Here is a 72,089-nt window from a genome sequence, read left to right on the forward strand (position 1 = left end):
TATATTGTTGCTTTATGTCTCAAATTTTTAAGTATGATCGTAGAATTATCATGTTTTCTGAGGCTTTTTCTACAGTAAATTAATCATGATGTCTGGGGTATTCTATGGGAGAGGTCAAATTACCCATGATTTTGAAGTAGGGCCTAAGTAGAGAGTTTTACCTTCCTGTCAGTAGGAGACACCTAGAGAGTTTATTAAATTTATCCTCAGAATTGGAAACTACAAAGTCTCTACCCACAGCCAATCCTCGGTTTAAATTTGAGCTTCCCTGCGACTTCCGAAGTCTGCTTATACAAATTCCACAACTATTCTGGGCATATGTTCTTCATCCTAGCCCAGGAAGAATGTAGTGAATTCATACAGTTTCTATGTACATCTCAGATGGTACGTTGCATGCAGAAACAGCTACAGAATGAGATAGTTAATAACAAAGCCCAGTGCATGTCATAACTACAAGCGTAATAAATGCCAGCTCTTCTGACTTTTAATAATAACATAGAACCGCACTTTTTTTTTTCACTGCAAGGAGGGTCCTTTGTCTTTTACAAAGAGAAATGTCAGAATAAAAGAGCTGGAACGAGTTCTATTTTCCCATTCCAGTGCCATAGGAATGGGGTAATGGTATCAGCTGAGTTAATACTGCCTGTAAATAGCTCTGAGTGAATTTGGTTGGCAAAAATCTCCCAAGAAGATTGACAGGAACTTAAACAGCAGTAGTCAGGGAGGCTGCGGCAGGAGTATTGACAGCCAGTGATTTCGTGAGTAATGAAGAGCGTTATATGATTAGGTCTGCCAAGGCGTGCGGTGTGCCTGCCCTGTATGCTCGCCGCACATCTCCACCCTTCTGCATCGGGGACCAACCTCACTGCTTTCCAGGCAAGATCAATAGGATTAGAGGATTTGCGCAGAAAGCATGCCCGTGGCTTCTTGTTACGGGTGTAGGGTGCCTTATTGCTCTCCTCTCTCGTGTTTTGTACCACCGCATGTCCTAATCGCATAAAAGACCATCCCCTGCTTCTATTTTATGACTATTTTCTTCCTGATGCTTAAGAAAAACCGACTCTGGTTGATATTTTACATCTGTGCAAGAGATGCACAGAAATAATTCCCAAGAGAATAACCACCATAGCCAACTTTAAGGATTCTGCAAGGTACACAAAGAATGTGACCTGGCACAGGAAGCCAACAAGAGATCCCAAATATTATGGGATGTGCATGCATATTTCTTGCTGTTGGTATCAGTACACAGAGGTAATAGATATTACCATAGTAGCTGTTGCCGCTATAGGATTAACTTGTCTGGGACAGAAACTGTATTCTAATAATCATTGTAAAACCCATACCCAATTACTTATATGCATTTAGATAAGGATAGATATAGATGAAAGATCTACAGGACCTATATAGTAGGTATTCGGTAAACCTTGGCTGAATGCTTTTGCCATTGTGCTAAGTAATGTAAATTTAATTATCTTGATACATGCCTTTGAGAAGCAAGAATGACCCAGGAGGTTTATATGGTGATTAAGTATGCTTCCAAGAGGTTTAAGATCCTGAGCCAGAATAGAGACAATAAGTAGAAAAGCTGGTTTGAAAATAAGCACCTCTCTGAATGCAAAGTATATATAAGGGGGCCAATGTCTTCTTCTCCTTCTAGAAATGACCTGCTCTGCAAGTTAAGCTCTGCAAGACAGAGATAATGAACAGATATATCAGTCTCCAAATTCCACTATCTCCACAAAGCCTTTATTTATCATTTACATAGACCTACAGTGTATGCCTCTAAAATCTAGTCTGTCTACATCTAAATTAGGTAAGTAGCTGCTTTTTTGTCTATTCATGAAGTTAAATGAATTGTTCAAAGGCAGTCAGGAAAGGAAGGAAAGGAAGAATTGAGGAAAACTTTGAATCCTAATAACTTCAAGGGATGCCTTCGCCCCTTAGGAAAATTCCTTCTCTATTGAAGCACAGCACTACTGACAACCAGGAATATGCCAAGCACAAAAATGCACGTTCCCTTCTTGTTGTGCACATTCTCAGCTATTAATATTCCTTACATGTAAGTGTTCTAGGCAGCCCTGATTAGCTTCTCAGCATCACCCCCTCAGACGTTCCAAATGCTTCAGCCCAGCTGCTCCACTTGCTTCAGACGCTTGCTGAACTTCCAACCGTCTTCCCAAGTGCCTGGCAGGTAATGGCAGGTGGAGAGAGAGAGAGAGAGTGAATTTATTGCATACACTACACACCTGTACTGAGTTGTCTTAAAACTTCAGTTCTTAAGAGGGTAGAAAAATGAAAAAAAGAGGGGAGAAAAATGCACTTAAGCTTTTTTTAACCCTGTTTCTAATATTTTCTTTTAATACTTAGGCTTGAATTTAGATTGTTATACATGTTAGGCAAGGACTCTGCCCCATGTTCTTTTCCTCCAACCTTGTCTTGTGCTAGTGATGATGGAGATGGAGTCTAGAGACCTTTTGGGCCTTGGCTATCTTCAAACTGTAATCCTCCAGCTTCAAATGTGTTAAATAAATAGAATTATACACTTCAGTGCTCTAGCCTGACTAGCACATACCTCTTGTTCACAGACTAATCTTCTTAGCATTATGATTCTGTCATATCTTTCCAAGTCTAATATAATATTTTTTACATTGAATTGAACAAGAATTGAGGCAGAATGATCAGTTAATTAACACTGGCAAACAAATTTAATGTGAGTGAGATCTAATTAATTTTACATGAAAATCCCGTTAATAATAGTATGTGTTCATAATACATAGATAATCAAGTCTATATTCTCTGAAACAGTTTGGACATCGTGAAACAGTATCTGTCATAATGCTGACTTTTTTTTTGGTGGGTCATGGAACTTGAACTCTGGGCTTGGGTGCTGTCCCTGAGCTCTTCAGCTCAAGGCTACTGCCCTACCACTGAAGCCATAGTCCCACATCCAATTTTCTAGAGATTAATTGGAAGTAAGAATCTCATGATCTTTTGTGCCTGGCTGGCTTTGAACCTTGATCCTCAGATCTCAGCCTACTGAGTAGCTAGGCGTGAGCCACTGCACCTGGCTTCTGTAAAGATGAAACAATATGTAAAAGATTTTCTGTGTCATTATTTTATAGTTACTCTATAAAGTCCATATTTTTCTTATATATGTATCAATTTAGAAGTAGTATTTACTATTTTCAAGGAAAATTCATATAAATGAGTAAATATTTGTTTATCTATATGCATATTGAAATACATGGTTGTTCTTAAGTTAAGTAGCAAATAAGCAGTATATCCTATTCAAATAGTAAAACACATAAAATATAAGATTTTAAAATTTACAAAACACAACAAATGAAAATTTGAAGTAAGCATTCAGCCATGTAGAAGGCAATCTGATAAGATGAAGTGATCACTAATTCGTTACATGGAATAAATTGAAGAAAGTGGGTTACAAACTGTTGTAGAACTATATCACATAGTAAATGAGGTAAATTCAGAAAAAGATATGTAGGAAAGAGAACAATAAATGCAAGATGGACAACAGAAGACCTTCCTTGTCTTTAACATTTATCATAACACAATTTGCATGTAACATTTGGAAAAAGCCTATTTTTGTTCTATAGAAGTCCATGTAATCACCTTCTCCCTCTGCTATCCTCTTGTAACCCCCTATTATACAAGAGAATTAGGCAGCTTTAGGGCTGGAAGGCACAGACAATGAGAAGGCCTTGGCTAACCTATGCCACATAGAAGGACTATGGCTAGATTGCCTATGAAGTAATTTGCTGAACCCTAGATTCTGTGAGACTCTAGGTGTAACTTATGATGACCCCCAAAGTCCATGTCCATCTAATAATATCTGCAAATAACCTCATTTACAAAAGAGACAGCTTCATACACATTTATATAACATGAGCTCATACTGGAGAAAGCCAATATAACCAGTGGTCCTGAGAAGATTAGGAGAGAGACACGGTGGTTAGTACATTTGTTGGCAGGAAGGTAATTATTAAGGTGAATATAACTATTAGTTAAGGATAATCAGCAAGAGTCAAGAGATAGGCCTGGAAGAAATTCTTGTCTGAGACTCCTCCTACCATGGTGAAAAGCCTTAGTGATGTCCTGATACATCAGTTTTGGTGGAGTATGATGTCATCTGTGATGTATTTTTGCCAGTCCCACTGTTTTAATTCAGGGACTGAGCACTATCCTTGGGCTTTTACGAGGTTAGAGCTCTACCACTAGAGCCATCACACTACTTCTGGTTTTGTCTATGTATATTGTACTAAGGAACGGAACCCCGGGTCTCATGCATTCTAGACAAACACTCTTACCAGTAAGCCACACTCCTGGCAAAAGATCTGTTATTTCTAATATCTGATGGTTTTATTAGGTAATCTCAAGAGCAACCAGAGGAAATAAGATGTATATGGGCCGGGAGTTTGGCCTAATGGTAAAGTGCTTGCCTAGCATGCGTGAAGACCCGGGTTCAATTCCTCGGTACCACAGACATAGAAAAAAGCCGGAAGTGGTGCTGAGGCTCAAGTGGTAGAGCTCTAGCCTTGAGAAAATCCAGGGACAGTGCTCAGGCCCTGAGCTCAAGCCCAGGACTGGCAAAAAAAAAAGATGTACATATATGTATATGTATATATATGTATATATATATATGTTAGTCTCATTACAATACCTTCCAATTTTATAATGATAGCTGTTTTAATTTTTCTTAAATTCTAGTTGGGCTTTATATGCTTCTACACCAGAAGTTTTTCCTTCTGAAAACTGATAAATTATGATATTTTCTATAATTCTTCACATACTGTCATCACTGTCTTCTCAATTTACCTATCCTGGAATCCCAATTTAGGTTTTATATTGGATCTGTTTATTCTTCCCTTTCCTTTGTCAATACATTTCCTCATTTTATTTCACCCTGCAATTCTGATGCTCAAGTATGTATTTTATCTCATTACTTTTTGTCTTTCTGTGAGTTTATTCGGTAGTTCCTTTTTGTGTATCTTCTTTCTTCTGTGTCATGGCTTATTTCTTGTTTTCATAGAATCATTTTTATATCAAGATCTCTGTGTTTTTGAAATATAAGTTGTACCTTCTACTGTGTAGTCTTTTGTTAAACTTGGTTCTTTTATATGATGTCATTGAGATCCTGATCCTCTGGTATGTAATGTTTGTTTATTCTCAGGATATTTTACCCTATTCTGTAATGAGAAAGTACGTGAGGTGTTATCTATAAGAGCAGCAAAACTTTTCATGCAGGCATGTTCTTCGAGTGAGATTATATTTGCTGTGTTAGGCATTTGAAATTTATCATCAATCCAGGACTAGGCTTTATGTTAATTTCCAAACTTCTGCAGCCTGGGCCATATGGATAGTTACATATTTGGGCTGGGTGAAAGCTCAGCCCACTCAGTTTCACAGATGAGTTTTGTGTGCATATGCATGTATGTGCATATGTGTGTGTCTTTGTGTGCATGAAATGAGTTCTTCTAATAGGAAAAAAAATAAACTCTTTTGACATTTCCCTGTATATTAAGTAGAAATATTCACTTTACAAAGTGAATCCATGAATTGTCCTCAACATTATATATATATATATATATATATATATACATTTCAAGTGCATGTTCTTTAACCTCTTTCTCCAAGACATTGTCATCATCCTCTTACTTCATGACTGCTTCCTGCTCCTCCTCCTCCTCCTTCTCCTCTTTCATGTCTTTTACTAATAGCCTGTACCAAGGTCAGACACTAAGCTGATTCATGTGATTCTTGCTTTCATTCCCAAGCTCTATTTTTACTTCTTACTTCCAAAAGATTTAATTTGCTGTTGAACTCAGGTAGGAATTCTCATTTTTGGTTGTTGCTACATATTTCTGGAGGGATTTAATGTAACTTCATCTGCCATCCTGCCAGATGCCCATCTACTCAACCCACATATTTTTTGTAATTACCGCTCTTAAAACTCCTCTGAAAGGGATAAATTGTCCTCATTTAAAACTTCTGTCTTTTTAATTTGGAAAAAAAATCTGGTAGCAAATTCTAAATTGTGGAATGTAGGAAGCAGTGCATTTGATTTTGGATTCTACTATATACAGCTATACTGTTTAAATTTTCATTTGTACTTGTAGAGGAATCACACTGGAATGAAATGAAATCCGAAATTCAGGTTATTTAGGCTATCAGCCTGGTGATCACTATAGGATTTGCTAATATTTTGTTACACAAATAATGAGATCAGTGCCTAGTCAGGAGAAATGGCATGCCCCATATCCAAAGCCTATTAGTCTTTAAATGATAAATCCAACAGATTTGCCTAGTACTTCAGTACTACAGTCTTTCCCTATCTCATCTTGTTTGCAATTGACAAAGTATGGATTGCTATGAAACATGACTTAGACAGTAGAGATTTATGCCATCTGCTTCCACAGCTTCATAAGCAGGTCGAAAGGTATCGTCACAGCATCCCTAAGTGCCTGCTCCAGCTCTCAGATGTCAACACTTGAGGTTTCTACAGAAAACAAATAGGAAATGTAGGCAAGCTATGGCTTTCTTAGAAGGCCCCCATTTTGTGTCATCCCTAGGGGTCTCATATGTCATATAAATGGGTGTGGCTAAAATGTCAGTAAACAAAACTAGCTGCCTAAAGACTGGAAATAGTAATGTGTTCACTGTACACACTCCAAAGGCATGCAACTCAAGTTTTCTCTGAGAAAAACAAATGCAATTTGTATTTTCTGTAAAAATAGAAAGACCCATTACTCCTGGAGGACAGAAAATGTCTTACTGACAATTTGCGAGCAAAGAGCAAACTTTGACTAATCAGAATGCTAAAGCTTTGGAGAAACAATAGGATCAAAATTAACATTTCATTAAAATGACACGTATACTTGGTAATGATGCTGATAGAAAATCTGAGCATGTTGGTAGTAGCACAAGAATAGGCTTGTGGACCAATTGACTAGAACTGAAGACCCAGAAATCAATCCACAGACCTATGGCTACCTAATATTGGATAAGGGGGGCAAAAAAAAATGGGATGGAAAAAAGACAGCCTCTTCCACAAATGGTGATGGCAGAACTGGTTAAGCATCTGTAGAAAACTAAAGTGAGATCCTTCTATGTCGGACTGCAACAGATTTAATTCCAAATGGATCAGAGACCTTACGGTAAAAGCAAATACTCTGAAAACTTTACAAGAAGGATAGGACGTACAATAGGTCTCCTTGGCACAGGTCAAAACTTCTTAATAAAGTCCCAGAAACACAACAAATTAAACAAAATGTGGACAAATGGGTAAGCATTAAACTGCAGTGCTTCTGTATGGCAAAGGACATAGCTAGCAAGTTAAATAGAAAGCTCATAGAGTGGGAGAAGATCTTCCCTATCCATATAACAGACAAGGCTCTCATATCTAAAATATACCTACAGCTTAAAAAATTGAATCTCTCAAAAACAATCCTCAAAGAAACAACCATCCCATTAAAAGTTGGGCCAAAGACTTCTCTTAATAGAAAATAAGTATGTCCTATAACAAGGACATACTAAATCCACTAGCATAACGATTTTCATTACAGCACTATTTACCATAGCAAAGATATGGAACCAAACCAGAAGCGCCTCAGCTGATGAGTGGGTCAACAAGATATGGTATTTATACACAATGGAATTCTATGCTGCTTTCAGAAAGAACAACATTGCCCCATTCGTAAGGAAATAGAAAGATTTAGAAAAAATCATATTAAGTGAAGTAAGCCAGACTCAAAGGAACATAGATGCAATGGTTTCTCTCATTTGTCATAATCAGTAGATGCCTTGGGCTCTCCTAGCCAAGATTTACAATAAAGCAAAATCTAAATACATAAGGCCATATAGTATGATGCTGAATGAAAGGACCTTCAGGATATAGAAACAAAAAACATATAATGTACTATGTTATCTCTCATCTCTTTTGCTGTCCTTGGCTATCTTATATTGTTACAGTATTTCACCTTGTTATCTGATATATTGTATATATGCTGATTGGTTATTTGAAATAGGATAGGTAAGGGGGGGAAACAAGATGAGGGGCAGAGGTAGGGAGAGGGAAATGGAGACCAAGACATGAGAAAGGGTATCAATGTATGTGAAGTAATGCACCTTCTATCAGGTGAATATAATGTAGCCCTTCTATTAATTACAATAAATATATGAAAAAAAGAATGGCCTATATTGACATGAAGAAATGATCGACATCTATGGCCATACAAGAATAAAAATCAGAATGGCCATTATTAAGAAATCTAATAATAACAGATGCTGGTGGGGACGTGGCCAGGAGGGATCACTGCTACACTGACGGTGGCCTGTAAACTCATTCAACCACTATGGAAAGCAATTTGATGATTCCTCAAAAGACTAAACATAGAGCTCCCAGAAATCTCATTCTTTGGCATTTACATCAATGTCCAGAAACAAGGGCATACTAAAGCTACTAGCACAACGAGGTTCATTACAGCATTGTTTGCCATGACTAAGATGTGAAAACAACCCAGATGCCCCTCCATAGATGAATGGATCAAGAAGATGTTGTACTCAAATATAATGGAATTCTATGCTGCCATCAGAAAGAATGGCATCATCTCATTTGTAAAGAAATGAAAAGGACGGTAGTTTGGGCCTAGTGATAGAGTGCTTGCCTAGCTTGCACGAAGACTGTGTTTGATTTCTTGTGACCATATTGATAGAAAAAGCCAGAATTGGTGTTGTTACTCAAGTGGTCACTCTCTAGCCTTGAGAAAGCCAAAGGACAGTGCTCAGGCCCTGTGCTCAAGGCTGAGACTAGCAAAAAGAAAAAAAATGGAAAGACATGAAAAAATTATATTAAGTGTAATAAGCCAGACACAAATTAACATAGGCTCCATGGTTTCCCTCACTTGTAATAACAAGTACACATCCAGAACTCTCCTAGCAGAGGACCACAATAGCTCAAAAGCTAAGTACATATGGTCATATAAGATGAGACTAAACAAAATGAACTCTAGGATATGGAAACAAGAGGTTTATCTTTGCAATTGTTTTTCTTAATGTACTATGTGCAGTTATTTCTTTTATCCTTTTTCCCCTTATGGCTAATTTCATGTGGTTACTGTATATGATTTTGTTACCTAGTATATTGTATATTTATGTATTTGAAATAAGGAAGGGAAGGGGGGAAACATGAGGATTTGGAGGGGGAAAGGGAGCAAAATGGGGACAAAAACATGAGAAGGGATATGAATGTTCAAGAAGTAATGTACCTCATACCTGACAAACTGTTACCCCTCTCTACATTATCCCGACAATAAAAAAAGAAAGAAAAAAGAAAAGCCAAGCATGAAGACAAGATTTCTTTATTCTTTCTGTTTCTCTATTCAATCTCACATGAAACTTGTCTTCCTGGGTAGCAAACTAAAATATGTTTTTAAATTTCTATTACTATCATGAGTTTGATGAACAGCACTAAAGCCTTGGGGCAGCTAGCTACACCTTCAATTTTGCAAATTGTGTAATAATCAGAAATTGTACATGGGCAATTTAATTAGCAACAAGACTAGCCTGAGTTAATAATGAAATCTGTACTTGGATGTTTGCAGAACTAAAAAGCATTTTGTGAACAGGTCAATGGGTTCAGATATGTACCACCAAGACTATGCTTTTGGGAGAATGCATGCTTCCATCTGAAATTATCTACCATCCACTAAGATGATGGAATACACCCATAACCCATCGGTCTTGAATTAACCCATAACCCACCATGATAAGAAACATTCTAGTCTGGAATTACCCATAACCCACTGTGACAAGGCACCAGTCTTTTCAGAATTACTCATCATCCACTGTAAGAAGGCATCCACCAAAATGGAATTTGCCCTTGCTATGAGAATGCATACACCAAACAGGGAACAGCCATCTACTGCCTATAAAAGCCACTCCAAAATTGGTTTTCCCACTATGTGGAATATGAATCAGTGTTTTCTCTTTTCCAATAGCCTGCTCTTCAAATAAAGACTTCTTCCTTTCCTCAGCATCTAAACTTTTCACTTGATTGGGCTGTCATGAGGCTAGGAGGTGCCCTTGAGTCTGCTAGCAATAATAATTGCATTTGTTTTGCTAACATTTTATTGACATAGATTTAGAATCATTGCATTGGCTCAGAGAGAGGCTGAGAGCATGGATTCACTGCTATATGTTTCAATAAGGGATCATAATTGTGATAATCTTGGAAACTAGATCTTTCCATTGTTCTGTATACAAGTTGCATAATACACAAATGTATTCACACACCCTAATTCCAATAGAATTACAGGAGTTTTCATGTTCCTACTCACATCCTATTCTGCCTCCTGCTACAAAATAACTCATTAATTTATTCATTCTTTTGCTCACTCACAAAGTAATTATACAATGCTTACTTCTATTCAGATTGCCATGTAATTTATACATGTTTAAAATATTTTGGTTAATTTCATCTTTGCCACCACCATGCTGGAAGTTATATTAAGTATTCTTTCACATTGGAGAGAAGTATACACAGAATTCTGAGCTTGTTTCACAGGGTGAGAAGCTGAGTGGGAGAATGCCATGGAAATTGTTTAGTTGTTTTGAGATGTGCACCATCATTTCTGAGAAGCTGTGTGGATTAAATGGCAGATAGCTGTTTAACTGTTCTTGTCATCATGTAACATGTCCAATATGGCTCTTTAGAGTTGGAATCATCACACAGCCCTCAGAGTCATTCCTTGTTCATATATTCAGTTAGCTCTGTTCCATAAACCTGCCATGCTTTAGCTAATGTAGATTATGCAAAGCCTACTTAACTAATGATTTTTTTTATCAAAGACATTTTAGAAACTTCTAGATGTGCATCAAATGAGACCTCCAGCATGTTTAGCAGACTGGAAGGTGTTGGGATTTTGCAGTAGACCGATATGTCAAAGATGAGAAGGCAGCAAGTTAGCATCTATGATTTATTCCTTTTCTTTTTGTCTTTAGTTACTGGGGTTGAACTTAATGCCTTCTGTTTGAAAAGCACAAGAGATTTATCACTCAATCCATGTCTCTGGTCTCTTTCTGTATTGATTATTTTGGAAATAAGGTGTCACTTTATATCCAGGCCAATCTGGGATACCATCTTCCTACTTTGTTTTTCCCTGTTGAGGAGGAAGTTTGACTTGCCAGGCCCCAACCATTTTGTTTCTCCTGTACTTGAGATCGCAGGCACATTAAACACTGCCCAATTATTCACACATGAGATCAAGTTGTATGTAAGTCCTGGTTGTCCTTAAATTGTAATCTTATGATCTCAATTTCCCAATCTCTGAAAATTATAGTTTAGTGATACTTTGGACAATTTCCTTCCTCATTCTGCATATTCTCAACCTTGCATTCTAATTTGTTACAGAACAGGCGATCAATATTTTGTAACTGGTTGAATGAATGCATTATATTCAGGACAAATGTGTGCATTTTTAACCCTTTTGTTATTTGGAAAGCTCTATTATTAGCAAATTCCATGATCTTTATCAAATTATACTTATCTTCATTCATAAAATGATGTTTTGGAAGATGGAATGGGTTGTATGACTTGTAGAACTTCAAATTTTTAATTTTCCAAGCTGGTCCAAATTGCTACTCATTATCAGCTTTACTTCAGTTCATCCAATATGTAAATCTCTATTCCATCACAGCTCTCTTTGCCTGTGTGTCTTTTAGAACTCATCCATATTGATTTCCTTTGGATGCTAGAACCAATTACTATAAATCCGGTGGCTTTAACAGAAAAGAGATTTATCATTATATAGCTTTGGAAGGCCAGAAGTACTAAGAGTCATCACTTCGGCTGGACTGAATATCTTTTGCAGTCTCTTGGAGAAGAGTCCTCTGTGCCTTGCCAGCTTCCACAGGCTGCCTGCACTCCCTGGCTTCTAGCCCCTTTCATGTTCAGATACATCAATAAGCTCATCAGTGTGCTTCTTTCAGCTCTATCCTCTTCCTTTGCAAAGCCTCTTGTCCCATCACCTCTCTTCCTCTCCTTTTATTGTCAAAAGGCCTGATTTCTCTCTTTATTTTATTCTCCTTTGTGATTTTATCAGATATATCCTGAGATCTGGATAAAAATACAATCTCCCTCTTTAACATGAGTATTAAAAATACTATTAAATATGTTTTATATGATCACATAGTGGGGTTCATATGTGATCCTATGTGTAGATCATCTATGTAAACTGTGTGTCAATCATCTTTAGATTCAACACTTGGCCATGTATATGTCTACTCATTCTGCAGCTCCAGCCATGTCGTTATACCCTTGAGGATATTTTTTCTTGACTTCTCATGTCAAACAAGTATTACTGTCAGATGTTCTCAGAGACCACTTTGTCTTACACTATGAACCATCTTCACTATAAATACCCAATACAAGGTTAAGAGTGAGACCATCTTAGTTCTCTGAAGAGAGAACTAGAGAAAAATAAATGACCCCAGGCTGTATTTTTTCAGGACAATTTGCATGATGCTTTTGTGTAGGTACAGAGAAGTGAATATGGGATTTTGTAGTTGTGTAGGCAAGTAATAGACTATTTAAGCCAGTCCTCAGTGTGTTTCAAAAATGTTAGTTGTTTTTTTTTTTTCCAGAGCAGTGATCATGTTCTTCTTCAGACTAGTCTCAAAACTGGTCTTCACTTACTCCGTCCTCCCGAGAAGCTGGGTTTGCAGATACTAACATAAAACTCCATGCCTACTTTGTCTTTGACATAGTATGCTCACATTGTTTTCAGACTTTGATCATTTTCTCTCTATCTCCTATATTGCTGAGATTTAAGTATCTGCCACCATGTTTGGTCCTCATAAAATATAGAAGAATCCTGCAACCAAAGATGAGAGTTAGGGTTCCATAGTATGAAGAAACTACCAGTCAACCTTCATCAATTGTACAGCAAACACTCATCCTTAATCAACAAATACACTAAAATAATGGCTGTTCTTCACATAATTATAAAAGACATATTGACCAAGAAATCATAAACTATTATTTTTTCTGAACTTTGAAATTGCTCTCAATAGAGATGTGAAATGATATCAGTTAAACTGATTAAGCTCACCCTTTAGCTACAGTGCGTAAGTCCAGAGCTTGCTATTTACCTTAACTTTTTAAAAACATGCAGCTCCTTTTTACTTCTAGTTGTCTTTCTTTTTTTTATATATATATATGTGACGGTGATGATGGGTGCAACAAGTCAGGAAACAGATTCCTGTAAGCATTATGCATTATTTAGTGTGAATTTACATACCATTCTGTTTTAAGTGCTTTGCAAGTTTCCTATAAATATAGATAAGTATTTGACTGTCTAGGCAAAGGAAAAGTAAGCTTGGAATGGCAATTTGCAGGAAGATCCAAATTGTCCTTCTGACACTTCTGAATTCTATTTTTTCTCAATTGACTTGAGCTTCTTAAGTGGATTAAAATGATGCATCATACAGCTGTCAGAAATATTCAGTGTTTTATATGACTAGGGCAGTTATGTTGAAATATTTCATACATGTTTACCGTCAGCCCTCTCCATGTTTTTATGTTTTAATATTTGTGATTACAATAAATAATATCATAAAATAATCTATACAGAATTAAATTCCGAAAGGAGCACACAAAAGGAAGGAAGAAGTAAAAATATTAGAAGTGTATGGAATAAATGAAGAAAATCAAAATTATGTCAGAGCTTTTGATACCATCAAGAATTAAATTGCCATTTTCATTCCTTAAGGAAAGTAAAGTCATTCTCTCTCTCTCTTTCTCTTTCTCTCTCTCTGTCTCTGTCTCTGTCTCTGTCTCTGTCTCTCTCTCTCTCTCTCTCTGTCTGTCTTTCTCTCTGTCTCTGTCTCTGTCTCTCCCCTGTCTCTTGCTCTCTCTGCCTCTCTGTCTCTCCCTCCCTCCCTCCCTCCCTCCCTCCCTCCCTCCCTCCCTCCCTCCCTCTCCCTCTCTCTCTCTCTCTCTCTCTCTCTCTCTCTCTCTCTCTCTCTCTCTCTCTCTCTCTCTCTCTCTCTCTCTCTCTCTCTCTCTCTCTCTCTCTCTCTCTCTCTCTCTCTCTCTCTCTCTCTCTCTCTCTCTCTCTCTCTGTCGTACTTCTGAGATCCAAACTAGAATTTGATGCTTTCACTTATTGGCTAAATAACTACCAACTAAGCCATACCTCCATACCTTCAACTCAAAGGTCATTCTTTAAACAAAACAGAATTATATTGACACATTCCACATTCCTAGCATTAGAATCGCAATTTAGGAAGAGAAGAAGTATTGATAATGTCATAGAACGGAGCAGGCCTTTAAGGGATTGCTATGAACTCCATGTATAACTGTAAGTTACTTAGAAGCTGCTTTCACCAAAATGCACTTAACTCACTGCTTACTTGGATCTCTGTGCTAACTAAAAACAGGATTAAAAACCTGATGTCCTCACCTATATATTGCACCTGTCTCTGTTCTGAGTCTGTCCTGCAGGCAGCCTGGATACCAGGAATGAAAAGACTTATGGATAATGTCTTTACAAGGGATATTGAAGCCACCTCTAGGGAACAGAGCCTCTTGGGACAGACTGCCCTTCTCCAGCACCCCTCACAGAACCAGACCTGAGATGAAGCATGTCACACTGTGCCTGGGATAGCTCACTGATGTACACCACTCTCTCTCAGCGTCTAGGTATGTTTTTTATTCATTCCGGTGTATTTGTGTCTTGTCAATGCAGGATTTTTATTTGATTTTTGACAGTTGAGGGGCTTAAACTCAGACCCTGAGCTCTTTTTGAGCCCATCTACCACTGTGATTTCCAGCTCCAATTCTCTTTTCTGGTGGTTAACTGGTGTTAAGAGTCTCATGGACTTTCTTGTCCAGGCTGGCTTCAAACCAGGATCCACCAATCGTAGCCTCATGAATAGCAAGGATTATAGGCATGACCCAGCAGTGCCTGGTTCAATAAGGTATTTTATTGTGATACTTCTATCCATGCACTTGGGTCATCTTTACTCATCTGTTACTCTTTCTCATCCTTTAAAGTTTTACTTGTACCGTTTTCAGATATAAGAATCTAGAGGACCAATTTCCTTCTTTTGGGGGGACTTTGTTGGATCTTTACTCACACCAGCGACATAGCAAGAGGATGGAGACGAAAATGAAATACTGGCAATGTTATTTCGGTGGAAAAATATTTGACATCATTTAAATTTTATTATCACTTTAAGGTAATTGGAGAAAACGTTAAGAATTTTCCTTTATAAATTTTTATTGTATGTTGTTGTCAGGGTAATATACAGAGGGATTACAGTTACATTTATCAGGTAGAGAATTTTCTAAGTTAGCAGAAGATATAAATCAAGAGTAGACCATTGGTCTAGCATGTGAAAGACCCTAGGTTTGACCTCTAACACCATAGGAAAAGTAAAATATTTAACAAATTGGAATCCATTATCCTAGAGCCAATGTTTCTAAAGATGATAAGAGATTTGTCCAGAAGGTTAATGCTCAATTGTACATCAGATGGTTCTGTTTCGTTACTGTGACAGGACTGGGGAATGAATGAATTCAGAGCATATCCCTCTTACTTAGCTTTGTTGCTCAGAGCAGGCACTCTCCCACTTGAACCAACACTTCGACCCAGCATTTTGCAGGGTAAGTGGAGGATGGAGTAACTGGTAACTAATATTCACATTAGGTTTTAATAGTAATATGCACAAATACAGAAAGTAAAATATTTGTGATGCTAATAATAAGGACCACAATTTGGAACCGTATTCAGGCTGCAAGCTAGGACATTCAGTTCATCCTGTCTCAAACGTTTCTTTGTCCAGTGTCCTAAATAGATTACTGTTCTGGCTGGTGCCAGTACTTTTTTAATAATAGTACAGAGAACATTTTTCTCAAAATATGTCCATTAAAGACAGTCATTGCTGTGGTGATTCTAAAAGCAAATATTTTTATAAAAGTAACTTTAAATACCCAATTAAAAATTCACTTTTTTGCCTGTCCTGGGGCTTGAACTCAGGGCCTGAGCACTGTCCTTGGGATTTCTCAAGGCTAGAGCTCTACTACTTGGCTTTTTCTATGTATGCAGCAGCGAGGAATTGAACATGGTTCTAGAGTGCTAGGCAAGCACTCTACCACTATGCTACACTCCCAGCTCCTAAAAATTCATTTTTTGCTCTCACAATTTCTCAAAAGGGAGACAATGAATATGGCCTCATTTCCAGAATATACCTATAGATGATGAGAATCAGCCACTCCAGAGTCACTTTCCATGTGTTTTATTAATATTTAAAACCATACTTACAAAAGCTCATTAGCAATTTGAGAACACTGAAGATATATTAAATGCTCAAATTTCAAAGTTCATGTTGTGGTTAGTATCAGCTGAAGAACTTTTCTAATCAACAGCATAGCCAATAATGAATAGCTCCAACATGGAGTCATGGGCCAAGCTGAAAATGCTCATACTGAAGAAACAGAGAGTTGATATACACAGGGAACGTTATGACTCAGGTGGGTATTTTATTCATTTTCACCTTTGCTTTTCTTCTGTGTCCTCTTCCTCCTGCTTTTCCTTCTGCATCTCTTTCTTACTCCGTTCCTTCTCCTCCTTCTTCTACTTCCTCCTCTAAATTGAGAGGTTAATGCTCATTAAACAAGTATGATATGACTTGTGTCATGAGTTCTCTCGCTGTTTCAATTTATTAGAAGATGCCTTTTCCTTTGCTGGACAATGTAGGCCTAACTCCACTTATTAAGTTCCCCTAATGAGTTTGGGTGAAAGTTTCATGTTAGATTTTTTTCAAAGAGTGATTTTAAGAAATTACTATTTTAATGAGAGAGTATTTCACTTATGCATAGAGAATTAAGTGTTGCTACATTTTACATCTAATTGTTTTCCTTTTGCTTTTATTTGTCTCTTTTTCAGAGATAATGATGATAATCATTTCCTACACCTTTTTCCAAATTAAATAATTTAGCCTTACACTGACTGACAAAATCTTTCCTTAGACAATAATATCCCATCAGAATAGAATCATATTACTTTCTCTCTGTTGTTTAAATGCATATGATAGCACTATTTCTGATAAATGGCATGGGTTTTATGTGTATGATATGACACCGTATTCAGTATTAAACACAATTTAAATTAATTTAATAAATCACACAGATGTATGATGTTTCATGTGGTCAATAAGAGAAATAAAAAATGTGGAAGTGATAAAGATTGAGATAAAATTACTGAAGAGAAAAAAATGGCGTCTCATATTCCTCTTCCGTATTATTGGACAATAATAATTCTGACCCTTGAGTTCAGTATGAGGGTTACATAAATCTAGCCTATAATCAACCATAATAAAGGTCATTATGATAATGCACCTGTAGAAAGAAAACACAACACGAAAGAACACACAGAGCAGTAACAATGATTCCACTGGTTGTATCCAATGCACATAATAGAAGATGATATTTTGAAACAAAATAAAACGGCATTAGCACCAGATGTTGCACAATTAAACTGAACAGTCCCTAGTGTTTGCAAGAAAAAACTTCACTCACAATTACCCAAACGCATCGATTCCCTTAGAAACCCAGAGAGCTTTAAACTGAAGCGCACATTTCTTTGGGGCCTCTTAAATTATTTTTATGGTTGAATCATATGTACCAAGCAACAGTAGTAACATAAGAAGTTCACGTTATTCTACCATCTATCTATGCCCCCATTTGATTCTGTTCTGCTTGACGCATTCTAGCAGTAAAGATAGTGGGAAAGTATCATTATTGATATAGTCCTATCTTAGGCAACTTTCATGTCTTTCCAGCAGCACATTGTTTGGCTAAGTTCTAAGCAATCTATGATCAAAGGCATTTGAGCTTAACATTCAAGGCCATTTCATTCCTCCACCTGTCCCCCGAATGAATTTATGAGTAATCATGTGTTTAACATACAGATTGAAAGACAAGTTGCTGGACTGATGAAATGGTTAGACTCTGGAGGGGAACTTGAGTGGCTCCTCTTAGAGTTACAAATTACCATGTCTTGGGAAGAAAGCTGAGCAGGATACCAACCTCATCTTCCTCCAACACAATGTTGTCAGATGATCAGGAGATGGTCGTTTTGGGGTCTGGATTCCTTCTTCAAGGAGGAGCATTTAAGTTAAGCTTTGCCATTCAGAATTAAATAAAATCATACAGGTGATGACCTCAAAGAGAGATCTTTAAGTTTTTTTTTTTTTTTAAATTCTCTTAAAATGCTAACAATTACTCTTCTTTGAATCACTTCTATGTAAAAGTATCTAAGTTAAATTATATATTGAAGAAATCAACTTTCACAGTTTTTCAATGACAGGAGCCCCAGGTTTCCATTAAAGTCAAATCTGTTATGATAAAGGGCTTCATTAATTCTGGTCAGTTCTCCCAAATTATGTAACCCATCTCCTTCCTTCTGCTTTTCCTCTCCCTCCCTCCCTTCCTTCTCCCATCTCTCCCCATGTCTTTCTTTCTCCCTGTCTCTCTCATTCTCTCATACTCCCTTTGTCTGTCTGCCTTGTCTCTAACTCATGGTCATATTTGGTTTTTGCTAGTCCTGGGCCTTGACCTGTGGACCTGAGCACTGTCTTTGGGCTTTTAATGACTAAAGCCCTAACTACTCTATCTACAGCTCCACTTCTGGCTTTTTCTATGTATGTGGTACCAAGGAATCAAAGCATTCTACCACTAGGCCAAAGCCTTGGCTCATATATTTTATAGAGTTGTGTACTAACACTTATTCTATGCCACCAGTCTAGTTTGGGGATGATTATATTGAATTTGGAATAGGTAAAATTATAGGTATGAGGTACTGGTATCTGACTAAAACTTCAGATTTTGGTAGAGTATTTCATTTAGCCATTCTGTATTTTTTTATTTATTTATCACATATCTCTTTAGGATCCTTCTCTGAATCACTGCTGTAAAATATTTTAAAATAATTCAAAGAGCAGTTCCTTAACAAGTCTTTTTTTTCTTAATTCACTCACCATTCTTATAAAAAAGTTTTATGTTCTGCTTGCTCTGTTTCAATCACACAAGCGCTATTGTTTTTGTGTTTTCCTCATTGTAGAACTTTTCTAGTTTAATTTTCATCTGGAGTGTGTGCTAGATTCCCTTTTCTAACTTCATGTGTCAACTCCATTTCAACTCATTACGTTACTACAGCAGTCTCTGTGAGTGGGAATCAGATTTACTCTCTACGTGTATGTATTTTTATACTACCCTACCCTAAGCCTTGTCTATGAGAGATATGAAAATCCAATTGCCCAATTATAGAATAATTGGTATATTTCTTTCCTGATAGACTATAAATCCACAGAAACATCATTAAATATTGTTTCTATTACAATATCCCTAGTACCAGGCCTAGCATCTAATACATAATTTGTTGTATATTTATTGCATAGTAGTGAACACACATACGGTTGTACAAATGAATGAATGCCTCACTGGATCTGTGTATTTAGAGAGGAAAGAAAAAAAAAACAACTTCTGGAAACTACAATGCTTTACATAGTAAATCATTAGACTTTAAATAAAGAACAAGAAAAGTGACATACTTAGAGAGTATTTAGGTGCCAAACAGGGAGCTATGGTTTACTTATTTAACACCTGTGAACTACTCAGCCTAATTAGCATCACCTGGAAGTGATTGCTTAAGGAGAGCCTGTGAATTAAGTTCTTGATTGAATGAATACTCACGATCTTCTTTTTCGTTTTTTTTTCAAACATTTTCCTCCCTGTAAATAATATGTGAGTTCTTTTTTTTCATTTTCATTCTCTCATTTATGAAGGCTGACAATCGGCTCCTGTGAATCCGTCGTAAGCATGCTATCAGTCAAACTCATTTGTCAAAGCCTCGAGGTTGGCCATGGAACAGCAAGAAAGGTTTCAAGGTGAAGGAAGGCAATCGTGGGGTTTTCAGGCCTGTGCTCTTGTCCTTGCTGTGCCTTTCACCCTCGAAGCCATCTCTGTGCAATACCACCCCTCCTTTCACCAGTCTGCGACTTGCTCTCCTGCTTATCTCCCATCCCCACTTGTTCTGGACATGAGGTGAGGAGGTGGAGGAGGGGGAAGGAGAATGTAATGGTAGGTTTGGGAGTGAAGGGGAATTGGGAAGCAAGAAAATAGATGAGAGCAGCAGGAGGCAGTGGGAAGGCCTGCTGAGAATGGAGACAGGCAGCATTTATATACCAACCTTATGTCTCCCAGGCCAGTTTTGGCTCGGGATACTTCCTCACCATGCTGGTGTTCCCTCCGCCTGGAAAGTCCTTGTCACAAGGGATGTTCGGATTGTTCTCTAAGACGCAGCCTGAAAAAATAAAAATCGCTTTACACTCCCACATGAATTAGTCTGCCCTTTGCCTCTCCGTTGCATTCGGATTTTGCATCGATTTTAATACGTATGTTTGCTTGTTCCATTCCTAGTAAAAATGTGAGAACCAAAGATGTGAAGAGCAAAGGGAATGAGATTATTCATAGATGTATCCCAGGATACATGAAAGGAATAAGTCAGTAGTGTTTATGTCACATAAAGCAACAACAAAAAAAGATCTTTTACAGGGAAGAGTAGAAAGTGCATTGATAGAAAGTGTCAATACTTTGTATATCCCAAATGTATGCATTTGTTTATGTATGCATGTGTATATATATGAAACATTAATTCATATGTGAATCTACACACACACACGTCACTGACATATTTAGGATTCCTTATCTTCCCACAAGTATATATGGGCCTGAAATTACATACAGAATTAGGTGATGACTCAGGTTGTAGGTATCGTTTTGTTTAATATTTATATCATCTCTAATCCCTCCCCAAATACTAACATTAAGTGGTTACATAAGTGTAACACTGATAGGACAATGTAGACAATCGGATTGTTAGTGTAATATATGTTGTGTTGATTGATAATTGTTTCCAAAATTGACATACGTTTAAATAGTAACAGAAGTCTCCTAAGAACAAAAGAGCCCCTTCACATTTTCTTGGTGAGAATGGAAATTGCAATAGCTATTATGAAAATATTACAGAAATTCTTCACAACAGCTAAAAGTGAAAATGATCTTATCACACAGTTTTCCTATTCCTGGGTATATGCTCATCTGAAGGAAAAGATACCTGCATAAGAGACAAACTGTGGAATGAGTTTAGGTTAACTGTCAGCATATGAATTGACAAAGAAATGGTAGTATGTTCAAGCACAACAAAGTTATCATTCATCTATAAAGAATTTAAAACCAAAAAAAAAAAGAATTTAAAACCACTATTTAAAGAAAAATACAGCTGGAGGAAATCATGTTAATAAAAGAAATCAAGAATCAGGGTGAGGTAGCTCCCTCTGTAATCCTAGCTACTCAGGAAGCTAAAATCTGACTATCCCAGTTCTAAGCCAGCCTGGGCACTGAAAAGACCGTGAGACAGTTATCTCCAATTAATCACCAGAAAAGCAGAAGTGGTGTAGTGGCTCAAGGGGTAGGGTAGTAGCCTTGAGCTGAAGAATTCACCCAGGCCCAGAGTTCAAGCCCCACATCTGGAGGTGGGCAAAAAAATCAGACACTAAAAGACAGGTATTGTATATTTTATCTCTTGTGAAAAAATAAAGAAAAAAGAAAGAATGTAGATGAAATATTAGACAGGGAGGAAGAGGAAGAAGATTAAAAAGAAGAATGATAGAAATGTGACCAAGGCACAAATGTGTGCAGGTGTGCAAACATCACAGTGAATCCAAGTAATCTATACAATTAATATGTTAAAATTACAATAAAAACTGGTTCTTGAATGCAATTTGCATGAAGCTTTTCATTCAGGAGTTAATGAGTTTTTTTCTTCCTTTATCCAGAAGAGACTGGATTTTTTTCTCTGAAAAAAAAATCAGTAATTTCCACCCGATTTTAGAAATGATTGTTGCATAGACATTGGTCACTGTGTCAATGGTCTATCCTGTCTCTGATATTATATATCATATATATGCAATTTATATGATATAGTTGTATTTATAATATGCATCTAGTATACAACTGTGATACAATATATATGGCAATATCAAATCAAAATTATTAAATATCAAGAATTATGTTTATCAAAGCCCAAAAATAACGTTAACACGTTTTATTTTTTGGAAAAATCAAAATACTTTTATTCATTGTGGATCCAAAAATCCACTACTAATGGTCAGTCTAGGGAAACTAGTCCATGGAATTCCATCTCTAAAGTACAAACAAAATGCTGGGATGGCAGTTTGATTAAAATCTGATAGCACCCAAAGGAAAACAAATCTACTTGTTTCCAATTCCTGGAGCTCATTTCAATAAATAATGCTTTATATGGTCAGATATACACAGCTATCATGCTCATATGATCCTCTCCTAAGAATGTTCCCCTTTGACCTCACTCAGTACAAAGTCCAGATCCTCAGATCTCAGCTGCGTGAGTAGCTAGGCTTACAGGTGTGAACCACTGTGGCTGGCAAACATTCTTACATTTTCACTTCTATTTGTCTTGTTTGTTCATTTTTCTGTTTTGTGAGGATAAGAGGGACCCAGAAATGGTGAGCCAAATGATCAACAAATGGAGCAGTGATACTGACTGCACTGAACTTGACAATTTGGGGGTTAGGAAAGAGAATGAGAGAGACAGAGACATGGTGGAAATTGATTTGGTCTAGAACTCAGCAACGATTGATTTGTACCACCCTGTGTTGTTATCATCAGACCATATTAAGCATAACAACTAGGAAAGACTCAGATGCTATGCAAAAATGATATGTCAAAATACAACTAACCAAATGCATGAATCTTAACCTGCACAGTCCCAACAGTTTCAGCTCAAATACCTCAGGTATAAACATTAGCCCACAAGCAGCTGTTGAGGAGACAGTATTTCATTGTTTCTAGATTAGCCAAGATTTGGAAAAGGTGTTCTTTGATGATGACACTGAGCCTGTCTCTCCTTACCCCTCAAAGACCGTTCTGTGAGACACTGTTAGGATTTAAATGTCATTCACACTGTAGTAGCAGGAACAAAGCAGGATTTCCAATAGGAGAAGATCTAATTATGAGAATAATATTTGCTTATTGTCAGCTTCTAATTACTTTCCCCTGTATTCATGTTTCTAAAGGTGACTATGTTATAATTACAATTCAACAAGAAGTGGTTATGTAATATGTCCCATTGTAGAAAATAAAGCTAAGATGTTTGCTGTGTTTTATCTCTTTTTATGCACACCAACATACACACTTGCACACACACACACATATACACAACATGGAGCTCTCAAATGGTTACACTTTTTTTACTGCACAGAGTGAGACACATATCAATAAGCTTCGTGAAGGGCAAAAAATGTACTATCTTTTTACTATTCAGTGAATCTGACTTTTGTCTAATATAAGTATGTTAAAATGGGAGAGATTCGAATATCACAATAAGTTTTCCTGCATTTCAAAAATGATATTTCTTTCCCTTGCTCACCTTTTCTTGGAAACATGCTACTTAAAAAAAAATAATAGAAGTGGAATGAGCTAAAAAATTGCAAAGATATAGATTTCTAACTTATGTGAAAAGATTCAAATGATAATGACACTGTTTTAATAGCAACAGTAAGCTGGGAATCAAAGATTACCAAATGATTTTCTGTACTTAGAGCTCAGAAAATAATTCTAATCACATCATTTCAGTGGCCCTCTTCATTCAGAAAATTTGTTAAATTCAGTCAGGATCATGGAAGCTTCTTCTCACTGGATTCCTTCAAATTCTCAATCCTTATTTCTCACATTTCCCTCATATCCTCACTCAAGACAATGGTAGAAGAGGCTATTGTTTTATACTTTTGCTTACCAGCCCGAACGTCTCAGTCAGTGGTTTAAACAAATAGAATTTTATTTTTTAGTCATGGGGGTTTAAAATTAGACTGTCTGTTCCTGATTAGCTGGCAATTTTTCTCTTTCTGATAAGTCAGATTCCCAGGGTGATGTTAATCACCAAACTCTCACATTTTGCTTTGTAACCAAGATAAGGACTTTGGACAATGAGACTGCATGGATGAAAATTCTGGACTAGAATTTTAATCATTTCAGTTTGATTTCCAATGAACAGAACTAACTCACAGACAATGTTCCTAGGAACGCGTCTTGTTATTGGGTAAACTTCTCCCAGGGACAATTCTGAAATTTGAAAGATGAAACAAATTCTGCCAAGCCACCAGCCATCCTATCTATATCATAGTAATAGAGGTCTGCCACTGCATTCCTCTTCAGAATTTTGCATGGAAAATTCTCGCTCAACCTCCAGACTGCATCCCAATATTATTTCTCTTCACTATCACTTGTGATGAAAAGAAATTGCCTCTTCCTTGTATCTATAAAATCCAGAAGCCTTTCTAAAAGAAGAGAAAATGCTACCTGTTTAATTGTCTCACAGTTACTAGCATTTCCAGATCTTTTCTGTCTAAACTACCTAGCATCACCTGCACATGTGAAATTCCAAGGTTTGGTTTTTGTAACTCAGATTAGAAACTATAAAATCTAAATAATCAAATTATACATTAATTTATCTTCTGATTGTAGTAGTCAGAAAGGAAGTGCAGGAATGAAAGAAAAGAAAAAAAAGAATTTGAACTGCATGGTTTACAAATGGTTTACATACATGTAGAACAGTACCTCGATGAGATAGATAGGATGAATCTAATTTTCTAAATGGATGTTAATCGTGAAAACCTTAGCAATTCAATCTTGGTCATGAGAGAGCAACTGAAAGTTTTAAGTTCACATTTTGGCATTGTCTCTATTGTTTCTTACATAGCAGACTTTGAAGATGAGGGAGTTTATATGGACCTGTGTTTGGACTTGACTCTGGTGGAGAACTCCTGGTATAATCTGCCATTCTCTCATAAGAATCAAAGGTGTTTTAGATAATGAAACTCCTGGACACGTGTGAATAAAAGTCATCCTGTTTTATAAGCCAAATGAAATGCCTGGAGTCTATATGCGTTTATTGTTCATAGATTTGATGACTCTGTTATATGACATTTTAGATGTCATTTTTCAGCTGGGAAGAGTTCTAAGCCACATCCGCAAAAGATGAGACTGCTTCTTCCTCTTGAGTTCAGAAAACAACTGTATTAGCTTCTCCAGATGATCCTAATCTTACATTTGCAATCACAATAAAAAGTAACTGACACAGATTAAAAAAACAACTTGGATATACACTTTTGCTGAGATTGTTACCATGATTGACAGGCATCATTATGTATAACTGACATCATTATTTGTATTAATAAGATTTTCCCCCCAATAAACCACACCTAACAGACTCTGAGGCCAATAGTGAAATAGTCTTCATGACATCTGATCTATGGGAGCTTTGAAATGCAGCTCTTGAGTAGCAGCCATGAAAGGGTGTTGCACTAACATCACATGAAGCTTCATTTTCTTTTTGGTATGTATGTGTCATTCCTGCAGATTGGAACTCAGAAGACTGACAGACTGGTTTGAAATTATGATCCTCTGATCTAAACCTCCTGAGGAACTCGGGTTACAGTGATGCTCTCAAATGGACCTTGTTAACTCAGATTGCTGGGTACAATCATCATTTGCAGGTGGGCCTGAGAATGTGCATTCCTAACAAGTTATCGGATAGTGGTAATGCCTCTGCTTTAAACCATTCTCTGCAAAGCACTTCTTCACATAATGGGTTTGGAGCACAGGGTTTAAAATCACACTCCCAGACATTGAACCATGTGCCTTTCACAGAGGGATTCACGTAGTTTTCTTAAGAAGTTCAAAGCATAGCTACTTCTTCTGATCAATGGAAAGAAAATAGGATTCATAATGACAAGAACAATGCCAGACTCAGAGCAGGAATTTAATAAACTATGCACTGGAAGCTCAACTCTGTAATCCTAACTAGTCAAGAGGATGAAATCTGAGGATCTCAGTTACAAGCTATACTGGGCAGGAAAGATGGTTATTTTTATATACTATATATATATATATATATGCATATATTCAGACTTGAACTCAGGGGGTCTGGGCACTGTCTTTTGGCTTAATCAGTCAAGGGTGACATTCTACCACGGCTCCACTTTTAGCTTTTAGCTTTTTCCTAATTGATGGAAGAGAAGACTCATGGAAAATGCTTGAACGTGTTACATGATGAAATGCCCTTTTCTGTAATGGAATTTTCATGCTTTTCTCTCTGTCTTTCTGCATGAGCTACACACGAACACTCAAAGAAACAATCACTTGGTCCTTTCTGCTTAAGAAATGCACATCTATTTTGTAGGGGAGAAGAGTTACAGATATAATCCCACAAAGGCTAGGTATTGACGAAGGATCTAAAATACGTTTCTCAAGTCATGCCCCTTGAACTTTTTTGAATCTATAAATATTAACTCCTGCACTTGCTGTTATCTCTCCTTTTGTTCCTGTGTAGACTATCTTCTGTGAGAAGGGTAGCTCTCCTTCCACACGACTTTCTAAGGCACCCCGTAAGAATTTTGAGAAACATTCTGAGAAACGCCATCATTTTACATTCCAAGCCCAAAGCAGAAAGAATGAAGAGTGAACTCTCAAAGCAGAGATAGAGGGGCAACATTTTGAGAAATCATTCTTCTATTAGAGTGGAGTCAGACAGCACAAGATGAGCTGTGAAAGAAAGGAAAGAGCCATAGAAAGGCAAGGCTTTAGTATAATTCAATCAATTCTTGTTGTAATAAGTTAAAATTATTTTTAAAGAAAATAGGCAAAAAATCTGCTTCAAATAAAAGAGAATAACTTTTTTTTCCCTCTCTGATAATAAAATATCAAGGATTGTGTTCAATTCAGCCTTTAAAAAAAGTGAATGGGCGAAGTCCCCTGTGTCAGCTATTCTTGGCAAAACCAATAGTGTAAGAAAGCAACACTCAGCAGCAGAACAATAATTTTAATATTTCTACACTGATTGTAACAAATAAGTTATTGAAAAGACTTCATTATTAACTGACATTATTAAGAAAATACTTTATTGGCCAGTTCACTTGAGAAGATACAATTTTATGATTTCCCTGCTTTTACATTTTCTTCATTGTGATGCCATGCCTTCCCTCAATTAATCAAACTGCAACATTATCAAGATCTTTCACAGATAGAACGGGAAATTTCTACACATCTCAATAACTATTTTGGACACTTGCAGTTAAGCACATTAAGAGGCTTATTAGCAGAGAGTTGTGGAATGCGCCTCAATTAGTGAATTAGACTGTATTCATTACACTTCACCAAATGCTCATTAACAGATTGTTTGATTTTTTTTTTTTTGTCTATGATGGGGGGAAGAAAAAGGATGCTGAGGAGTTAGCGAGCTAGACTGACTTAAAAGCAATTTAAAATGAATCCACGTCACATGACGATCCTGTTTTTAACAGCTGCCTGTTGTAGAATGTATTTGTAGTCTTTATTAATAGTATATGTTGTTTGATACAATGTATTAGAGGGATGGGTTAACTTTTCCCTGGGGTCTATTTGGAATGTTTTCTTGTTGATTTTCTTTTGCAAATGTCTTTTATTTAAACGTGGAAAAAGATAGATTAAAAACGCACAGCTATGTTCTGTAAGAAAAAAAAAGAGAATTAATTTGACACTTATTTTCTGGAAAAAGCATCCAGTTTGGCTTCATCATTTTTTCTTACAATATACACAACTCTAACATGCTTTCCATCCAAACTTCCCCAGCCAGTGACAGAATTCTGAGCATTCTCTGACCTTCCACAACTACCTCCTCATTTTGTCTGACATGTCTTCCCTCTAAAGGAATCATGCATACATAATTCATTGCCTATGGTGTCTGTTTCTTTGACAATCTGGGATAATAAAAATAAACACAGAAATTTAAAACAGAGAGTAAACTTCGTCGTTGGAATCGAATGCATACCTAAGCTGTAAGGATAGAAATGAAAAATGGACCTAAATTTGAGAGAATGTAGCAGCCCTGGCAAAGGACTGGAAAATGCTCAAGACGACCTGTGCATACATACAAATAGGCAGTCACCTCTCCCAATCCCACCAGAAACCCGAAACACACCCATACCTCAATACATAGTTAAGAATAACATTAAATATTTTACATGTAAGGGAAAGCAAGGGAATGTCTGTCTAGTCACCAAACCCTCTTCCTGTACTAGCTTCAGCAATTGGAGCTCCTTTTTCTAGGAGAAATTATTAGCAATAAGAAATAATCTTAGATACTTGAGATACTTTAAAATACTCCAATCTAAATCCTACCATAAGTTCCAACATGCATCCAAACCATTCCATAAAAGCAAATTTTATCTTCATATATGCTATTCTGTTGTCTTTTAAGAAAGTTCAACAGTAATTGCTTTATGGATGGAGCACATGTATTCAGATATTCTTAACTGAAAGGTATCAATGTAAACAAGTAAATACAATGGCAGAAAAAGATGTGAACATTATAAAATAGGCCAAAATCTAAAAGAAAACAAAAATTTGTGATGTTAATATTCAGGAAGTGGTAAGAATATTAGAAGGTAAACACGAGTTAAGGTTTCAGAAATGATTGCATTTGTATCTTAAATGTTCCCCAAACTCCAATTATCCTGTGTTACAGGCTTGGTGTCCAGGCTGGGGCACTGTGGGAAGAAGTAGGAACCCTAAGGAGTTGACACCTAGTGGAAGGATATGAGGTTACTGGGGACAAGGGACAAGGCTCAGAAGGAAATATTGGGAACACCCCTCCCCTTTCCTCCCTTCTTTCTTCCTCTCTCCTCTAATCTCCCCCTCCCATCTCTTCCTACCCCTCTACTACCTCTCTACTCACATAGGGTAGATTGTGTTAATCCTGAAATCTATTTCATATAACATTTCTTATTGTTTCTTTCAAACTTAAAATGTATAAAACTCCTTATCTTACCTATACAATAAATAAAATAAAATTTAACAAAACAAGAGTCCTCCCTATCTTGTATATCAGTCAATGAAACATATTTAAATTCTCCTCATTAGAAACAACTTTGTATTAATATAGCATCCATTAATATAATGTATGAGCCACTGCTGAATCTATATAAAAGTATTTATAAAGAAGATAGAGTTAAATATATAGATATCTCTATAGATATATATGCATGTATATCTATCACCTATCTCTCATCTGTCTGTCTTTGTATCTGTCTGCCGTTATATCTGTCTTTCTATCTATTCATCTTCCTATCAATCTATCATCTATCATATGTCTGTCTTTCTGTCCATCTGCCTATCTATCTATCTATCTATCTTTATCTATCTATCATCTAGCGATGCCTCTGGTGAGTGCTCCCTCACAATTTGTGCTTTTTCCCACAATCCTCATTCCATACCTCAGTTGGCCATTGCTTTACTAGAACCTCGACCTAAAGGGCGGCCCCTTTATCAGAATGTAAGAAGCTCAAAGAAGAGCCTAGTACAGGTATGTGAAATAAAGATCAGCTGGTCTGATGCGTGTGCTTGTCTTACAAACTTGAATTAAGAAATGCAAAGTGGGGCTCGTAATGTAGCTCAAGCAGTAGAATGCTTGCCTAGCTTGCATGAAGCCCTCAGTTTGATTCCTCAATGCCACATCAATAGAAAAAGCTGAAAATGGCTCCATGGCTCAAGTAGTAGAGTGCTAGCCTTGAGCAAAACAAGTTCAAGGATAGTGTCAGGCCCTGAGTTCAAGCCCCAGGACTGACACACACAGGGGAGAAACAAAACATAGAAATTTGTAGCCATCAAATGTGCTGGAGGTAAATCATCTAACATTCTCAGGATGGGCAATAGAACCCAGAGATCCTTGGAGGAAAATGGAAATTGTCCACCAAGAGGAGAAGCTGAGGCACAAGAAGCAGCTCTCTAGAAGTAGGAATGGTGCCGCCAATCACAATGCAGACCTCAGACATGCCCCTGCGCTGGCTTCAAAAGGCAGAGCTGCTTCTCTGCATCATAGGAAACATGCATTTGCATATAGATTCCATGCAGGCCATATTTGAAGTTCCATTGCGAAGACATGTCCTAAGACTTGCGAATGTATGCAATCATCAGAAATGAAGTCACTCCTGTTCTGTCCTAGAGAAGTGTCTACTCTTCTTACAATGTAAGTTTGAAACCAAATTAAACTCCTATTATACTACTAAAGTGAATTTGGTGGATCTCATGAAGGGTGTAAGGAAAGGGTTCTTTTTCTGCCTGGTGCCACTGACTCAGGCTTGCAATCTCAAATACTTGGGAAGCCACAGCCAGAGGATCCCTGTTTCAGGCTGAGCCTGTGCATAAAAGTTTGAAAGGCTCCTTCTCAACCATTGGTGCCTGCCTATTATCTCACATGAGCGAGAGGCTGAAATTGGACAGAGTACCACTGTACAGAAAAGTCTGCAGAACTTTATCTTCCAAGGGGGACGCTGGAGATGTGATGGTCTGCTGTAATCCCGGAGAGGAAGCCAAAACATAAAACAGGAAGATCACTATCCAGATATGTGCTGTGACCTCAGAAATCCCAAGTGAAGAGGGAGGGAAGTGGGGCCCAGGTTGTGAAGTGACATCAGCCCGCTGGGGCCCTGAATGCAAACTCCAGTAATGTTAAGACAAAGAGCCGCTTTTCAAACCATGTTCAGTATTGGATTTATCACAAAATGTAAGTAATAATTCACATTGTCCTTGTCATCCTCACTGTCACCGTGTCTATCATAGACTCCACTGAGTTGTATCAACTCGTAAAATGTAAGACCATGTGAGCTGGGGTTCAGTGGTAACAATGGACACAGAGGTCAGGAGGATCGTATTTCAAGGACAGCCCAGGCAAAACGGGACATTGCATCTGAATGGATAAGCCAGTTGCTGCCACACCAACCTGTTGTAAATAGTTGCTTTTTAAAATTTATGGCCAAACTCTGGCTCAATGTGATCCTTCCCTGTTTCCTCTTTCTGAAGAAATGGAAGAGAGGTAGAAAATAGATTGAAACACAGTTTTACTCTCAGTTCCTATACAATCTCCTATAGTATTCTTATTATACCTGCGGCAAGGAAGGAAAGGAAGGAAGGAAAGGAAGGAAGGAAGGAAGGAAGGAAGGAAGGAAGGAAGGAAGGAAGGAAGGAAGGAAGGAAGGAAGGAAATAGGTTTCATCTGTTTTCTGTCATAAGGCTATGGGAAATGTGAGATTCTTCCTTGAAAGATGAACACTGTAGAATTATTTCTGATGGTAAACTGTGCATACTTCTGGATCACGTGACAGGAAAACATTTTCCCATAGCTCATCACACTCAGGATGAAGCTTTGGCCATGAGACAATGATTTCCTGAATATTCAACATTTGTTGGGGGGAGTCAGACTGACTTCTCTCCTAATTTGTTGTGACTAAAATGATGTCTACTTAATTCTCTACAATCATCAACACTAAATTTTATTTAAGAGTTTTACACAACACATTTGCTGCACCATTTTTTTTTTCCTGCACTAATCCTCTTCAGTGTCCTTCATTACCTCCTGACATAGCTGTGTCATTGTTGTGGGCTCTTTCACTCGCTTGCATGTACGCCGTGGCTCATGAAGCCTAATGAGAATAAGTTCATTAAATTAATCCCAATAATTAACAAACTTGCTGCCTGCTTCTCGGATGTATAATTTGTGACACAAAGTTGGCAGATGTTTTCAACTGTAGAAACAGAACTGAATCCAAAAAGTTTTTTTTCTTTTTTGAGAAATGAAAACATGTCTTCATTAGAAGTTCTTCATCAACTGTACAATTTGATGACACATCAAAAGAAGGCTCATTAGCAATGAAAATATACAGACAGAATAGCATGAAATGTTGACTAAATGAGATAGAGTTCCCAATGGCCGCTTTTACTTCCTAAGATGTTCTTAAAAAGCAAAAATGTGATCTGATTTTCCAATTGCTGTAATTTCATTTTTTATGTCTTCCGACTTAACCCTATCCATTCTCAAGGAATGTAATCTACAACATTTGCCCAAAAGCTTTCCAAAGGGCTCCCTTTACCAAGGCATGTGTCATGTTTAAAAAAAAAAAATAGAGTGCCTGCCTAGCATGCACGAAGACCTGGGTTCAATTCCTCAGTACCACATACTCAGGAAAAGCTAGAAGTTGTGCTGTAGCTCAAGGGGTAGAGAAGTAGCACTGAGAAAGCCCAAAGATAGTGCTCAGGCCCTGAGTTCATGCCCCAGGACTGGCAATAAATAAATAAATAAATAAATAAATAAATAAATAAATAAATAAATAAATAGGGGACCACTAAGAGATTTGTAGTGGTGTTTATAATTCTATGACCATAAACTTCACTTCTAGCCCCATGCCTCCAACATCTTCAGTTGTATATTCTCCAACTTAAAACTAAAGCACAGGTAAAAAGGTAATATTAAATGCCTATCAGAAATTATTAACTATCCTTTGGAACTTATTTGAGATTCCTGTGATACAGAAAATATTCTGGTATATGATAGATGTACAACCCTATTGGATAAATCAATTAGAAAGTAAATCAATAAAGATTTTAGTGATAAATATATTTTAGCTCTATCTATCTATCATTCTATCTCTATCAATCATCTATGTATCTATGTTTGTGTTGGTTTTACCATTTGCAAACTATACATTATCTATTTACTTCACATACTAAACCAAAAGGGGAAATTACTCAAACTCTCTCCCTACCTAGTTTACTATAAAAATACAAACAAATCTTTCTCATGCTAAGTGATTATAGGATTATAGGTATTTATACCTATAATCACAATTAGTCAAGAAACTAAGTTATGAGAATTGTGGCTCAAAGCTGTCAGATCTGACAGATCTTATTTCCATATACCCAGCAAAAATCTAAAAGTAGAGGCATGGCTCATTTGGTAGAGGGCCAACTTTGAGTGAAAAAAGCTGAATGATGGAATGATGTTCAGTGATTAAATCTCAGTATTAGGGGAAAATAAAATGTTTTTCATTGTTCACTATCCATGTGGATTAGAATTGTAATTATGTCTGTACATCAATTCTCTCCAGAGGTTCTTTCTTTCCAATTTATTTTGTTTTTATGGGTTTAAAATAAATTTGATCTAAGTAAAATTAAAGCAAAAGAATGAATGTTTTGTGATTTATTAGTGGACCTAAAGAGTTGATTTTGAATATGATGTCTAAAATATATTTACAAACACAACTGACATTACAGACAGATCTTCAATACATAGCATTATCCTCATTCCCTACGATTACTTTAAAGCAATTTCAGTCTCTGCTCACAATATGTGAAACTCACCAGGTCTTTTTTTCACAGATGGTCAGTGAGACCAGGAGTGACCAGAGAGAGGGTAAAATATGATGATTTATCAGTGATTTGGCAAAGAAAGACAACATTGATTAAATTCTTGCAGTTGAACAGACTATTAACAAGGAATCTCTGGCTCATTTGAAGAGAATAGAATTAATTCATGAAGGAGAGGGTAGCTATAGGCTAGATTCCATAGTCAGTGAGAAAGAGAGAAAGATGTAGATTATAGTTTAAAAAAATTAACTAGTGAAAAGGATGTTAACCTCCAACTGGGAAAGTAATTGTATTTTAATGGTGATGAGGAAAATTATCAGCCAAAGAAATGAACCTGAACTGAAATGCTTCTCAATGGCAAGTAACGTTGCTTACCTTTTTCATTTGCAGAAGCTTCATTTTTTACACAAGCTGGAACTCAGAATCTCAGAAAAGACGAATCATGGGGATTCTTCTCCAAGATTTAGCTTTGTCACAGAAAAAAAAAATCTTTGTTTAAAAATAAAGAAAATGAAAGAAATTGCATGTAAAGATACACAAATGAGGATTTCTTTCACCAAAGGAAAAAAAAATCTTTGCTTTCCATGATAGTCTCACATTTCAGTATCGTATTTGGTGCATTCAGAGATCAAATGAGAGAATTCTGATGAATCTTGTGTGCTGGATCTCACCCCAAGTGATTTTGGTGTGATTCATTTCTAATGTTCTGAAAAAGAAGAGGACAACTTCGCTAATCTATCTCCAAGACAAGACAGCTGTAGGCACTCACAAACCTGAGGACCTTTCTAGGCACTGAAATTCAGTGGTTCCACAGGAATAGTAGTATAAGATATGTAATACATTCCACCATGGCTCCCTCTAAGACTTGTCTATGAGTGCCCACTACTTTGGGAAGGTTCCTGTGCCTTTAGGACAGATGATTATGATTAGAACTCATTTTTTATATAAATTCATTTCCATTTTCTTTCCCTGAATATGAAAAAGCAGCTAAGTCCGTGCATCCTTTGATCTGACAAGTTATGTGTCCATGGTTCAATATAGGAGAAAGTTTCAAAGGAAACCTACTCCTTTAAAAAAAAAACTTATTGTTTTGTTCTGAGAAATGGATGCAACTGCCTTCTGCATAGATAAAGTGGTCCAATCTTTTTGCTGTTATGTGTGCCTTTTTAAAATTATACTTCACTTTTCCTACTATGCCTTGGGAATCCCAGAAAAATTAAGCAGAAAGAACACATTGTTTTACACTCTTTCCACCCCACCTTAGACTCCTTAATGCCATCATTCCTCTTTAGAGTTTTAAAACTAAATATATAAAATTTAGGAAATTTTAGATCATACGTGATATTAATTGAATAAGAAAATGTATTTAACTCTTTCATATAAACTTTCATGACACATAGATAACACAAATACACACAACTCTTAAATGAAAAGAAGAAAATATCCATCCATAAATAAATTCCTAATAAGTATTGGTAATTAGGTACATTAAAATCCACAAATATGTACAAGAATAGGCAAGAAATATGCTCATTACCACACGCAAAGTCATGACCTTGACCATAAAATTAAACTAATAAAAAAGAATGTGGGGCGAAGTCATGTGAAGAAAAACATTATGCCCTATTTTGAAACATATAGATAAAGGTGATTAATGAAACATGGATAAAGGTCATCCCTCAGCTATTTTCTGGTGAAAGAATTTGCAACAAATAATAAACAAAATACTTAAAAAACAGAAATATAGTTTTCTTCAAAAATGTGGATGATGGAGAAGAAATTGAGTAATATTGAGCAATAGGCATATCGTGAGATCAGTTTGTAATAGATGTTATTTTATAGTCTTGAAGTCTTATTTAGTATTCTTCAAACTATCTACAGATTCATATATACATAAAGCCATGCATTCATTTTTATGCTTGCAAATATTTAAATGGTTTCTTCTTCCCATGCACTGAGCTGTTTACTGAAGATCAATACAAAATAGAAGACTTGGCCTATCATTTACTACAAATTTATATAAGAATCTTTGTGTTTTGATTAGTAGAGAAAACATGCAAAGAATTCTGAACTGAGTGTCCTCTTATATTTTATATTTATATTTCCATTTGTTTGGTTTAATGCTTTTCACTTGCCTGAAGCAAGTAGAATCCTGCCCTGTTCTCTTTAGCCATGATCAATCACTTGATGGAAATTAATGGGTTTTGATGTGTTGTTCTAGAAAAACACTCAAACATCACTGCAGGCATCCCATAAAAATTAACCTTTCAGGAAAGGATGGAGGAATCAGGGAACTGTGTGGTCCTCACGCCCCATCTTGCCTTAGCATTCTATTCCACATATCACATTACACTGCACTTGCCTTTGCTCCATGAATATGGCTCCACATTTCTAAATGCTTTAATAAATTCCAGGGAGATAATCCAACTTCCATCTAAACGCTACAATCCTTGAACACATCTTACATACATCTATATCAGCATAAATATCAATATACTTATTTTCTCTTTCCATTTTGTTATGTGTATAGGCAGAAATAGAATCTACTGATTTATTTTTGTCAGTTGTTTGGGGTGTAAGAATTGATTTATCTGCTTAAACCAATGATCCCTAAAGCAGTTAAATACTGTTGCATTCAACAATAAATGTCACTTGGATTCTCACCCAACTTCCCCTAACTTGAGAATTACAAAGCTAGGATTAAACTCCATCTCAGGGTTACCATGATAGTAAAAGACTCCCCTCTCCCCCCGCACACATGCACTTCATCAGTCAGCATGAGATACATGGTGAATGACGTAAGTAAATAGGACATTTCATTATGTGGATTCTTTTTCTTTCTGCTGAAATATCACATAAGTATACTAAACTTAAGATTTAATTAATCTTATTGAAATGTACAATATGCAGAAAAGTAAAAAACCATTAGGGAAGTTGTCACAAACACATTTGTATATCTAACGCCCAGATCAAGGGACAAAAATCATATAACTAGATCCACATGTGACTTCTTGATACACTTTATTCATTTCCTCAAACTCAGAAGAAGCAGTAACTGACTTCTAGCAGCATTGTCTAGCGTGATCAGATTTAATAATTATATATTTGAAATATTAAAGTGTCTTGCTACTTTCTATTTATTATGATTTGAAGAACCAACTGTATTTTTGTGCAATTGTGCAATATTTTGTGCTGTGTCACAATCAACTGGGGATGGGCCACATATAGTTTGTGATATATATATATATATATATATATACATAAACCCACATATATCAGTTTATTCAGTCTAAAGATATACAATTGATGAACACTTTTGGTAATTTCCCACATTCTGCTACTATGAAATATTGCCATGAATATTCCAATGCAGAGTTTTGATTGGGTATGTCCATGTTTCCGATGGAGATACATTTGAAGAAGAAATTCTACTACATTTATATCCAGGAGTAAAATTTCTTTATCAAAGAGTGGGCATAGATTTAATTTTAGTAAATATTATAAATGATTTTTTGGCATTGACTTTTGTGTAAAGACTGGACATATTAACCAGGTCTTTCTTCTTATTTTGAGTGGCTAGCAACTAGCCTTTCAATTGGATATAATCTTATATAATTCACCTTCTCCATGGTCAAGGTCACAGTTCTAAACTTCTAAAAAATTCAGTATCATTGCATACCATCATATAGAGTGCTTTGTTAATATGGTTTGGTTTTCTGTGAACAAGTGCTGAGTAAATGGAATGAAGCCTAGAAAAAAATTGTATGCTGAGATAATGTGAATATTTGGTTTTAAAATAATTCTCATTTGTTTCTTAAAAATCTTTTGTGCCTTTTTTTTATCAGTAAGCAGCTACTGAGCCTTAGAAAGAGTACAATTTTTTGGTAAATCACAAAAATGCATGCTGAGTTGTCTCTAAAGAGTAGGAAAAAATCTGTAAATATCAGCTACTTGAATCTTCCTGCAATGGATGGTAAAAAGAAAACACATGGTGCTTAAAAACCAGACCATGCAGTCAGGGGCACTTGGCTGGAAGTGACCTTTCATCATGTTCAAGGGAAGGGTAACTGGGCAAGCAGGCAAATGCACTGCACTATAAATTTTAAACTGGGGAGCTAAAAATACAATGAATTGTCACTCCCAACCTTTTCAAGTCATTTTCATTCCATTTATTTCTTAAGAAGCAATGGTGAACGGAAGCATATAATAAGAACAATTACAATCAGAAGATAATTGTGCAAGGTGACTTACAAATTTATCTTAGAATATGGCAGGCTAGAGCTGCTCATATTTCTAATGAGAAATGAGAACTAGTCAAATGAATTGTGGCACTTAGACCTAGTATGTCCACATACACTTGTCTGTGTAAAAAGGAAGCTTTAAAGACAAGATTTGGATAGAGGCTAGAAAATAAAGTAGAAATGGCATGATGGATCAAGGAGTAGGGCAATAGCCTTGAGCTGAAGAGCTCAGGGACAATACCCAAGCCAGAGTTTAAAAATAGCATAATGACCTAAAACTTACATGGAAAGTACTAAAATATTTACATTTACTACACATTTTCATTTATGTCCATGTAGAAAATTGGGGAAGGGATTTGATGTATTATCTGAATTCTAAACACATTTAAAATAATAGCTTTACCTGTTCTATTTCAGTTTCCTTATCTATTTACTGGTAGCATCATAACTTTACTAGTATATTTTTGTAAATAATAAATGAAGTAATACAGATAAATCTATCAGAGATTTTTTGCATTTACTATTTCTATGACTAATGAGAATGCCTTTGTTGATACTAACAAATAAACAAATATTGACATTTCTTTCAGATTCTAGTGCTTTGCCTAAAAAGTATTGCTTGGCTTCAACTAAATATTTTACAAGAATAACATATGATTTACATTACGTGTTTTGATAGTTTTTTTTCTTTTTTCCATATTGCTGTAAATTTTGAAATATAGAGATCATAGTTGGTAAGAAAAATCCTTTTGGTGAGATAAAATTCTACTTTCCATGGAAAGCTAGAAAATCAGATTCCCATCCCAAATTCTTAGCCATCATTTCCTTCTGTAGCCAGGGATATGCTATTTATGCTTCAAATAATTTGTACATTATAGCATTAGATGCATATTCCTCTCCCATTCCTGTCAGGAATAATCCATTTGTCAGAGACTGTGCAGCCAAATGATAATAACACATGGAAAAAAAATGAGTAACGTCTGCCAGCTAAGTAAAATAGGAGGTATTTTATAATCAATATTTCAGCTTTTCCTGTCAACTTTCAATGCTGGTATTTTTGTTTGCATTTCTCAGATGAGATTTAGAATAGCAGGAATGGAAAAAAAACTTTAGGCGGTGTTTGTGATTAGTCTTGTGTCTGTGGGTATCAAGAGTTCTGTGTATAAGATTCCACTGATGGTATAAGAGCAGAGGCATAGTAGTACTCAACAGGCTGAGGCCAGAGGATGATGGGTGAGAATCCAGGCTGTGGTATGTTGAGAGACTTCTGTCTTAGAAGAAGAATAGTTGGTGTATATTCCCAATGGTTGACACTGAATTGTTTCCAGCTTGGCGCCAACGATGAATAACATTCATAAAAATTCAAATGAAGGATTTTGTATGAACATGAATTTTCATTTTTCCCGAGTGTACATTATGGAAAGTGAAAGAAGCCAAACTTGAAAGGCTACATGTGGTTTGAGTGAAGAGACATTTTGGAAAGGGAAAATGAAGGCAAGAAAACAGGGTAATGGTTGCCAGGACAGACATTGAGAACAAAGATACAGCAAAGAGATTATTTTGGGGTGATGAAACTCTTACCCATCTTGAGAGGTTTTTAGTGGCGGATAAAGTACACTCTGCACCTGGTGAAATTCTTAAACCTAATCATTGACAGTAAAATCAAGTCTTCCTACATGTAAATTTAAAAATCAGTGGATAAGGGGAGAAGGGTATGAGAAAGTGGCAGAGGGGAAGATTGAGCAAGAAGCATTGCATATGTAAATGGACTTTTTAAAATGAAGTGTCCTCATGTAAGCAATCGATGCTAATAAATTAAAATTTAAACAATCTGCAAACAATTGAAACTCCTGTTCTAGGAATTTCAGATAACAAATGGTAAAGTGAAAAAATTAACAGGGGTCTATTTCTTCCCATATTCCTATGCATTCTGTTCTGAATAAAATCCAGATTTTGTATTACCTTCTCAAGTATTATTGTCAAAGGAGATAGTATGAGAAGTTTCCACTACTTGTTTTATAGAGATGAAAAGGAAGTTGTATACAGGACATAATAACATGTAGAACACATCTCTACAAAAGATGTTTCCTGACTCCTGTTGTATAAACCTAACTGAAGGGGAATCTGTATTGGTACTTGTTTTCAACAGGGACTTGAATAAACTAATGCTTCAGATTTGTTAAATTGTCCTCAGGAGCAGAACTTTTTGAACACTTACAAATATTAATCACATCTTTTCCAGTATTCCCATCTGTTCCTCAAATCAGTATGTCTTTAAGATAGCAATTATGGCTCTAATTCTATAAAGCTTTCCTCTCCAAGAACACAGGTTGATATATGCACCATCTCTTCTTCTACTCAATTAATTAATAAGTATACACAGGCAATACAGTAATAATGACAGTGAGTAGTGCTAATACTAAAACAGTTAATGGTCCTTTTCATCAAACGCTGGTTAATCAGGAAATTATTCCTCCCCATAATTGATAAGTATTATTTTAATTTCTTAGAGATTTACTGAAATTAACAGGTTGAAATTCCCTATTATGTTGAACAGCACTTTAGAAAACTGAAAGATAAAATAAAAACATGGCATCATGATGTAGCAATGTTTTCTATCATAAATTGTTTAGCGAAGGAATATGCAGATTTTTTCCAGGTTCACATTACTTACTTGGATATTTAGAACCACTTAAAAATTCAGTGCTTGCAAATTATCTATAAATACATTCAACTCTCAGAGAACCTGTGATATTAATTGTTGACTGGGGATTTCACTGGGCAGACAAATTATTCAGACAGAATAATGTATGTCCTCGTTTGCTGTATTTCCCCAGGAGGGAAAACAATAAATCCAAAACCTTAAAGTCACCAAATTTATTCATCTTTTACAATAGTATTTTTCTGTTTTACAATGAACCCAAATAAACTGTAAAAAATAATAAAGTCTTTTGAAATGTATTGTTTTGAATGAGAAAAATCTCTTTTCTTTCTAGAATTTCTGAATGTTGTGGAAAAAGGAGAGCAAAGGGGGTATGAACAGAAAAAATGTGTTGTCATCCTTTGAAGTTCTGTTGAAAACATCACAGATTTACAATCAAGTCCCATTTTCTTTATTTATAGAGACGTTTGTGGAGAATTGGAGGCATGGAGGCCACGTTAAAGGGTGACATTTCACTAAGATAATCTGAGACATAAGATGTCAAAAAACACTGAGGCTTGTGGCTGTGTCTCCAAGTCTCTTGGGTTCTGATTCTTAATGACCTATGCAAAAATAGATATTTCATTTTCTACTTGATTTTATCAATTTCCCATCATGCCTTGCTCTGACTTATTATTTTATTCCACAATATGGCAGATTCCACTAGATTTTAGTCTATTTGATAAGAAATTTCCAATTGCTGTGTTTAAATATTCATTTAAGCATTGCCCATATGGAATAGTCTAAAAGGTCATTATATCAAAAAGTAAAAGAAAGAAGATTAGAAACAACTTTTGCAAAGACTATAGTGAGGAGCCACAATACATTACTTAGAAATGTAGATAATACAGCATTGTGAAGGTGATGAGTCATTTGAGTTACTTGATTTTTTTTTAAATAAGTAGTTATCAACCTTCCCTGTGATCCCCCCCATACCACTCCTGGGCATCTATCATGAACATCATAACCCAGAATATGATAAGGACACCTGCTCAGCTATGTTCATCTCTGCACTATTCACAATAGCCAGGCAATGGAAACAATCCAGATGCCCTACTGCAGATGAATGGGTACAAAAAATGTGGTATAGCTATACAGTGGAATTCTACATAGCCAACAGATAAAATAAAATAATGTCATTCACAGGGAAGTGGGTGAATCTAGATCAAATCATGTTGAGTGAGACAAGTCTAGACCTAAGGAACAAAAGGCGCATGGTATCCTTAATATGTGGCTATTAGATCCAAAGAGTACAAGAGCGAGGACTCAATATTTGCATACCCAATGATATGGACATGCTACTGGAATTATAAACACAACTACATAGACATAAAAATGTGTGACTCTATAGACATAATGTTTTAATACATAGATTAATATGTATCTATGACATACAAACCCTCAGCCTAATTTCAATTATGTTCTAAAATCTAAGTGCCAGTGATTGTATATAAAGATTCCCTTCTTGAATATTTGTTTGTTAAATATGTCATTTGAAATATGATGTAAAAATCAATGTTAATAAATTCTTTAAAAAATAAATTAAAAATTAATCAAAAAAGAATCTAGTGAAAAGAACAAAAAAATTAAGTAGTTATTAAGTCCTGAATTTTAATCCAAATTTAGGAATTTGTGATCTGTGTTTGGCCAGTTAGACAATACATGCACAGCTGTTTTTATTTTAAAATTAGGATTAAAATAAGAGCAAGTGTTCAGTAAATGCTAGTTGTCTTTATATATTACCACAATCATAGGCAACTTGAGTAAATTACATGAAATTACATTATGTGTGTACCTTATAAGGTACACATACAAACTATCCCAAAACTCAAATGCGGTCATCTGAATATTATGTAGCTGTCAAATGCTGGACATCAGTTTGGAACATAAACAGCCTATATTGTTAAACCAATGTGTTACCCTGGTATAACAGAGGGGATTAAAGGAGATAATTCATAACGCAATCCCCTAATATTTTTTACATGTAGTAGACATATAATCAATTGCATAATTTAATTAGCACTGAAGGTAATCGTCTGCATGCATGATGTAGAACACAGCAGAAAACTGGCTTTAGGAAGAATCATTATGTTATAAAATTGTTATAAAATGTTTCCATCTATGTTAAGTGTTTTTGTGGTCCTGAGCAAGGGACCAAGTTCATTCTCATCTATAGTATATATCTGGTATTGTGCAGAAAAATTGCCAAGGCCACCAAGATGCTATTAACCTTGAGTATGACAGGCATAGAGCAAATCATTCTACAGTGTAGTCATCTTGTCTCATGATAGAAAAACGTATAACCTAAAATAACAGTAGTGTGACTTTTGAGAAAGAATGATCTACTTTACACAGTTTTAATTCCATCTCCCAGATTGGACAGACTTCTTGAAACAAACCCACATGTAAAGAAAGGCCTACCAGTATGTATGTTTTTTCACAAATATTTTGAAATTTTTTGACATCTACTTACTTTTATTGGAGTTAGGGGCAAATGCTTTATACACGTTTATCTTTTAATTAGCCTCCATTAAAAATATCAGGGGATTCTACAGACACCTAATTCTATCAGGGGTTCTGGGTTGAAGACAGATTCATTCACAAAGGGACATTTTTAGCCAGGAACCACCCACGAATTCTGCGGCAGTGATGAAGAGTGTGTGTGTGTGTATGTGTGTGTGTGTGTGTGTGTATGTGTGTATGTGTGTGTGTGCATGTGTGTAGAGAGACAGACACACATGTGTATATGTGTGTATATGTATATATACAGAAAAATCTCCAACTACAACCCCTTAATCCTTTATTGTGCTCTAAAGAGAGGTTTGAAATTTAAGAAGCCAGCTTAGTAATAGCTATGGCAGTAAACACGCCATGCTCGAGTTTTGATCCTTCCCTTGTGTCTCTCAGCCAGCTCCCATATTAGATTAGCACCCTACATTCTTGGCACAGAGACATACTATAATCAAAGATGGGTGTGATACGGTCTGATAGGGAGGTGCTAATAATTCTCTGGAAACAGAATGATTCCCTTCCCCTCTGCCCAAAGGGAAGGGGAGAGAGTGGAAACAGGTGCTAAAAGAATTCAGAGTGAAGCCAATTTCTGTGGAAAAGCCATGACAATATGTGCTTGGGAAAGAAAGGGCAGAGACTAGCCCAGAGAAAGGAATATGGAGATGAAATTTTGCAGAGTGTCAGGGTAAGAGGTTTTAGGCAACAGTTTTGGAGAAGGGTTCCAGTTCTGTGGATCTCAACAGCTTTCACCAGGTTGTTGAGAATCATTCTTCTAAACATGATCTCCACAACTAATGAGACTTTTGTGAGCATCCAGTCCATAGTATGAAACTGTTTACCCTTGCTCTTTATGAGCAAGATTATTGGGGGATTTTTTTTCATCCGTTCTGTTACAAATGATATATTTTTTAAATAGTAACTTTTCTCTTAAGGATTTTGCCTATGTTAGTTCATTTCTTCTTCATAGTCTTGTAATAAGTAACAAGCAATGCTCCCCAAGGTTGAATATTTTGTACATGGCAAATTCTAAAATCCATCTTAGCCACTTGGCTTTATTTTCTGACATAAATTGCTTCTTAATGATCCATACTTAAATTCCATATTCATTTTCCAGGCCAGAAAATACAAACAAATGTTCTACATATCATGCTATGAGTTCCTCATTAAAACTTACATCAAGTATTCTTTTTCTAAATCTAAGTGGTTATACAAAGGGATTTCAATGCAATGCAACATGTCAATCTATGAATGCAATGCATCTTGATCAAATCACAACTTCCACGATACCTCCCCCCAATCCATCGCAACTCCACTCCTGCCCTCATGTTGCCTTATTCCACTTAATCATATGTGCATTCAATATTGTCACATTTTTCTCAACGTCCATTTAGATCTGTGTGTTTGTTAAAATTCTTTACCGTAATCCTAGAGAATCCCTGGTGTTGCATTGCCACTTATTTTGCCAGTCTTGGGGCTTGAATTCAGGCCTGGGCACTCTCCTTGGGCTTTCTCAAGGCTAGCAGTCTACCATTCACACCCCTCATGCTTTAATAGACTTGAGGAATTCTGCTCTCATTTCAGGCAAAGGAGACTTATTAGAATGAGCTCTAAAATTGTGGGATTTTAAAAAGAACAAAAGACGTTCACACACAAATTCTTCTCTCCCTCTCTCCATATGTGTATATATCCATATTCATACACATATTATATGTGAACATGTATGTCTGTATACATATGTTTTTGCATATGTACACACATATATGTTCATATCCACAAATATATTTATGGATTTTTGAAGGATTTGGAAGTTGGAACTAATCTTAAAACATTGTGCTCCCTATGTAAGCCCCATACTGTTTAAAGCTACATCACAAGTTGTTTAGCTTTTAGTTTGTTTGTCAGACACTATCTTGTGGTAACTTCACCAGGTCTGTCCTTAAACTTAATTCTCCAATCTGTGCCTTTGAACATAGTTGGAATTACAGGGACATTCCACCATATCCCATGGACAGGAAAAATAGACACACAAACACACACAGACACAGACACACACACACACACACTCACACACACACAGACACACACACACACACACACACACACACACACACACACACACACATCTAAATCACCAAGAGAAGGAAACATACTTCCCTGATTTCCAAAGTTGTTTTACTGTATCTAATTGAAGCCTCTACTATCTTAATATTAAGTGTAATTCAAGGAGACCTAACCTCATATGAATCTATGATGTTTAATTACCATTTGTCTGTGTAATGATTTGTATATATATATGTGTGTGTGTGTAGGAATTAGTCCTTTTCCCTAAGCATTCTCCTTTATTTCTCTCACTTATGTTTAATAATCTTTCCTTTGCTTTTGAGAAAACATTTTGCCCATGAAATCTGAACCCTATTCAGAGAAAACAGAGCTGGTATCCCAGTGGAAAAATCAGTAGGCTTTATGCCTGAGGAGCCCACGCGTTTGTGTTAGATAAATGTCTCCCTACCTGGTTTTTGTTCAGCCCCGTCCACCCATATAAAACCTCACAGCAGCCACATCTGTATTCAGCCACAACTCTTTGTGAAAGGGACAGCTTGAGAACCTATTAAAAATACATTGTTACTATGAGTATTTTGTTCCTCTTTGCTACATAATAAGCTGGAAACTACAGTAGACGAGCCTGCTAAGGGGGAGACTGCTGTTCCTTTTATTGAATTTATGGTCACACAAACTAATAGAAAAACACATTTCATATCACACAGGTGAACTGAATCATACCGAACTCAACAGGATGGAATATTTTCCCTACATTTAAGTTGTAAATGGCAGATTGGTTTACAATAAATATCTGGGACAATAAAATGTCACTTCTTGATAGAATTTTATTATAAAAAAATAAGCCTGTGGTAAATAGTGTCTTAAATTTTCAACTACAAAAGCTAATGTTCATTATATGATCTCTTTGGAAGTTCATAAAAGTATCTGGAAAACTAAATAAATTGGGGCCACAATTTCATTGCTCAGAAATGAGTGTGAAGCTGTAGAACTTGAGTATTTTTAAAATTTTAATTCTACACAGGAAAATATATGTATGTCATTATTTTGAAATTAAAAATGTGTGTTCATAAATATGAAGCTTAGTGACTTACTACACATTTTTTCAGTAATTCTAAACTATTTAGTAGCATTTACTCACTGTCTCAACTGATTTTTACTTTCTCTCTACTTTTGTCTCTCCTCTTTCTTTTCCTTTTGTGTCTTTGATTTTGTTCTTTGTCCAAACTATCTATCTCAACCTAGTAATAATAGTCTATATCAAAAATACAAATAAATTAGATATTGGCAGGGATTAAGGAAAACTATTACCCACTTGGAAAAAATGTAAATTGGTAAAAACCCTGCTGGAAAGCAGTCTGAATTCTTCAAAAAAAAAAAAAAACTAAACACAGAATTACTCTATGATACATCCATACCACAACTGGGCATTTATCTAAGCTTTTAAGGCAGGATGCTTTCCTATGGAAAATTTTACCTTTCAGTTTTATGCTTCCGTATGTGTGCCTACGTAAGTGTATGTGAATGCAAATATATATATGTATTATATATATATATATATGTAAAGGTTTGTGTATTCCTTCTCTTATTTGGATATTTCTAGAAGTCTGAGGTACCGATCATTCATGCATTTGCTCCCAAAAATCTGAGTCCAATTTGTTTCCAAATGTAGGACATGTAAAATGTACATTGATATTCATTCCAAATGTTATGTTCACTACATCTATTTCAGTATTTATAATATAATATATAGTGTTTATATATATAACTTCAGTTATATCTGATCTTAAGTAAATTCATATTACTTTTTAAAACTTTTACATATGTATAAATATATATTCAGTTATGTATATTCTTTTCTCTCTTTTTATTTTATTTTTTATTATCAGGGTAAGGCATTGAGGGGTTACAGTTACATATTCTTATGTAACTTCAAATTAATAGTTGAAATTGTTGACAATTTAAATTGGATATTTAAATAATTACAGATTATATTTTTCTTAAAAGAATATTGTGGCTCTTAAACTAATAAAAGGTGCAAAGGATCATATATCATGCATTTTAATCTTAACTTGACTATTAAATAAATCAGAAATCTGAAGTCCAAAGGAAAAAAATATCTCCTCTGTGTCTCTTAACTTCTAAGTTAAAACACATTAATCTTCACCCTTGAATTATTACTTATTTTTTCTCAGACATAAAAATTATTATAGGAATCCCAACAGCTAAATAATATGTAATGTAAATTATAAAAAGATATATGACCATCAATAGGAGACTCAATGTACTTTTACACACCTGTCAACTTGAGTGCAAATGCATAGTACTGCTGTAGAGATCTACTCGATAATTTAAGTTCAATCTAGATTATGAGGCATAAAGGTGGCATATTACAATGTCACTCATCTCTGAGAAATCATATGTATTTTTCACGTACAAACACATCATTCTTTTACATTTGTGCTACTATCCATGTGTATACTTTTAGAGCCCCAGTTAAAATATTTTGAAATCGTACGCTTTCCTGGGTTTCCTTGGTTTAGTTCTGTTCTGTGTTGTTAAGGCAATTTCATAAGTAGCTATGCAATGATTCATACCATCTTCTTGCTTTAGTCTCCTTATAGAAGAGATTTACAGATTTGCACTATCATAATTTGGCTATGATTATAAGTTTTAACAAGTAATTTTTATCATATTTATTTTTAAGGTAACTTCTTATTGATTGGTGGAGAGGGGATTTACTTTTCATAGCCAAAATACTTAAACAAATGTTAAATTACTTTGAAATTCTTTTGGTCTTTATATTTAGTACAGTAATGTTGGAGTCATCATTAGTGTCAGGCTAGATTTGGGGTTAGGTTTTGAGTTAGGATTATGTGAGGGAAGTGTTGTAGGTTAGATTTAATAAATAGATAGCTGAAACATTCAGATATAAGTAAATAATTGAAATTTGACTCCTTCAGAATTTTTCTACATATCCTTATCTCATTTTACAATATGATGCTATATTGTGCTGTGCTGACAGTTCTTTTCATATCATATATTTAATTTTATTGTTCACTTTTTTATGATTTTTCTAAGGTCCTGGGCATTCCTGTGGTTGTTCTAATGCTATTTTTAACTCAATCATGTTTTTAAATAAAATGTCAATATTTTTGCATTCAATTAATGCATTCCATTTGAATTTATAATGTGTATTTGTGCATTCTAGTGCACTGTCTTTCAATGGTGGCTAGTAGTTTATAATGAATGTCATTTTGAAAGTGAGTATTAGAGTTGTAAATAAAAATATGTTTTGGAGAGAAACAACTTAGAGAAGTTTTGTATATAGATTTTTTTGTAGTTGGTAGATAGTAAAATAACTCAAATAAGTTTTCTGAATTCTTTTGTTTTCTTAAATCATTAATTGGATGTATATTGGAGATTAACATTTGTCAGATGCACAGTTATCGGTTAATCTACATGAGTTCATAGCATACATGGCTGTTCCTATCAGGAGAAAACTCAGTTTCCCAAGAAATTATATTGTATCACTGACAGTTGAAAATTACAGAATCTTCCAAATTTACATTCTCAGTACATGTACATGTATGTCAGTTCAAAACTCTCATTCATTTGTGTATTTTGCTATAAAATGAACTGAGATACAAATTGAGGTAAAGTGAACCATATTTACAACACTGGCCTCATTCTCTAGTTCTTGTCCTCATGAACTTCCTTCTGAATAGGTATGAAAAACAAGTCATAAACCTGACTATGGATGAGTGTTTGTATAATTTCTATCTCACTGAAGTTTCCTTCATATTTCATGACATGAAATTTGTCTATTGGCCATCACAGTTCTTATTTGAAAACATTGTTATATACAATGGTTATGGAAATATCAGATGATGCATTTACTGTTTCCTCATTTTAATATATTTTATTGGCCTTCCTACTAAATGTATTAGTGGAGCCTCTCCAATTTTTTTCATATATTTTATTGTAATTAATAGAAGGGTTACATTATATTCACCATATAGTAGGTACATTACTTCACATACATTGAGCTTCTTCCATTTTTATAGTAGGTTAGAGATTATAAAGCATTTTCTCATGTAGCAACAAATTCAGCCCTTAAAATTCGGTAAACTTAAATTATTATTGAATTGAAAATATTTCAAGAGCCTAGAGCCTGATGCTCTATGAAGTTCATTTGAGCCATACACTGGTAAAACTAAAATCAGAGTCTGACTATTTTAGTAATTAATAATAATCAATGTTTATGAACCATTTATAGTATGTAATGCCTTTGGCAAATTCATGTCATTTTGTTCGAAACTTGCCTATAAGGACTTATCACAGCAAACTTTGCCTTAACTGAGGCTAAAGAAGATGAAGCATTATAGCATACAGATGTAATAATGGCAGGACTTCCTGTTAAAACACAGACAATTGTGCTCAGTAATCCCCACCAAGGAATTTCTCAAGTACTTGCACTATTTTATTTTCATACCTGTGTTCTTTGAGAATTCTGCTTTTGCATGTCTCTACCAACACTGTAAAGACTTCCAGTTTTTACTTTGTTTCACCATTTTACCTTTTTTTAGCTAACATGTGATATCACTGATGTTAATGAGCCCTTATTCAGAAATTGTCTGTCTCAATCCTTTGCCAAATTTTCAATTTGATTATATGTTTATTTTCTGAGATATTTTTTCACTACAGATTTAAGAGGCTAAAATATATTGTAATTGCTATAGATTACAAATATTATTGATGCTGTTGATGGAACTAATGATGTATGTGTATGTTTGGTTCCCAATCTTTAAATTAATTTATTCATTTTTTTTAAAAAATTAGAGATCAGTTTTTCTCTGCTCTATACTTTCTTTTTAGAGGCCTGATTCCATTATTTTTCCTCAAGCTTCTTCAATGTACTTTGATCAAATTTACCCCCCCCCTCTATTTCTCTATCTGGTTCCACTACCTTTTAAAAATAAACACATTTTGGGGCCGGGAGTTTGGCCTAGTGCTCGCCTAGCATGAACAAAGGCCGGGGTTCAATTCCTCAGTACCACCTACATAGAAAAAAGTCAGAGTGGTGCTGAGGCTCAAGTGGTAGATCTCTAGCCTTGAGAAAGTCCAAGGACAGTGCTCAGGCCCTGAGCTTAAGCCCAGAACTGGCAAACACACACACACACATACACACACACACACACACACACACACACACACACACACACACACACACACACATTTTAAAGAGTTTTATGGTCGTATCTTTATTACATGTATGCAAAGTACTTGGAGAGTAATCACCTCTCAGTCTATTCCTCTTCACCTTCCTGAGGACTCTCTCCCTGGACTTTTTTACTCAAGGATAGCATAGCAGTCTCTCACTTTGAGCTACAGTGCCATTTCCAGTATTCTGGTAGTTGACTGGAGGTAAAAGTCCCATGGACTTTTATGCTTGGTCTGACTTTGAACCTGGATCCTCAGATCTCCTGAGTAGCTACGATTTACAGGCATGAGCCACCTGAGCCCGACTTTAAACCATCATTTTAAAATTGCTCTCAGTGTCCTGTTTTGTTCGTAGTTACAGAATTGTACAATCATTTGGCTAGTTTCATTGCAAGTACCTTAACGTATCACAATCCAATATAAATAAGTTATCATTTCCATTAAGGTAAGTCCATGCCAACATTTTTTTCCTTGGAGTCCTTTTGAAGCTTTATGGTCTGACATACATCCTTCTTGTTCAAAAAGTACAAATATAAATTATGTAAGAAAATGAGGAAAAATAGTCTCCTTTGTCCATTTTCAGCACTATACAATTCTAGGTGTAAGAGAATTCCCTTGCTTCCTTAGAAGACAGTGTGTCTCCCAGGGAGTTCACCCTTTGCAATACAGGTGAAAGAACTGTCTTACTGTCATTCTGCAGCCTTTCACATCTCTTCTCCCCACTGTCTTCGATTCCTAGTTGTCCTTTATACTCAGCAATTTGATAGCAGTGAGACACGAAGGGATCTTCTCTTAGTTATTTCCAGATAGATTCCCTAAGGTTATTTTTCTCAACTAAAATAATATCTCTAATCACTTTTTTGGTAATGTCTTGAGATTTCACTTCTTAGAATGGTGTTCTAGTCCTATATTTTTGTTTTATTTATTTGATGTGTGTGTGTGTGTGTGTGTGTGTGTGTGTGTGTGTGTGTGTACTCATGCATGTGCTCTAGTACTGGGTCTTCAACCAAGGGCCTCACACTCCCTCCTGATTTTGTTTTCCTCCTAAGCCAAGTGCGCTACCATTTGATCCACATTCTGGCCCTGTTTTAATATCTGTTCCACATAGGATTCCAATCATATCTTCTATCACAGATGTTACACATATGTATACATTTGTGAGTTTTATTGTTATTTTACCTCATTCTTTTCTCTGTGAATGACCTCAGTCTCTATAGCCATTGCATATTTTGTTCTAGTTTACTTTCACCCAGTATGCTGTTGACTTAATGATATTTTTTAGTACTGTAATGACAATTCTTAGTTTCAATGATCATTAGTGTGAAGTCTAGAAATTCAGTATGTGGCATGGCTATTTAAGGAATCTATTTCTTCAGTGAAATTCTCCCTAGTTATTTTTTTCCTTCTTCTTCTTCTTTCCAATGAATGGAATAGTGTAAAAGTTCATGGATCCATTATCTGAGGGTCTGTCTCCTTTTTTAAATTTTTCTTTTCTGCCTTTATCTTGGTCTGATTTTCGTTAAGCCTCATAAGTTTGGATTGTGTGCCAGGCAGGACAGTATGTTTAAACTATTACACAGACTTTGAAGGCCGCTGTCTTTCTCCAAGAAGATTTCGATTATTCTCCAAGCACCCTCTGGCAAGCTGGGGCAAATCAATACAGTCTAATGAGGGACTGAGCTGACTTGAGGCAGAATTTCAAGTCTTATAAAGAAAACATGTCTGTTAACCACTGGGTTGCTTCCACTCTTAGAGTATTTATCTGGGCTTTTCTTCATTGGCAGATACTACACTCAAATGATTGCTCTTTTTTTTAGAGACCACCACAGAGTGGAGTTTCAGCTGTTCTTCAACGGGCTTCATACCTTGCAGCACAGCAAACTGTAGAGTAAAATGTAAAGTTCTCCTTGTAGAAGGTGTGTACTTGTGAATAGTAAGACTGCAAATATGGACTTTGTGAATCCTTCATTTCCCCTATGTCTTTATCAGACAAGTACAATGTATCTCCAATGGCTTCAGATGATTTGGGCTTTGTTTTAAATTGGATCTTCATGTTATTACTCCTGGTTTAAGAAAAAATGATCTTTAACTCAGTAACTTAGCAAAAGCAAACAATGATGCATGTAATTACAAATGTTGGGCAAGTGTGCAGTTTCTTCCTATAAATAAATGAGATATCTGTTGCACATTCAATGGAAACTGCTAAGTTGTGCTTCTGTGGTATCTTTTGTCATCCAGAAAAGTAAATTTCATATGAATAAAATGATTTTCCGTGGAAGAGAAGGTGATCTGATGTAAAGACCTACTAGGTTTTCAAAAAGGGCTGAAGTGGGGACTTGCAAATGCAATAGTTAACTTTAGTTACGCTCTAAAACACTGCCACTCTGTGGTGACTCTGTAGCATAACAGCTCCTGTATTGCTAAAGAAATGGATGATGCCCAAGCAAGCAGCTTGTCAATCCCTGCCAAGGGCCATTCAGGAATATGAGATATCTTTGTTTTGTGTGCAGATCCTTCTACCCAAGCGTAGTCTCTTGCCCTTCTCTTTCTATCCAGCTTTCTGGGGTCTGAAGTTTAACCAGTTGGTCAGCGACCTTTTGAGAACTGGAGCCAATAGGAAAGGAGTAGGCTTTGCGGGAGTAAGAGCTCACCTCTGGGCTCTGGTCTTTGTGAGTGATAGGACTCTAAGCTCTATTTATCCTCTCTTGACATCAGCTTCTTCACCTTGAAAAAAAAGCTAAAATTCTAGCACCAATATATACCTTGTGAAAATCCACTGAACTCTAGACATTTTTCATGTATGCTATGTTCAAAGCAAGATTTTTAAACAGAATTATGTTTGAAGCAAGCTTAAGAGTACCCATTTTAATGTCCCCTGAAGTGATTGCTCTGAGCCACTAAATGTACAATGTCACCTTCTCCTTAAGGTAACACTGACCTTTTTATCCAAAATCCTACTCCTTAAAGCCTTCTACAAATATCCACATGTCTCAGCTTTTAACTGTTCCCATTTCTGTAATTCCCTACAGTCTACTGCATCTCCTAAAAGGTTGCATATTTGACACATAGGATATTTTTCTGTCTTGCTTCTGTGGAAGGAAGAAATCTTAGTTTGGCTCACTCATTTACAAAAACAAAAGTGCCTTGAATAGTGTTTGGCATGTAGCAGTACCCCAAAGTATATTTTGAATGCATAAACAGGAGCTTAGCATTGTTATTGTGCATAGAGATAGCTTGTACTTAAGGGATATTTTTGCTCTTTACCATCTTGCAAGATGGTGGTGAAGAAACAATAAGGAGAATTAAATTGCACTAGTGTCCTCATGCCTGCAGCTCTGATAAAAGGGGAAATCTAAAGGTGAATAAAACCCAAGAAGAGGACACTTCAGTGGAAGTCAAACCCCATCACCATCAGAGGAACTGCCACACAGTAAGGTTTTGCAGGTGACAGAGGAGCTACTCAGCTATTAATTCAGGGCTGTAAAGGAGAAGAAAGTTCCTGTTATCATCTCCAAATCCATTGACCGTGACAAAGAGTACAAAGAACACATGGTTAATATCAGCCATGGGGAATTCCTAACACATATCACTGTTGCGGAATTTCAAGAGGAAGCAGTGGAAATTCTCAGCACCAGAAAACTAAAAAAAAAAAAAAAGAAAGATCAGCACAGCGAAAAGAATAAAATGCAGAGCAGAATACAGAGAGTAGAGACACACACAGAGAGAAATTAGTGATCTCTTCAGGTTCAAGAGTGCATGTGATCTTTACTTACTGTGTAAACTCAGGCTAATGTTACCTGGAAGATCTAAATTTCTTACCCAGAACCTAATTAAATGATTATACATAGAAATAAAGAAGAATTGCTATTGTCTTAATATCATTTCTACTTCCAGATATAGCACTTATTCTCTGTTCTGAAATAAGATTAGTGGAAGAGAAGGGAAAGGGCAGTTTAAAATTACTGAATTGTACACTATGGAGTTACTTTCAAAGGACATTTTCTTATGGAACTGGGGTTTGAACTCTGGGCTTCATATTTGCTTGGCTAGTACTCTATTCAATCCACACCTCCAGCCAACCTTTTGGTTCGCTACTTTTGGATTCTCCCAGATCTTTCTGGCTAGGCGGTCTTCAACCACAATCCGTTCTTCACCTCCTGAGTAATTAGGATTACAGGTGTGAACCTCCGGTAACCAGTGTGAATTATTTTTCAGCAGCATCTATTTTAATAAGCAAGAAGTAGATGATTAGCTTTCCTGAGGCAGGAAAACACTTAGTTCTGACATTAACCCACTTCAGAATCTTGCAGAAGCCAACTTATTGCTAGTCTTCCAGTGTGTTTATGGACTTCCTGTTGACCTGAATTCCACAGTTCAGCACAGCTCTAATACTCTACTTTGGAAGAAAAGAAGTCTGCAGCAATGGCAAAAAAAGAAGGGGAATGATTATTGTGCTGTCATTTGACTCTGTAATGTGAGGCTTGCAGACTATATCTATATTTGCTTTTATAAATATGTATGTAAGTGTGCAAACCCATATAGTTTCATACATGTGTGCAAACTTCTAATTATCTAACTGTATTGGAATAGAAACAGAAAAATATGTTTGTTTGGTTTTGCTATCCAATGTTCTAAAAGTCATTTCTCAGAAGTTGTGTGTCTAGCATTAACACACACATACATATATATATATGCACATACACATATATGCATATCAGAGATCATAGACAAATTCATTTCCTTGCACTCGAGTTTACCTTTAGAAATTCAATTCTTAACAAAAATGTTTAGTTTAAATGAAAAAAATGTAAGCCAGACCCAAATAAACTTAGGCTTCATGAGTTCTTTTATTTGTAATAATTAGTTTACATCTAGAATTTTCCTAGCAGAGGATCACAATAGCTCAACAGTTAACTCCAGGATATGGAAACAAGAAGCTTAACTATGGTTGCTGTTTCTAATGTACTATGTGAAGTTATTTCTCCTCGTTTATTTTTTTTCTTCCCCCCTCCCTTTATGGCTTATCTCCTGTTATTGTATCTGACTTTGGTACTTGGTATATTGTATATTTCTTTATTTGTTTATTTGAATTTGGGAAGAGAAGGGGAACAAGATAATGAGACGAAGAACAAAACCAATATAACAGCAACATTCATAAGATGATAGGTTGGAAATGAATTTTACAACTTGGGAGGAACTGGGGGGAAGGAAAATGGGAGAAAAACATGGGAAGGGATAACAATGATCAAGTAGTATACTCACTACCTTATGGATGTAATTATAACCTCTCTATTTATTTTCCTGACAGTATTTTTAAATGAACTTTGTGGTCACGATGAGATGTTTCTATTATATAACAGAACTTAGGGAAGTGTTGGCTTCTCAATCAATGCCACACCTACCTATACTGAGCATATGAAGATCAGTACTGCTCTTTGGTGAACTGTTCTTTTCTCATTTTTGTCTAAGGTCTCTATGACATACTTTCCTTGGATTATAAACCAATAACCTATATGAAACATTGTAAATGGACTTTAGAATTTAGGACCACTTTCTACTGGACAAATTTACGGCCTGCTGTCTAACCACTTCAGCCATTTCCCTAGAAATCTTTTGGTGTGCATTGTGAGGGACACAGCAGGTTGTTGGGGGGCAGTGGCTGAGGTTTCCTCTCTGTCACAGCTTTGTTCCTCCAAACTCCTCCTCCGGGCAATGTGCTCTTTTGACAGAATTTTAGTGAAGAAAATAAAAGCCTTTGATAAATAAGAAAGTACAACATGTATAATTTCCTCATTAAATCAATAGACAGGCCACTGGGTTAAATAGAATAAATTGTTTTCAGAAAGCTCATTTCAAAATGCTCTGTACTGGTATGAAAATACCATGAACTGACATTTCAACGTCATCCAAAAGACAATCCTTCAACCACCTGACTGATGGAGTAAATGAGAGACTTCTAATTCTTTCCCTCATGATGACTGAGACATTTCTGAATCTCATCATAGAAGATAAAGTCGGAATTGACACAGCACACACTCAATTTCCCAGAAAGGCATGTAATTTGTTTTTAATCCCAAGCCTCATAATAACCAATAGAGGCCAAAAGTATACAAACCATCACATATTTACCTCTGGCTAAATAGTAAGACAAATTACTTGTATGCTCTCAAAGGCAGAGATGGGAGTCAATACACTTCTTTTCCCATTTTAACAAAGAAGACTGAGGCAGAGAGAGGAGGGGGAAGAGAGAGAGTGCAACAGTGAGCTTATCACAGGCCATACTAACTGTGTTATCTTCTTAGGCCTATTAGTATCTTGAAACCCAAAGCTCACCACTTACCCAGTATATAATAAGGGAGTGATTAATACATGTTCTTACCAATGAGAGGCAAAATGGTGACTTTTATGTATGTTAGTCATTCATTCTGTATTGACTTAACCAATGAATTTCTGATGAGGTCAATGGAAGACAAATTCTAATAGTGAAGAGAAGTTGAGCTTAGAAGAGTTCCTAGAAGTGAATATAGATTTATAAATAGAAAAAGGAAATCTTGTCAAAGAACATTTGGTCAGGAAACATCAAGAACAGAAAGTGGGTGTTTTGTTTTCCCTTGAAACTGGTACTACACACTAATGAAAATAGAGACAGAGAAAGATGCAGAGAAGAAAGAAAAAGAGACACAAAAGAGAGACACATAAAAAACAGAGAAACAGAGACACACAGAGGGACACAGAAGGATATAGAGACAGAGGGGAAAGAGTGGGGAGAGAGAAAAAAGGAAAGTGATTTTGATCTGTATTATTCAGATCCAAATTTACCATCCTAAAATAGCCAAAAATTGAGAGGAGGGAAGAGGTTCTAATTTTACTTGCACTATAAATACATTTTCAGATCTCCAGAAAATAAGATCCAAAAGAAAGATTGAAAAAAAAAAACCATCAGAACTCGTATTTTCAATTTAAAAATCAGAATGCTAAATACAGGTCTATCAGGGCCTGGGAATTCAGTCTTCTTCCTCCATTTCAATGCCCCAGTGGTGGTCAACAGCATACCAAAGCGACCTGAGCTCCCAAGCTTCATATGTCTCTGTAGCTATAATGAAAGTCTATTTTTATACTGAATTTACTATTGGGATCAGTTCTGTCTTGAATCAGCTGTGTGTGTAACTAAATTTTACATTATTCTTCTTTTTCCTCCTCCTCTTATTTTCCCCCTCCTCCTCCTCCCTTTCCTCCTCCTTTGCCTTCTCCTCCCTTCATATTCCTTTCTACTTCTTCTCTTGCTCCTCCTCCTCTTTTTCCTTCTCCTGTTTCTCTCTTCTTCTTCCTCCTTTTCATTTCATTAAACTGCTACTACAGGGAGCAATTACTCTAAGTATTATGGATAACATTTATCAGTTGATTCATCAAGTATCATGATTTTATACAATGACATTACTTTTAATGATACAGCAGAAGAAAAAAATCTTCACTTTGAAATGAAATAATAGCCTATTTACCTATAATGTTTCTAGTTTGATTTGATTTTTAAGCACTGATAAGACAATGATAATAAGACATGAGGCCTGTTGGCTCAAGACAAATCCTGAACGACAAATTAGATTGTGTCATACAACCCAAGATGCAGGACACACGTACCTCACTAAACTTGGGTCAATTTTTCTCTGTAATTATCAAATAATTACTCATTTATCACAGCAGACTTGTGAGAATCATAAATTCTCAAAGTCAAACATCCTGTGTCATTCCTTTTGGAAATATCTCCTATAATGCTACACTTATGTCTTTAGGGAAGCAGCCTTGAGTACTTCTTAATATAAAACTCTCGATCTGGCGGGTGTGGGGGGGGAAACCATTGGTTTATGCCTGAGGATTGCAATTCAGCTGGGGCACAAAAGTCTATAAGACTCTTATCTCCAATTAACCACCAGAAAAGCAGACGTGGCACTATGACTCAAGTGGTAGAGTAGTAGCCTTGGGCTGAAGAACTCAGGGACAGCGCCCAGGCCCAGAATTCACACCCCACCATGAACAATTTATTTTTGCCACTCCTGACTTGAGCTCAGGGCCTGAGACTTGCCCTTGGACTTTCTCAAGGCTAGAGTGCTACCACTTGAGCCTTAGCACCACTTCTGGCTTTTTCCTATGTAGGTGATACCCATGAATCGAACGCTGGTCTTCGTGCATGCTAGACAAGCACTCTAACACTAGGCCAAACTCCTGGCCGAAGCAACAAATTTTTATAAATTAAAAATCTGTGTCTGATTCATATCAGTAGCCCATTTCTTCTAATGCTAGATGATGAATATCTGGACAAGTCATAATGAATTCTAAAAACATCTTGAAATTCAGTTGAAAAAATATAAAATCTAGCAGTAAGTCTAACAAATGACTCCGAAGAAAATTTACATAATAAAATTCAAAGCAAAAACAATCTTGACTTTTGATTGTTCAATAATCAATTCTATTCTTCACTAAAAATCTGCAGTCGTATAAGTATAGAATGACTTATTGCATAAGTTTGATAATGGAATTTATTATTGAAGAAAAGAAAGACAACATGAAATGTATTTAATTCATTTATTTCAATTTAATCATTTGTGATTAGGTAGGGTTAAATTTTTCAAACTTTGGAGGGAACAAAGGTATGTTATTTTATTACATTTTATTATTTTATTATTTATTTTATTATATATATATATAAAAGGTTTTGAAGGAAGAAAATTTTAGAGGTGATTATTACAGTTCCTGCAGTGTTTTAAAGACATACCCATTAGTTCTCTGGTATCCCATACCCAAAGAGATTTATTTCATGACGTCTGCATATAAAAAAACTCCATGGGTGTTTGTACAAAAGTGTCTTACATAAAAGCAAAAAATAATGCATGCTCTGCAAAAATTCTGTGTCTATAATCTGAATAAATAAGTATATGCTTTAGAAAAATGCAAATGGCTTATAACTAAATACTTTGTGTTATTTAGGGAATAATGAAATGGTAGACATTTTTTGCATCTTAGATTCAATATTTCTAAACCTTGATTGAAAATATGTGTATACAGATAGAGGAAGTGATTATGTGGTTAGTTCCAAAAATTTTGTGATTGTATTGGATTGTACACATGGGCATATTCAGAGTCTATTTTTTTTTTTCATTTTAAATTTCATTTCACAAGCATGGTGTAGATTGTGCAGATATTATGAATCAAAGAAGACTCATGTTTGCTTTAGAAAAGCAAAAATATAATTTAACTCATTCAACTTCTCCTTAGGACACTGGGATTAGACTCAGAAGAATTTGTTTAAAATACAGCAACTATGTAAGTAGCTGCATTATCTCTGATTCATCTATATGTATATGGCTCATATTGCTTTCTCTTAACAGTGTTTGTTTTTAAACTACATGAGGTCTGAATGCATTCAATCTTCAAATCCAAAAGAAATGTATTTTTATAAACATTGCTCCGGGTTGGCCATAAATTGTAACCAGCAGGAAAAGATTTCCCATATTTATGTGTAGAAAAACTGTGCCATGGGCATGGCAGAATACAATTATGGAAGCTACTGTCCCTAATACCAAAAGCTTATGTTGAATGTCTAGTTAACTAGGTGTAGATTTGCATAATGCACAGATGTTTCAACATCTCAGATATGATGATTCCCTGTTCACAATTGTGTCTACTTTCACAGAAATGTACAATGGTAGGGTATGCAAGAGGGCATTTTGGAGAAAGGCAATGATACATTTGTATCTTTAAAGCAAGCAGACCTATTTGCAAATATTCTTAGTTTATCAAACAGCCCATATTAAGAGATTGTCTGTGGAGTTGCATTACTTTCTATTCTTGACATCTGAAAGCCATTTCCAACTAAAAGTTTGACTACTTAGAATGCAAACTCTATGCAACAAAGAAATTCCAAAAGAGGTAATGAACCATAAATTATTGCTGTTAGATATTTAATACTCAATCAGTATGTGCTCTCTTAAGCATATCCCAGTGGTATTGCATTCATTCTGACAGTGTGGTACTGGTTCAATTATTTTGCTCATTTACAATGAAAGATTAATGAAAAGAAGTATATTTTAGTTCACAGAGATTAATTGCATCTCTTACTTTCCCTCCACAAGAAATACTCAACCCATAATCCTGATAGCTTTAGCATCAACAAGTACATGGGAAATTAATAGACTTCCTACTCTTGGAAACCTCAGAGAATATTTTTTTAGATAGAAATATCCAGGGAAAATAAGACTGAAAGTTGACTTTGGGTCTGGACATGAGTTAGTTTACCTGCTTCTTTCCATGTAGTCTTAGGATTTTTTTTAGTTAATATAAAAATGTGTGTACAACAATTTTATCTCCATATTTTATTTTGAGTATCTACAAACTAAATTCCCCTTTGAAATCTAACTCTATCAGGAAGATTAGCTATGGCTAGAGTTGGTAGATATTTCCACATTTGAACAGAGGTTGACTGCCAATATTTCAGTTTCTCCTTCAGAGAAAAAGTAATGCCAGTGCATCATCACAGTTATCTTGAATTATTTTTTTTGGCATAATCATTTACCAGTGGGAAATCTAGATTTAACATTTCAAAGCACTTTGCTGGAAAACTCTTCTTGAGTTTGCACAAACTTGATGAGTGTGGTACTGTGCTTGCCTGCACTTGAAGATAACAAGCAAGTAACTCTGGCATAGAGCTGGAAGAAGAAGCAAAGTGTTTCTAAATTGAATCTACAGGCCTTTGTCTGACTAGACTTTACAGTCTCTACAGCAGTATGATTTCTATGTTATTCAAAAACCTGAGAATCAAGGAACTACACAATTGTAACTATCATCATAAGATTGGCAAATGGTGTAATCTGTAAGTAAGTTTACCTATCCATCTCTGAAGCCCATTACACTTTGGATGAACCAGGTTAAAATCATGGCAGGGAACCAACTCTTCTATAATCTTTCTTTGATTTGTCTCTGATTATGATATTTACTTGACAGGAATGTTTTGATGATAGAATAAGTCAAACAATAACAAATAGAAACCAGGAAAATACGGTTCCTACATAAAGATAAAAATAAAATATAAGTGTGCTGGATCTTTTGCATGTGAGTGAATTTATATATATATATGTGTGTGTGTGTGTGTGTGTGTGTGTGTGTGTGTGTGTGTGTGTGTGTGTGTGTGTGGCCTAAATGCAAATGCAGGTGCATGCATGCATGCATGCCTTGGGACTTTACCTGAGATATTGGGTGCTGTCCCTAAGCTTCTTTGTCAGGGCACTCAACCAGCTAAGCCAAGCTCCACTGCTAGCATTTGGGGATAAGATGGCCATCCTTAGATCTCAGCAGCCTGAGTAAATAAGATTACAACATGATCTACTAGCATGGGGCAGGGCAGTTTGCTTTGACCAGTATGATTTACTTTCCTTAGTATATTTAGGCAGGATGATGGTTTTTTTTCTTGTTTCCAAGAGGGTATCAACCCATTTGCCAATCAGAGAAAATATCACTGACAGGAATGCATAGAATTATTCTCTATGGATTATAACATTATGATGAGAAATATAGTTTGTTCCACATATCTTCCAATAAAACGAAAGACTGCAAAAACAATTGAACTTCCATTTTCTAATCATATACTATTCACAATACTAGCATCCATATTCATGATATCAATCCCCAGGAAAGTAAAAAACATTTAGAACTAACATTTACCTATACATAGACACATACATTTATACATATATAGATAGATAGATAGATAGATACACTTACCTATAGACCTAGCCATTTGCCAGTTTGTGAAGACAGATATAATTACACATGTACACACACACACACACACACACACACACACACACTCACATGCACAGACAGGCACAACTGAATCAAATAATGAAAACTATTTGTTTTGTTATGAAGAAAATAATTGTGCCTTTGGTGCAACAACTGATCCATTCTTATGATTCATTTCACCAAACTGAATTTATTTGGGAACAGCAATTATATTGTTTCAAAAAGAATTGAGCTCCTCATTGTATTTTGATGAAGTGGGAAATTTCAAAGTAATTCTACACAGAATTTTTTGTGATTATCTAGTTAGCTCATTCAGAAAGATGTATTTCCTTTTAGGAAAATAATCTAGAAATAGTGACCATAGACTTGGTATCCTCAGGTTTGTTTTCATACCTAACAGAAAATTTAGATATGAAAAGAGAGTCTACCTGTATCAATTTCCATGATTTTTTGTGTTTCTCACTTTATAAATAAGGTATACCTGAATTCTACCAAGGAGCTGTAAGTATTGGGGACTCTTCTGAGTATTTTGGACTTTAGGGGCTGGCAGTTTGGCGTAGTGGTGAAGTGCTTGCCTAGCATGCACAAAGATCCTGGTTCAAGTCCTCAGTACCACATACATAGAAAAAAAAGCTGGAAATGGTGCTGTGGCTCCACTGGTAGAGCTCTAGCCTTGAGAAGATCCAAGGGCAGTGCTCAGACCCTGAGTTCAAGGCCCAGAACTGGCAAAAAATTACAACTTGCATATTAATTTTCAAACTTTTGCATGTACCAAATGTAAGATATAAATATGTGCTAATGTTAGGTTGGACAAACCTTTTTATTTTCTTAAGGTCTTCTTTTCTTCATTTATGAAATAATGAATTTCAGACAGCTCACAGTTCAACCACTATTACCGGGATTAGGAGTCTGAAAATCGTAGAGCTTGTTAATTAATAAAACACACAGTGGGTGATCATCATAATTTCACCAGAAGTTGAGGAGACAGAAGGAACCGAAGAGGAGTTTAGCAGCACACTAGAGAGAAATTCAATTTGATGATTAATTGATTATCAATTTAGATTGAGGTATCACTGCAAGATTACTAAAGCATATTACTAGATGTGTCTGTCAGGGTATTTCCAAAGACATTAGATTATTAAACTCTGGTTTAATAAGTGGATTAATCCATTGACCGATTCAAAATTTGAAGAATGTTCCAGCATGGTGGGACTAAGCAAGAATGTTCTAGCTGGAGAAATTAAGGTCCTTGGGCATGTCTATAGAAGATACTCTTTCTCCTAGTATCCTCATGTTAGTTTGGCATCTTGTCCACCTTGATGGGTATAGGTCTTCTATAGATATTGGGCTGAAATCTGTCCTTCCTTAAGTTGTTTCTGCCTGCTGTTTGGGCACACTGGTGATTAAGATAGTGACCTTGACACAACAAGGACTGACTGGCTGAAAAAGGAAATGATGTGGCCAATACTACAAACGAGGTCATTGTAAAAAAAATAGAAAACATATCAAAAAATAACATGTTGCCTTGTGTTTTAATCTATGTGTAGTGCTCTGGGAGCAGATACAAGGAAATGCATAATCTCAACCCAAGACAATTGTCAAAAAAAAATCATGCTTCTAGAAATCCAATCCTACTGCTATGCAGGTAGGAGAATATGTAGGAGAAGTTGAGCATTGCAGCCTAGATTCAGTCCTTTTTTTTTTCTTCTTGAATATTGTATGTTTTTTCCATAGGGAATTTTTAGATGTTTTTATTGTAATTAATAGAAGGGTTACATTATATTCACCAGATAAAAGGTGCATAACTTCATAAACATTGATACCCTTTCTCATGACATGGTCCCCATTTCCCTCCCCCCTCCCCCCACTCATCTTGATTTCCCCCTTCCCTATCCAATTTCAAATAACCAATTAAGCACATAAAAATATTTCCGATAACAAGGTGAAATATTGTAACAATATGAGATTCAAAGTGATTTTATTGTAATGTATAGAAGGGTTACAGTTATATTTGCCAGATAGTAGGTGCATTTCTTCTCACACATTGATAACCCTTCTTACGTTTTGGTTCCCACTTCCCTCCCCCTCACCCCCCTTCCAATCATCCTGTTTTTCCACTTCCCTTTCCTATTTCAAATAAACAAATGTATTAGGCATAGTAGATCTCAGAGTTTTGCTAACTCAAGGGTAATAGAAAACTTTGGACAAATATTTGCTAGCCTTAGAAAACATCACAGTTGAATTGATGCCTGTTGAATTGGAAAATGTCTGTGATTTTATATTTAGGAACTATGCAATATGAGTAGAAGTCATCATAAAGTAAATGTTAAGTGGATTCAATACAGTTAAATTTGGTGATTAGATTGTTGAGTTTTCTGTGCATACAGAACTATCGGAAATATGTAGAAAAAGAAAAGATTCACCATGAAGAATTTTCTTATATGATTGTGAAGGTTTGGACAGTATACAATCTGTTGTCTGCAATCTACAGACGCAGGGAAGATGGTGCTACAATTCCAGTCTGTACTTCCTAGCTACACGGGAAGTTGAGATCTGAGGATCCCAGTTCAAACAGCCATGGGAAGGAAAATCCTTGAGACTCTTATCTACAATTTACCATTGGAAAAACAGAACTGGTGCTAGACTTGGATAGGTATACATTAAATTGTTGTTGAACCCATATCCTTGACACCCATATGCCTGAGGCTTGGTGAAGGCAAAGACTTACCCTGTGTTATTCTTAAAGTTCGTGTTAACCAACTCTAAGATTCCACCTCACTCCAGTTAGAATGGCCAGAATCAAGAAAACTAATAACAACAGATGCTGGAGGGGATGTGGCCAGGAGGGATCACTACTACACTGTTGGTGGGAGTGCAAACTCATTCAACCACTATGGAAAGCAGTATGGCAGTTCCTCCAAAGACTAAATTTAGAGCTCCCCTGTGATCCAGCAATTCCACTACTAGGCATTTACCCAATCATCCAGAAACAAGAACATACTAAATCCACTAGCACAACAATGTTCATTGCAGCACTACTTACCATAGCAAAGATATGGAACCAACCTAGATGTCCCTCAGTTGATGAGTGGATCAACAAGATGTGGTTTTTGTACACAATGGAATTCTATGCTGCTGTCAGAAAGAACATCGCCCCATTTGTTAGGAAATGGAAAGACTTAGAAAAGATCATATTAAGTGCAGTAAGCCAGACTCAAAGGAACATAGGCTCAATGGTTTCCCTCATTTGTCATAATCAGTAGAAACCTTGGGCTCTACTAGCAGAGATTTGCAATAGAGCAAGACTTTGATACGTAAGGCCATATAGTATGACGCTAAATGAAAGGACCTCTAGGATATAGAAACAAAAGCCATATAATGAATGATTGTTGTCCTTAATGTACTATGTTATCTCTCATCTCTTTTGCTGTCCCTTGATTATCTCATATTGTTACAGTATCCCACTTTATTACCTGATATATCGGATATATTTGTATTTGGTTATTTGAAATTGGATAGGGAAGGGGGGAAAAGAAGATGAGGGGTGCGGTTGGGGGAGGGAAATGGGGATCAAGACATGTGAAAGGGTATTAATGTATGTGAGTTAATGCACCTCTTATCTGGCAAATATCATGTAACCCTTCTATTAATTACAATAAAAAATATGAAAAAAGAGCATACCCAAAGCTATGGACATGGTAATGGAAATATAACTATATAGACATAAAAACCTATGACTCTATAGACATAATGTCTTATTTCATAAATTAATATGTTTCTATGATATACAAACCCATAGCCTAATTTTTATTGAGTTCTAAATACTAAGTCCCAGTGATTGTAAATACAGATACTCTCCTTGAACACTTGTTTGTTAAATTTGTCATTTAAAATATGATGTAAAAAACAATGTTAAGAAATTCTTTAATTAAAAAAAAGAGAAAAAAAGTTTATGTTATCTTCAAGCTCATTGGTTCCCCCTCAAACAAAAGGCAGAAAGGCTCTTCAAATATCCTTGCAGAAATATACCTGCCATAGTAGAACTTGCTAATGTGTAATCTTTGTACCTAATGCCTTGTTTTGTGTCAAATCACATTTATGACATTCCAACCTGCTTTGGACTCTTCAAAAGTTACTTTGTTACCTGGTATACTGTATATGCACTTATTTATTTGAAATAGGAAAGGAAATGGGGAAAACCAAATGAGTGGGAGGGGGGAGAGGAGGGAAAGGGCTCACAGACATGAGAAGGGATACCAAGGTTCAAGAAGTACTGTACCCGCTATCTGACAAATGTAACTGTAACCCCTCTATATATTATCCCCAAAATAAAATACAATAAAATGTTATCATTTCCAAGGTTCAACATGTCATTCATTTAATGATTATCTCTAATCCTTCTTTGCTTCACTGTAACTTTTGTTACTCAACAATATCCCTACTAGGGTCTTTTAAATACATTATATACTAAAGGTGTATTTGTTTATGTCTTTTCACTCATTGACAAGAGGAGAAACTTCCAAAGATTATATACCATCCAGTTTCAACTCAGGGCACACTTCAAAATGTATACTTCTTTTCAATTCACAGGAAACCCAATTTTTTCTGCTTGATGGAAATATGTTAGGATTATTGATTTCTAAGACTATTCAATTTCAATTGTAAATTGAATGAGAAAAGCCTTGTAATGAGTATTATAATTAACATCAAGAAATGCACATTTTATTAGGAAAATATTATGGATAACTTGGTGAGATCAACTTCTACTCTTTTATTTGTATTGATTCTGTGACCTTACATAATTCATAAGCCTTCTAATTTAATTACCATTAAGATCATTTATAAAAACATGCTAGGTGTCACTGATTCATACCTGTAATCCTAATGGTTTAGGAGGCTGGTATCTGAGGGCTACAGTTCCAGGCCAGCTAGAGTAAATAAGTCCCTGAGGCTCTTATCTCTAATTAATCATCAAGAAACTTATGTGGAGTAACAGTCTTGAGCATAAAAAGCTAAGCAAGAGCTTGAGGCCCTAGCAAAAACAGCTAAAGGTCAGCAACTGGGCCCTAAATTCAAGTCCCAGTGATAACGCTTTTAAAAAAAATATAAGAAAAATAAGTTTGCAGAAACAAATAAATGAAAAATTTGTGAGGTCTGAAAAACACTGCAAAAGGTGAATTTTTTAAAGAAAGTTCCTAGTATTCTGTTAGGATTTAGTTATTAGGACTGATTTAAGGATAAAATAACTGAAAGTTTTCAAAAGTCTAGGTCTTCACGCATCATCAAGGAACTTACACTTTCTCTTCTATAAATATGATATTCTGCCCAATCATACCTTCCAATTTGAAAATAGAAGGCAGGTTTAGAAATGATGGTTAGAATCAGAGAAATATCCTCTTCTAAAAAAAAAACCTTTAATGGTTCTCTTGCTCATAAAAGGAAAAGAATGTTTCATAGAGACTTCAATTGGCTAAATTCTTTTAAACACTATCCTGTACCTTGCTAAAAATGGAGGAAAAATAGAAAACTCTCAAGTTTGACAGCTTCAAAAGATTAATGGCTCTCTACCCCAATGTTGCTCCTGTGACAAGTTCAAATACCTCACCCAGTGATCATTAAACTTAGTGCTGACATTTGACCTCCATTTCTCCTCTGATTGTTCATGTAACAGTGCATTTGAGTCTGAGCTATGGATAATAACAAATGCTTTATTGTCACCCACTATTTTAGTATGCTGTGGTCTCTAGAAGAAAATGAACCTTCATTATAATATAAACGCCTTCTATATACAACCTCCACTAGATTCTTGACTACAATTTCAATACATTTATTCCAAGCATAATCAAATTCTGAGAAAATTGGTTAGGGTAGTGAGCAGAGGCTGGGTTATCCATCCTTTTGAATTTTAATCCTTGGTCCTCAGTAAACCTGAAATTGGCAATATGATTAGAGAACAAATTCAACCACTTGAATGAGCATGTATTACTTGAAATTATTTCTAGCCCAGTGTCCCTGAGAACACTGGAAAAAGAGGTTACTAAAGGATTTTAGTTTCAGAAGCTTGGAGTGTTGATATGACTGTATCTGTAGGTATGTGTCCCTTTGTTAGGAAATTGACCTAAATATTTGTTTTAACAGAAAAAGGTCTAAAAGAATGCTGAAGATAGTTATTGTATTATAACTATCAGTATGATAAACTTTCATGCATAATTAGTCACAATGTTTTCATGTATGCATTAGCCCATTCAGGAAAACCAGAACTTGTGTTAAGCAATTCCATCCTCATTGTTTATCATAATTTCAGATCCATGTGGTAAAGATGCATCTAACTTTTTTTTCCCCAGGGAAATTTTCTACTAGAGGGAGCATTTCCTAAGTGAGAAGGCGAATGGTAGTGTTTTTGTAGAGAACACCTGGATCAAATTATTTTGATTTGACTGAGACACTACTTACAAAGAACCACAGTTCTCTCCCCCCTATAAATAAAAATGTCAGTAAACCACAGAGTTAATTTTTTTCGAATTAAAAGCACATAAGAATTAAATCCGGATGATGAATGGGTAAATTCCTAGGAAATGTAAACAAGTAGATTATACCCTTTTACCTCAAATACTTAGGACTGAGTGTTTTGAACTTCAGAGTTCTTTCCATTTTAGAATGGCATGCATAGTAGCAGAGGCATGTGGATAAGATCCAAATATAAACAGGTTACACTTATTGCCTGATGATAATTTCATATAGCATTTTGATTGGTGAGGTGCACAGAGTTCATAATTCTGGAATCAGTAGAAATCAACTTCCACTGTCTCAGATACTCTTGTGGAAGATTCTTGTTATCATCATGTCTTCCTGAATGATTTATGTGCTACCAAAAAATGTCCATGTTCTAAGCTTAGTTGCATGTAAGTAGTTATTAGTCCTAAAACTGACAGTCTGTGCTAGTTTAGATCTGAACTGTTCCACAAAGACCTTGTGTTATAACCTCGGTCCTCCCTTTGCTGTGGCTGGGAAAGGATGGCTGTTTTCCACATGTAAGGCTGAGTCAGAGGCTTTTGCATTCACGAGGACACCTTATAAAGAATCTCAGGACCGCAGGCTCTTCGCTTAACCTTGTCTTGCCCCTGTGAGTGGAAGAAAAATGAGTGGCATTCGGCAAACCAGAGAGTGGGCTCTTTAGGGGATGAGGGGTAAATTGTGATGAGTGGATTTTCCAATGTTTCCTCCAGGATCATTTACCCCACAGAAATCTCTCTTTTGTTTCACAAGTTGATGTGCTTTCTTGTTGCTGTGAATGCACACGGCTCTAGTCCCTCACTACGTCCATCTGAATTTCTCATCATGTCATCTACAGGCCTTTCCCAAGCACTGCCAACAAGAACATCTTTTCTGTAACCATGATCACCATCACATCCACTCACGGCCCTTTCCGCTATTCCAGCCTCTTTCAATGAAGAATAACTGGAACATTGTTATTGATGCCACAACCTCTCCAACACAAACTTCTTAAAGGAACATCTCTATTTTGTTCTGTTCAGCATAGCATCTATCACTGATAGGTCTTTAAAATTTTAATGCTGAGTCTATTCTCCAGTATTTGTGACTGCCCACTGAATATTCAGTTACTCTCAGTATTCACTTTATGATCACAGATGGTTACTTGTTTGGTGTTCAGCATACCATTAAGTAGCATGTGTTCCTACATTGCTGATAGATCCAGTATTGCAGTGCACAACTGAGATCCTCAGTTTGGAACTTCATGGAATGATTTTCTATTTTTCCACTAACATCTGGGCATCACTTTAGGCATAGAAATTCAGCAGGTTCTCCTGATGCTTTAAGATATATATGGGTCATTCCAGGTCTATACATTGCTCTTAATAAGAAGGATATTTCTAGATTCTCTAATATGAAGAGAAAAGGAAAGAAGGAAGGAAGGAAGGAAGGAAGGAAGGAAAGAAGGAAGGAAGGAAGGAAGGAGACAATGTAATCTGGTATAAAGATAATAAATAATTTAAAAACTTTCTCATTCTTTGGCCTAGGAGTCACAAACACTCTCTTTTTTTTCCCTCAGTGTTTTTTCCAAAATGTATTTAAGTTCCATGACTTTTTTTTCCTCTTGTAAGCTTGCAGGTAATTTTCTTATGATACACTGAAGTATCGGTTGACTTGTGCTTGCTGAATCAATCTAAATACTTGGCCTTCAATATTTTACATAAAACATAGCTTTAAAAATTAAATAATGATTCAGAGAAATTCTGTTCTTGTAGCTTTAAAAATAAAAGCCTCCACATGTATTGTTAACCTTTTCCTGAATAAATCTAAGCCATAAGGTTAAAGACCTCATTTTCCTTTTCTAGTATTTCATTAAATTTTCAAACATACACAAAAATAGAAGAGAATAATGAATCTCCAACATTCATCTCTTAGATGCATAATTACCAACACAGTGTTGTAATGCTTCACCTAGACCTCTCCATTTCATCCCTTACAAGTTTTTTTTTAATCTTCTATAAGGTGTGATGCCAATAACAATTAACTTGTAAGTGTATAATTTATCAAAACTTGGTATGTAAATCTGAGAAATTCTACCAAGTTCACAATATTTCACTTACCCTTAAATCTCTTGTGTTCTTGGCAGATTTCCTCTACCTCTGGTTCATATATTTCAGTGGTTATGGAAATTTCATATCAATCAATTCATAAAATATGCAGTCTTCTATGGATGGTTTTTCCTTAGCATATTTTAAGTTCCTCCTCATTACAATGTGAATCCACATTTGCTTCTATTGCAAAATAGTATTCTATTTTATGAATATAACACACTGTTTCTATCCTGTCATCATTTAGTGACCGAATGACTTGTTTCTGCTTTATGTCTCCTAGATAATAATTACAACGTCATAAATATTTATGAGGGTATATGCCTCTATTTCTCTTGGATGTAGCCTTGGAATAGGATTGTAGAGTTACCTGGTAAATTTATGTTTAAGATTTGAAGACTCTGCCATGATATTTTTCAAAGAGCCTGCATTTTACCTCTCAAACAGTGACCCATAAAAGTTAGTGTATGGATCACATTCTCAACAGCATTTCTTTGTAGGAATTGGTTAAATACTTTTGTGTCTATGTGATTAGAAGTATGTGTTTGCCTTTAAACTTGGATGGCTTTATTGTTATTTGGGCTACAATTAATGCCTCATAGAATTAAAGATTTTCTGGTTATTTACTGTTTTTGAAATGTTCAAAGCAATTCACCAGTGAAACCCTCTAACCTGGAGCTGTTCTCTGCACAAGGATACTCAATTATAATGTCAGTTTCTTTAATTGTTATAGATCTACTCATTATTTGAAATGTCAGCATTTTTGAGCAAGGAGACATAGAGAAAATGACAGGTTTCCAAAATAAAGGCAAATGGCTTTTTTCCCTGTATCTACAGAGTTGATCATGTTTTCCATTTTGACTGTTTATGAGCTGCATAATGGTTAATGATTTTTATATATTAAACCATTCATATCTCTTGGGATAAAACCACTCTACTGTATGATTGATTTTTACATATTTGATTGATAATGTTTGTGAGTTCATCCAATAATTTCATCTACATTTTCCATTTTTGTTGTTTTTAATCTTTGTCCAGGTCGGGTATCAGGTAAGGCTGAATTCGTAGAATCTAGTTTAGTAGTGTTTACTTATTTATTTATGAAATGGAATAGTTTGAAATTTGCTAGTGATAGTTTTTTCTAATATCTTTATTGTAAACATGATAACCAGGATGGTTACCCTGACATACTTATGGTAATGAGTACACTTCTTTTTAAGCACTGTTACCTCATCACTCATTTTTTCCCAGTTATCCCTCCTTATGGCCCTGCCTCCCAAGATATATAGTTCATTTTCAACATAGTTTCAAGTGAGTATCTTTGTAACATTAGTTCCTGCTTTCTCTTCCTGTTTATGTGATTCCCTTTCCTTTTCATGGACCAAATAAGCTTACATACAACACAAAGAATACTGAAATCTAAAATAAATAATTGCATACAGAACATAATAAGAATCTCTTGGTTCCACTTCTGAGTTCATTTTAATGCTCTTCATTATATATGGTCCTTGGCACTTAGTGATTGGACTGCTGTGGTCACCTGTTAAGAATATCATTGGCATACTCTAGCTATTATAATGGATTGAAACCATGCAAGCTACTTTTCTTTG

Source organism: Megascapheus bottae, chromosome 24, assembly GCF_031878675.1.
Source record: "Megascapheus bottae isolate mThoBot1 chromosome 24, mThoBot2.hap1, whole genome shotgun sequence".
NCBI lineage: Eukaryota > Metazoa > Chordata > Mammalia > Rodentia > Geomyidae > Megascapheus > Megascapheus bottae.